Consider the following 61278-nt stretch of genomic DNA (forward strand, 5'->3'; position numbering starts at 1 on the left):
TTTTCCAATTGGAAAATGCAGATTCAGCCAGGACATAACAACTTGTGATGACACTTGCAAAGAAGAATCGTCTAAACCAGCTTTACTCTCCTTGTTCCATCTGCATTATGGCAAAATGTCACTTCAACCCTTTGAGAAATGGGATTCTCTCAAATTTGAGCTGGGACAGTTTCCAGGAGGTTGATTTGGAAACACCATACACAGCCCAGACAACCTTGTAGTCCTACCTGTACAACTTTTCTGCTTGCTGAAGTATGATAAGGCACGTCTTTCCCCTTACCCCTGCAGATATGAAGAGGAAATCAACCGACGCACAGCAGCGGAGAATGAATTTGTGGTGCTGAAGAAGGTGGGTGAGTCCTAAAGGATGGGAGATCTCATGGAGCTGTATCCTCATCCTTTAAAAGCTGTCATTTGGATTGTGGTTTTGGTGGGAAGGAACGGAGGGGCTGCAGGATGGAAGTGAATTCTTGTCCCACAACATACACACATGCTTTGTGCAAAACAGACCATGTAGGAACAAAGACAGTTAGCAGTGCCGGGAACCCCAGGTACCAAGGCCAATCAGCCTCCACCACCCTCCCTATCCACTAACAAAGTTACACACAGAGCTCCTCTTGGCCAAGAGATGTCCTCTGGGTGCTCTTCCAGGGAGATGTGCCACGCACAGCTTCTCCAGCCAGGCAGTACCACTGCAGCAGTGAAAGGCTTGGCCAATTCTTGGCTGAGCTAAAGAGGAGATACCAAGTGCTGCAGATGTCCCCATGGTTGCTCTTTTCCAGGATGTGGATGCTGCTTACATGAACAAGGTGGAGCTGGAGGCCAAGGTGGATGCCCTGACTGATGAACTCAGTTTCCTCCGAGCTCTCTACGATGCGGTACTGACACCCTCCTCCCCTGGTTTCTGTCTTGTTGTCACCCCTTGGACAGTGATTGCCATTGTTCATGACATTTGAAAAGGTAAGTGGAGCCAGTCCAGGATCCCATATGCTTCCTTGCAGGAGCTGGCTCAGCTCAGCGCACAAGTGTCTGACACTGCTGTCATTCTGTCAATGGACAACAACCGGGACCTGGACCTCAGCAGCATCATCGCTGAAGTCAAAGCTCAGTACGAAGACATTGCTAACAGGAGCCGGGCTGAGGCGGAGGCTTGGTACCAAACCAAGGTGAACAGACCCATAGATGCCATGGCTGCATTTCTGGGGAAAACTACTGCTGTGTCTATGTGAGGCTGTTTGAGCCACATCTTGTCCACCTGATCATCTCAGATGGTTTACTCTTCCTTCTGAACCTCAGTTTGAGGAGCTGCAGGCCACAGCTGGGAAACACGGGGATGACCTGCGCAACACAAAGGGGGAAATCTCTGAGCTCAACCGGCTGATCCAGAGGATCCGGTCAGAGATAGAGAACACGAGGAACCAGGTAGGAATGTCAAAAGGAGCTCATGGAGCCCTGTTCTGCGGTCCCTTAGCACCAGAGCCCTGCTGTCTGCCACTGCTTCGCCCATCGGGGACGTCAGCAGCCACAGAGCATGACGTACCTCATTAAACGTGTTGAATTCCTTCCTGAAAAGGGTACCACGCTGTACGACATATTAAATCATTCTTGCCAGGCTGGCATTCCAATTCCAGCAATGTTAGCTGTGGGTCAACAACCTCAGTTGCCACTGTTGTTTATTAACACCCCAGTCAGAGTGATTTTCTTCCTTGGGTGACTCTTACCCAAAAAAAAAGCAGCATTTAAGAGTCCCAATCCCTCCTCGTACAGTGTGCCACCCTGCAGACGGCCATTGGAGACTCCGAGGAGCGTGGGGAGCTGGCCCTCAAAGATGCCAAGGCAAAGATGATTGACCTGGAAGATGCCCTGCAGAAAGCCAAAGCTGACATGGCCCGACAGCTCCGTGAGTACCAGGAGCTGATGAACGTCAAGCTGGCCCTGGACATCGAGATCGCGACCTACAGGAAGCTGCTGGAGGGCGAGGAGAGCAGGTGGGAGCAAAATCCCTGTGGGAATAAAAGGGACTAACGCCTTACCCCTGCCAGCAATTGGTCCCCCTGCCTATCTCCCTCATTTTGCTCTAATCTCCCCTTTATCTGCCCTCCAACAGACTGAGCGGAGAGGGACTGAACCCCATCAGCTACTGTAAGTACCACAGTGCTCGTTTTGCCTTGGGCCTGTTGGGAGCAGAGACAGTGAGCAACCTTGGGAAAAGAGAGGTTTTGCCCAATATAAGATGTTTGGAGCCCTCTGCCAGTAGTGTGCAAAGGGTTGGGTTCAAGTCACAGAATCACAGGATGGTAGGGGTTGGAAGGGACCTCTGGGGATCATCTAGTCCAACCCCCTGTCTGAGACCATATCTTAAGACAGTTACCCCCTGCCAAAGCAGGGTCACCCAGAGCAGGCTGCACAGGACCTTGTTCAGGTGAAGTTTGAATCTCTCCGGAGAAGCAGGCTCCACAGCCTGTTCCAGGGCTCCGTCACCCTCAGAGTGAAAAAGTTCTTCCCCATGTTCAGCTGGAACTTCCTCTGCTTCAGTTTGTGCCCGTTGCCCCTTGTCCTGTCACTGGGCACCACTGGAAAGAGTCTGGCCCCGTCCTCCTGACACCCACCCTGAAGATACTTGTAGGCATTTACAAGATCTCCTCTCAGCCTTCTCTTCTCCAGGCTGAACAAGCCCAGCTCCCTCAGCCTCTCCTCGCAGGAGAGATGCTCCAGTCCCCTCATCATCTTTGTAGCCTAGTCCTGTAGGTCCAGGTGCTTTCTGGAACTGGGTGACTGCCAAGCAGATGTGTGACCCTCTGTCATTTTTTTTTCTTGCAGCTGTTATCAGCTCCAGCTCTGGCATGGCTGGTGGTGCTGGGTTAGGAGGAGGATTTGGTGGACTGAGCCTAAGTGGAGGAGGCGGTGGAGGCAGTTTTGGTCTTGGAGGAGGCAGTGGAAGTGGTTTTGGCCTTGGAGGAGGCAGTGGTGGTGGAGGATATGGCTTTGGAGGTGGAGGAGGACTTGGACTCGGAAGTGGTGGTGGTCTCAGCAGTGGATTTGGAGGTGGCAGTGGTCTCAGCGTCACAAGTGGTCTTGGCTATGGAGGAGGTGGCAGCAGCAGCCTGAGCACCAGTGGAGGGAATTTTAGCTCTGGAAGTGCTAAGGGCACCAACCCAGGTGTGAAAATCGTCTCCAAAACCTCCTCCAGCAAAAAGAGCATAAAAAGCCAAAGCCTGAAGAATGCTACACAGCCCGAGTAAAACCAACGGCAGACCCTCCCCAAAACCACCACTCCCACATCACTCCTGCATTACTCCTGCATCACTCCTGTTGGTCCCATATGGCTCCTGCATTGCTCCCGTATCACTCCTGCCCATCGCCGTCCCCACCGCCCACCTCTGTCCTGGCTCCTCGCACTTGGAGCTCTTAAGCATCTGGGTCACTGTTCAAGAAAAACAGCGGAGCACGTGCTAACCAGACGTCTCAAAGTACCTGAAACAGGATTAAAAAGAAATTACAGGCCTAAGCAATTTTCTGAACGGGGAATTGTTTTTTTCTCTTTGTTTGCTTTTAATGAGGCTGAGCAGCTTGTTTGTAATTGTGGCGAGCTGACAGCCATCAGCTAACACAGATCAAATAGTGACGAAGATGCAATAACTTGGGTTTTTAGCTCAGTTCTGGCCACTGAAGCCCAGGGAAGGGCTGGGAACCTGGCTTCTGTTCAGCCTGCTTTGTCGTCACTGCTGAGATGAACCAAATTCACCCCTTCAAGTTAAGCAACTCATCTTTATCAGAGATGTGGGTTATTTTTCTGCTGTGTAGAAATACTCCAGGAGGTTGCTGAAAGTTCCCAGGCAGTGGTTTGCAAGTGCGGGGCCCCTGTTAAAATATCCCTTATTACGGGAGCACAGAGCCCGTTAGGAGTCACTCCCAAGTCACTTGAGTGTCATGGAAGATCCCTCTTTTCCCCATTCACAGCCAAGCTTCGAAAACTGTGTTTCTTCCAGATGTGCTGAGAGTTGCAGCCACGTGGAGTCAGGCACACAAGCCTGGCCAGTGGTTCAGAGCAGTAATATTAGGAAAGCAGTCTGAGATACCTGAAAAGTACCACCCACAGGGATGCGGATTCAACTTGTAATGAGCTTAAGCAAGCCCAAACTACTATCCCATTCCTGTCACTTCTCTTCTTGGATGAAAGTTTGCCCTACACGTAATCCCATGGGTGTGTTTTGTCAGAGTAGCCATCAGTGAGTGATCTAAAGCTTACAGAAAAGGGCTTGTTTTCTAAATGACAGGATTATAAAAATTCTAACTAATAATGGAGGCAGAGAGTTCTTCAAAAGCAAGATCAGTGTTTGCAGTGAAATCGGGTTGTTGCCCTGTCTCACGCTAGGTTTTGTTGGAATGGCTTAAAAAATGCCAAAATCATCCAGCAGTCCGGGTCTCGCTAACCTGCCCCACTGCCTCGGTAGCAGCAGTCGAGGCGAAAGTCTGAGACAGTGAAAATTACACTGAAAAACCTGTCTGAAGGGCCACATCCACACTGCTTCCTGGGGATATTTCAGCATCTCCACTGTGTGTGGGTCTCTCTGCCAAAAGACAGACATTTGGAAAACTGAAAAGCGCGGCCAGGCCTCAGCCCAGCAGACGGGAAACGAAGCAAGCGGGAGCAGCAGTCCAAAGGCACCAGTGCCCAAAATCTACTTTCTGCTTTCTGATGGAATTCACCCCTCTAGCCTTCTACTATGTCTTCTTATTTTTGTTAAAGTGCCATTAAAAAAGAAAATTGCACCTTTTTATACTTCAGTGATAGTGACATGATTCCTTCCTCTCTCTTTTGGGAATGCGTCCAATAAAACTGGATTGTAATTTATTTGTTCCAACACCTATTTAGTCTAAAACAGAACCTGTAGCATAAAATATTCCAAACCTTCAGCAGAGTGAGCTGGGGGGGGGGGGGTTGGTTTCTTTACTGTGGGCGGAAAGTTTCAAAATTCTGACAAAATTATAATGAAAAGCTCGAAATCAGTTGCCCCAAAATAAATTGAAGAACTGGGGAAGAGAGGAGGAGGAGGGTGCGGGTTTATCCATTAAGTGACAAAAAAAATTAATCACCTTTCATTTCTCAGCATACAACTGGCATTCATCCACAAGCCTTTCTTCCATGGAAGGGAGAGTTTTGCATGGCTCTGCTAGCTTGGGCAAAAACCCTGTATTTGGTTTTTGCTTTCTTAAAAAGACGTAGCAAAACCAAGCATATGCAGGGCTCTGGGGGAGGATTTTATCAGGCTGATCTAGATTGAGGGTGGGTTTCGGTGAGCTGGAGCAGAGCAGCTTGACAGCCAATGCAGGTATTTTGTTCAGCCATCATTGCAAAAAGAGAAGAAAAAAGAAAAAAGGGGGAAAAACCCCCTCAGACAAACACACCTGACTGAACTTCAAAGAGTCAGACACTTTGCTCTTCCCTGACCTCTCAACATCCCAGCTTTACATAACTCAGCGCAGCAAATGGGAGACAGCAAGCACACCCAGCCCAGCAGGCTTACAGCAGACGCTCACAACCGCTTCAGCAAAACCTCACCGAAACCCAGGTGCACCGAAACACCGGAGCATCAAATCTCCCTTCGCCCAGAAAAGCAAAGGAGCCGCAGCAAGAAGGGTCAAGGTCTGGGGACAGACCCCAATTCCTCGTCCCCTGCTGTCAGAGAGGATGTTGCAGACAGACAGGTCAAAAATTAACGAAGGTTAAAAATAAACTCTGAGTCACCTCAGTTTCTGTATTCACCTGTGCGAATGCTGAATTACACAGCACGGGTGTGAAGGAATTAATATGGCTAACGACGACCTAACCTTAGCTAACCTTAAAAGTTTTGAATGTCTTTCTTCCAGTCTGCACTAAAAAACAGCGAGTAACAGAGTCCAAAAGCGGTGCTGGCAGGCAGCTGAGCTCCTGAAAACATCCCAGCTGGCCCTGCTCCTCCTCCCTTTGCTCCGCACCCCCAGCAGTGCCCGCACCCTCCGGGCAACCCCTCTACAGCAGACCCTGCCTCCCAAACCGACGCCCTCCCTGTAGAAAACCAAGGGGGCAAACCGAGCCCACCTGCGACCCAGGGCAGCTTCAGGAGGACAGGGCATGCGAGCCACACAAGCCAAGCAAGAAAACTCTGTGGGACTGAGACATTCTGCAAGAATTTTCCTTGTTTTGGTGCCGAAACCATCATGTGCTTTACTCTTCAAAATCCTTTGTAATATTCCACTTAATTACCGTTGTCTGCAGCAACAGGCTTTCCTAGAAGGGCTGGGGAGGTAATGACTGCCTTCAACGCGCATCTTTGCTCTTTGCTTTAATTAAAGCGTTTGCAGCCTGTGCTCCGGTTCCCAGGTGTGCCTTTGCATAGCTCTTTGGAAGTCAAAGGCGGGCTCCCCGCCTGGCCCTCGGCCACAGGACCCGGCACACATGTGCCAACCCACATCTGCGGGCTTAGGAAGACAAATCGCCATACGTCCGCCGTGATGGTAACGCACCTTATTTATTTCCAGCATCAGCGTGGCCCCAGCGGTGTTACCATTGAGGTTACCTGCCGCTCTGCATCCCCCGTGAAATGGGGGTTCGCTGCTTTCCCAGCGAAACCCTGCGTTTCCCGCAGCTGGGAGGTTCACGCGTCCCCACTCCCGAGGCAAGAGCACCCTCTTGCTACCGCCCGGCCTCTCCCTCCCAGCGGGAGGGAGCCTTGGGAAGGAGAGCCCGGCCAGCCATCACTGCCGAGAGCTTGCCCGAAGCGCTGCGGGTGCCGGTGACTCACGCTATTGGCAATAGGCAGTGACAGGAGCGCTTGCATGAGATGACAGCTGCGAGCGCTGGGTTTTTCTGATTGCAAGGAGAAAGAAAAACAACACAAAACAAAACAAAAAAAACCCCTTCTTCTCAGGTTCTTGCAAGTTCCCAGACAGAGAAAACGGTGGTTGGAAACACACCAACAGAAACAAGCTGTGAGATGCAGCAGATACCCTTAAGCCTCTCATTTTGGATTAAGCTCCTTCACTTATTGCTCACGTAGCTGATTTGGAGAATCTTTTTGATTTAGCTGCTTGGGGTTTCATCTCTCTGCCTTGCGCTATTATTTGATCTGACACACAGCATGACTGAGTTGGGCAGCCTTTGCGGCACAAGGACATGGCTGGGCAGAATCTGGTGTGCAGACTTATTTTGGGTGGGAGGGAGGGGACATCACCCCTTGTAACCTGTGTCCAGCTCTTCACAGACACAAGAGAAGAGGTCCCCAGCTCTCCTGCCTTTACACCGCCCCAAAGCACGACCCAGCCTCATCACGGGGATCAAAGCTCCTGGGCGAGGGTTCACCTGAGACCCCAAGATCACGGGGAAAAGGCTGTTTTAGAAAAATTTTCCAACTGAATGATCTCAGCAGAATGAAGGAGAGGGTGGGAGGGAGCTGGAAGAAAAGCAGATGAATTCCCCTTCGCAGAGTGTCTCTGAGAGCCAGCAATGATGTGGAAATAGCCGGTTAAATACAGAGGGGCGGAAAAAAAGTGATAAAAATACCACCTCACGGGGAGCTTTTGAAACCTGAGATTCAAAAGAAGAGCAATCATTCCAGGCATCTTTTTAATAACTGTTTTATAAGTCTTGTAGCACTATTTAATGTAATTTGAAGTTATTTTGGAAAAGGATTTGCTTGCTGTCTTTGAAAGCCGTGCTAACTAATTTCTCAGCTTCCCCTGCAATGAGGGAGATAATTTCTTTGGTAAGATCCCAGAAAATCCTACCACAAGACAACTCACGCTCAGCTCACCTCTGCAAGCCCATGACCCATGATCATTTAGATCCCCTTTCCGAAAGAAATCAAAAGAGCTGTGCTGGTAAATAAAACCACCTTCAGCCCCAGCCTTCCCAAGCCAGCGACAGGACGTGCACGTTCAGTCCTAGCGCTGGAAGCCTCGGAAAAGCCTCTGTTCATGCTGCCCTGTTTGCTGTGCAACGCGTTAAACCCTCACATTTAGCAAGGAACCTTACTCAAAGGAGCGAGCCCTTGGCTCGCCTGAGTAAAACCGGCTCCCAGGGTCTCAGGAGAATCATGTTGTGTCCTGCTCCTGAGTGCAGACCTCAGTGAGTCGTCCCATTCAATTCTAATTTCATGACTCAGAGCGGCAGGCTTTGGTGGAGGGGTGAGCTCCCTCACTCCGTTACTTTCTTGCCTGCAAACAATGCATTTTTCAGCGCCGCGCCGTAGCCTAGGTGTGTTTGACAAGGCAAGTTGCTGCAAGGCACGTCAAGTTCTGAATTCCCGTGCCAAGTTTTCCAAGCAGATAAAAGAGGAGGCTCCCAAGCTCTCCCATCACAGGGGTTTCTGTCTCCGTTGCCCTCTGCTCTTTTCCTGCCGCTCAGCTTTTATTCACCAGCCTTTTTTTTTCCCACTCCTGCTCTTTGCATTTCCAGCCAAACAAGCCACCATGAGTCGGATCTCTTTCAGATCATCTACTGGAGGGGGCATGAGGGGTTTTAGCTCAGGCTCTGCTATCGTAGGAGGTGGTGGTGGTACCAGAAGCAGTTTTAGCTCTGTCTCTGTCTCCAGAGTTGGAGGAGGAAGAGCCGGAGGTGGAGGAGGCTTCGGAGCTGGTTGTGGCTTCGGCAGCAGAAGTCTCTATAACCTAGGTGGAAGCAAAAGAATTTCCTACAGCTCTGTCGGTGGAGGTCTACGGAGTGGAGTCGGTGGCGGATACGGCTTTGGTGGAGGAGCTGGCTTTGGTCTTGGCTATGGTGGTGGAGCAGGCGCTGGTTTTGCCTTAGGAGGAGCTGGTGGTGGTGGTGGCTATGGGCTGGGCGGTGGATATGGGCTGGGAGGTCGAGGTGGCCCCGGGTTCCCTGTTTACCCACCCGGTGGCATCCACGAAGTAACCGTCAACCAGAGCCTCCTGGCACCCCTCAAGTTGGATATTGACCCAGAAATCCAGAAGGTGCGAACACAGGAGCGGGAGCAGATCAAGACCCTCAACAACAAATTTGCCTCCTTCATCGACAAGGTGAGAGTTTGGTCTTAAACATCAACCCATGCATGCTATTAGTTGCCTTGGGAAAGAACAACAGGAAGAAACTTCTTTTGGATTTCGGGGCTTGTCTGAACTAATCTCAGCTAACAAACAGCATGGGTTTGGCTGAAAACTAAGAACTCTCTTCTGTTTCCTCTGTGCAAGGACGAGTTTTTCAGTGCCTTAGTTTATGGAAAAAGTAAATCCTCCTCCTCCCTGTAAAAAACATTCTGGGGGCTGGACGGATCCTCTGATGGTTTTAAAATAGCAAAGCTCTACACAACTCAGTGGGATAACACCAGTATAAACCAGCAATGTGGGCTGAGCACCCAGTGGGGGAAGAAACACCTAACGTTGCAAATACAGGTGTTTGGCCTGCTTAATAGCTCTTGAAAAATCTCACTAAACATCTTAGTTCCTTTTGATATTTTCAAGAATCTAGTGCTCTAAATTAGGAAGATCCTAATAATTTCCCCCTCACCTTCCCAGCATCTCTCGACCTTTTCTTTTTGTGTTGAACTACCCCTCCTTTTCTGGCACTGGGATTTTTTTGTGCGTCGGTCAGACGGGCTTCAGCACATGCCTGTTTTTGTTTCCCCAGGTGCGCTTTTTGGAGCAGCAGAACAAAGTTCTGGAGACCAAGTGGAGCCTCCTGCAAGAGCAGGGTCACACAGTCACCAGAAAGTCCCTCGAGCCCCTTTTCGAAGTCTACATCAGCAACCTCAGACGCCAGTTAGACAACCTTATGGGAGAGAGGGGAAGGCTTGACACTGAGCTGAGGAACATGCAGGACATGGTGGAAGACTTTAAGAACAAGTAAGAAATCTTGCTTTGTAGCAGAGCTGATTAACAGATGGGAAAATCGGGGTAGGCGGTTCATGCTCACTGGCGCGCACCTTGTGTTTGCCCTGGGTTCCTCTTCCAGTTTGCAAAATGAATGTGTAAAAGCAAAACTTGATCTCAGAGCTACCTCTAGTTATGTCAGATCTCTTACGTACAGGATCAGCGTTCAGCACAGAGTGCGTGCACCCGTGGGAAGCTGCTCCGATTAAAGGAGGTCACGGTCTGATCCCTTGAGTCTCCCATCGACAGAAAAACACATAACTCATGACTGCAATTGACATGCAAAAAGGGAAGGAAACAGCCCTAAAACGCCAGCTCCAAAAATCTCCTATTTCTCTTTTTGCAAAGGAAATCCCAGCCTTTCCAGAGGGCCCTGGGTGACCTGCGTATGCTTGACCTCGCTCAGCTCCCATCACATGAAAGATGCTCAGCTCTTTTCTCTGACTCTTGTCAAAGAAAAAGATTTCCCTGGGGAGGGAACTAATCCCACCCTGAGACAAGGTGTCCAGTGGAGGGGGAATGAATCATTTTAAGGACATGCCCGTCGGTGTCTGCTGACTAGAAGTGACATGTAGGGGTTTTTTTTTAGGTGAGCCTGTTCATTTTAAGTTGGCTGAAGTCTGGCGAGAACGATCTCTCCCTTATTCAACCAGATCTGGCCAAGTGAAAATTTGAGAAAAACACCCTAGAGGAATAAAATGTGTTTATATTAGATAGTTAAGCATGTGAACAGACAGATTTTTTGAGGGGGGGATGCGCGTACTTAGAGCTGATGGGATGGACTGACATGAATTAGCTTCTGGTACGTTGTACCTGGGTGCATTTCAGGTCTCGATATGTATTACAGGCTTTTAGAAATACTGATCTGGCCAAAAATGAAAAAAGACATTATCTCGATTTTGGAGCTACTGCCTGGGAAAGAGAATGCGTTTTATTTCAAATCTTCAGTTGGTTCCCAGTCCACTGACTAATTTTCACCTCTTCCCGTGTCTGCTTGGAGATCCATCTGCAGGCATATCTGTGCCAATACTAGTTACAGGACTGGCACAAACCTGCCTTTAAAATCCAGTTCTTTGCCTCAAGAGCCTACATGTTTTGTCTACTTTCTAGCGAAGCCCTGCCCTGATTATCTGATGAGAGGACATTGCTCAGAGCCATACAAAGTTCCAAGGAAACATAGTCTGAGGCATAATGATCTGTTCTTGCACAACCACCGCTAAGGAATCACAGACATTTTTTAATTAAATGTTGCAGCGGGTTATTCAGAGTCATTAGTGTTATTATAATATCAAATATCAAATTGTTACATTATCATATATTTGTAGGCATTGAAAGCAGCTTTGTAGAAAGCCTTTTGCATAACTTTGCTTTGAGCAAAGGTCACCAAGAATACCCGCTCCTGTTCCCTACCGAAACGGGCTCTGATCCTGTACATATTTATGTATGAGCTTGACTTCAAGGGCAGGGATTAGAATCTCTTAATTTTAGCCAGGACGACTCATACCACGGAGTTTTTGCAGGTTCAGAGTCAGCAATCATTCACTCTGCATCTGCTCTGGACTGTAAACGGGTGGGAGTGACGAATCTGTCTGTGAAGCACAACTAATGATCTGGGACTGGAGTAGTCCCATCTCTGCTTCCCATGCTGGCTTCCCTCTTCATTTCCACCAAAACGCTCTCACTCTTATATCCTAACAGATATGAAGATGAAATCAACCGGCGCACCGGTGCAGAGAATGAATTCGTGGTCCTCAAGAAGGTGAATGAATGGGGAGTTCTAGGATGAACAACGAAATGGACTCGGCGTGCACAGAGTTCAAGCAAAGCTGATGGGAGCTGGGGTCCTCCAGCCTCACAGCTGGGACAGGCTATGATTTTGGCACGTCTAGGAGTAAGCCTGGGCTGAGTCCTCCTCAAGCCATGCATGGGTATAACCTCCTCCATACCGATGGAACTGCCCTGTTTTCTGAGGACAGCTCGTCTGGTTGCAGTTGCAAGCCTCTTGTTGCTCAGTTCAACTGTCCCGGGTCACATCCCCATGAGTCAGAGCTTTGCCTTCTGTCCAAGAACCCGGTCCTGGCTCACAGTAAATGTCCAATGTTACATTAAAAAAAAAATGCTTTGATCATAGCAACGTAAAAACAAGCCTAAAGAATTACAGACCTGGAAGCAGAGAGATGGTCCCACTGGTGTCCTGAAGTCCCTTTGGCTTGTGTTTTCACCAGAAGTCTTTGGTTTGCTCTTCTTTAGGATGTGGATGGAGCTTATATGAACAAGGTCGAGCTGCAAGCCAAAGCAGACACACTGGCAGATGAAATTAACTTCCTGCGAGCCCTCTACGAAGCGGTAAGCAGTCAGCTCTCCTCCACAGCTCCCTGTCGTACAGCTCTCCAAGCCCTGGAGCTCTGGCTAGCATGGTCAGTGCTGCACAGCAGTAAAAAAGAAGGTGGTCACTGCCTTTTTGAAATTATAATGCATGCATAAGACAGAAAGGGATAGATAAGTAGAAACAGAGCAGAGGAAAACGCAAGAAAATGGCTTGGCAGAGAGGGCTCCCATGCCACCTCTTGTCTGCATGGTTTCCACTCCAGATGCTAGACCATTAACTTAATATTTCACATCTTCTGCAGGAATTGTCCCAGATGCAGCAGCAAGTATCCGACACCTCCGTGGTCCTGTCCATGGACAACAACCGTAACTTGGACCTCAACAGCATCATTGCAGAGGTCAAAGCGCAGTACGAGGACATCGCCAACCGGAGCCGGGCTGAGGCTGAGGCTTGGTACCAAAACAAGGTGGGTAACCAGAATGACAGATGGATTTCTGAGATTCACGTGCCATCACACTAGCTGGTGGGATGCAGGACTAGTGGCGGAAGGATCCCAGCATTACACCAGAAATTAATTTATCTTTCTGCGGTTGTTGCAATGGGCTTTTGTGTACAGATCCCCATCATTTGCCTATGGACTGCTACACTTCATCAGCCTTATATTCCTTGAGGTGACACCATGGGATAAGATGCTTAATTGCCTCGACTCTGGCCTCACAAGGAGCCACTGGCAGATCTGGCCTTAGACACAGCATGCTCTTTCCTTTCCAGGTTCTGAATAGTAGGGTGACAACCCACAGGCGCTCTATGCAATGCAATGTTGCTGCCTTAGCGTGTGTGATAACTAAGGGGAAATGCTGTTATTCCACGGGCAGGTTGCTCAAAGGAATGTTGTCCCCCACCCCTTAACCTGCATCCAATCCAGCATTTTGTGCCCAGAAATCTCCTCAGCTTCCCTGAGCTGTGTGGTGCCTAACCAGTGCTCTCCTCCTTTCTGCATACCAGTACGAGGAACTCCAGGTCTCTGCCGGGCGGCACGGTGACGACCTGCGTAACACCAAGATAGAAATTTCGGAAATCAACCGGATGGTTCAGAGGCTGCGGAATGAGATCGAGAGCGTTAAGAAACAGGTAGGAGGGGATGCTTCTGCAGAGCTGCTGCTGTATGGTGGAAGGCAGGTAGGAGGTGATGGTGACCAGGCAAGGCGGCATGAGCCGGCTCCTGGCATTGGAGCGGGGGTCGAAGGCCAGGATTCCTCCCCCACATTAAAGAGGGCAGGGCCACCTCTGCCTCTGCCCACCAGAGAAGGTTCCTCAGTGCAAGGATGTGCTGTGACAGCCACTTTCTTGCTGGGGAAGCAAGTTGTGAGCTACTAAGCCACCCCAGCAAAGGTGGGTAGCAAAGCAAAAAGATGTAGATAGGTCTCCTTTTCCTGGAGGACAGGATTATGGATGCGGCTCCCCAGTTACCCACCCTGTGGGTAACCCTACCTTCCCAGTAGCCCATCAGGAGCTCTCAGTGCCATGCTGGGAGCTGCCATCCAGTATCTGCAATACCACAGCAATACTCAGGAGAGCAGCTCGGGGTAGCTGAAGTTAAGCAACTGTCTGCTTCCCTTGCTTGTAGTGTGCTAACCTTCAAGCAGCCATCGCTGAGGCAGAGGAGCGTGGGGAGCTGGCCCTCAAGGATGCCAAGGCCAAACTGGCCGAGCTGGAGGATGCTCTGCAGAAGGCTAAAGCCGATCTGGCCCGGCAGCTCCGCGAGTACCAGGAGCTCATGAACGTCAAGCTGGCCCTGGACATCGAGATTGCGACCTACAGGAAGCTGCTGGAAGGAGAGGAGAGCAGGTGAGGATAAGCACATGGGTCTTTTGTGTGCTGCTCTTCAGAGCAGGGCATATCTTGTTGGGCTCAAAGAGACATCTCAGCTCCAGGCGCTGGAGCACCAAGATGAAGATGTAAAAGAGCACCAAGATGTAAAACAAGGGCAGACAGAAGGGTAATTTTTTAATTGTAAATTGTGAGCTTTCAAGGAAAAGACAAGTTTCTCCAGGTCTTGGCACCTGAGGCACTAACAGAAATCAGGGTATCACCTTTCACCTGTGATGCACCATACCCCACCAGAGGACAGACTCTGCTGAAGGCCACAAAAGTCTAATGAGACGGCCCAAGTGACTAACATTACATCTTGTCTATGCTTTGACACTCATGCTTACTTTCCCCTTTCCCAACAGGCTTGCCGGAGAGGGAGTCGGAGCCGTGAGTGTCTGTAAGTATCTACCGCACGTGCCCCCTGCCACCCCCCACCCACCGCAGGGGTGGTGGTCCAGGCACCCCCTCGGGTGGCTGGCAGGACCCTACAGTGTGTGCTGTGTCTCCTGCAGCCGTGGTCAGCAGCTCCAGCGGGATGGGCTACGGCGGCGGCAGCTGCCTGGGCATGGGCGGAGGTCTCGGCATGGGCGGAGGTCTCGGCATGGGAGGTGGCAGCAGCAGCGGCTACACCATAACCAGCGGCGGCGGCGGCGGCGGTGCCGGCTTCGGCACCGGGAGCGGAGGGTTCGGCGGGGGACTCAGCTACGGCGGAGGCAGCACCTTCAGCTCCGGGAGCGGCCGAGGCATCGGTTCCAGCACGGGAAGCAGCGTGAGGATCGTTTCCAAGACCACCACTAGCAAAAAGACCATCAGATAAGGACGGCGAGCACAGGCGACGACGACATATTTCCTGCCTTCCGAAAGCAAGCGCTGCCCTACAAAGTCAATGGTGTAAATAGCTGCGCTAGACCCTCTCCTTCCTCCGTCCTTCACCCTCCACCTTTGGGGCAGCGGGGGGAGACCAGGACCCCACCGCGAGAATCTGGAGCACCTTTGGCTAAAGCATAGGTTGTAACAGGTCACTGACAGGGCTTTGGAGAGTCGTGGCAGACGCCGGTGGTGGCCCTCCTTCAGCACAGTCCTTGCTCTTCCCTTGTTCTGCCCCTGGAGTCACTCATTCCAAGTGAAGTGGAAGTACTTTGCTGAACGGGGACAGCCGTGCTCAGCTACGCACGTTCATTTCATTCGTCCTAAACCAAGAGTGACAGCCTTGTGAAACCACAGTCCTGGGTTGTCAGCAATGAAAATAGCTCCAAGATGCTCTAACAGCCTCTGCCACCTGTTACAGCCTCCAAATGTTTTGTCTCCAACTAAAGATTTTTCCAGTCCCTTCTGTTTTCTCAGGCACCTGTGGGAAAGGTTATTGCTTTCTGTGTATATGAATCACCACACTGACTTCTAACTCCTTGTCCTCATGGCTACAGCCTCTTCACTTTCAGACCTACCATACTCTATGGTCCAATAAAGAGCATTTGTCATTTTTAAAATCTGCTGCTTTTTGACTTTTCTTCTCCTCTGATCAGAGTACGGATGCGCGCTGTGCCCCAGCTGCAGTGGGGACTCTCTGTAGGCAGTTCATGAGAATGGGCAGTTGCCTTGAGGAAAAAACGCTCAGTTTCAGGATTCAGGCTCTGGTGTGGCTCTGGGAGAGGCTGGGAAGGGCAGAAAGAAGGGTGGGATGGATGGAGAACTGAGGGATGGTGAGGAAAAGCTGCCTCAGGGCTAAGCCAAAAGCTGGATGAATCCCATCAGGGTGGTTAACAGCAAAGTCGTCCTTTCTGCCCGTCACCACAGGAGCAAGAAAGGGCAGGAGGGCAGGGAAAGGAAGGTAATTCCCAAAGGTTTAGCTGGGACTCGTGAGTTAGCACAGGCAGAACATGGTTCAGCCCGGCCGTTAGTTAACCGTGTGAACAGAATGAAAGCCGAAGGTAGAGGAGCCCAGCTCTGGCATCAGCACCACGGCACGGCCGCAGCAAGATCGGCGTCCAACCGCGAGGGGAACGGAGCAGCCAAACGCTACCCTAAGCAGAAAGAACGATCGGAGGGAGGGCAGCACTAGCAGAGAGGGGTGAACACAGGGCGAAGCAACCAATATCTGCACACCGAGGTTTCCCTAGCACATGCAAATATCTCACTAAATATCCTGGCTGCTCTTCTGGAAGGGATGTTTTGGGGCTTCAGCTTCATTTTGAATGAGCTGGAGCATGAACCAAGGGTGAGGAGAGGGGCCAGGGCAAGAGGGGAGCAGACGAGGAAGGGCCCGTAGCCCACTGGGGATGCTGGACCCGAAAGGAGACTGGTTGGTGTCCACCAACCCAGCCCTCATCCCCTGCAAACTCACACTGTGGCTGCACCCAGGCAGGACCCCAGGGAGTGGGGGGAGGGGGGAGACGGGGGCATCAGCCACGTCTGCAAGGCAACGGCGTCTCGTGCACGGCATGGCGGAGCGCTCACCGCAGGGAAATGCCTCCGAGCTGCCAAGGCGATGGGAGCCCACATGCCCACCATGCTGCGAGGCCCCGGACCGCCCAGCGTGGTGTCTCCAGCAGGCGGGGGCCCAGAGCAAGAGCAAGGCGTGGGGATGCCCTGCGAGGGCGCGAAGCCCGGCTGGCACCCACGAGCCTCCCCTCCGGCGCAAGGGAAGGGGCAAGGAAATGCTGGGCTGCGAAAGCCGGGACATCCCCTTTGCCCCAGAGGAGGCTTTGCGAAGGGTGATGAATGGGTTGGGCTTCATCCACTTAACAGTTTGCACCACTTTTCAAGCATCTGACCACATTTCTTAGACTGTTAAGAAAATAGAGTGAAGCTTGAAAACAGAGGCATTTACAACAGGCAGGGCATCCCAACCGGGCTATCGTTACCAAACCTTATTTTGTTGTGGTGATTTTTTTTTTAAACTATTGAAAATGTCAAATATTAAGTTTGTTCCATTTTTTTTTAACAGAAGTGTGCACAATATGTTGCTGCGCCATCAGCCACATCAAGACGTGGGCCACCACCAGCACCGAACGCTCCATGAAAGCCGGCTGTGAGCCGCTCTGACCAAGCCCTGACCCGTCCCCACGGCACCCGCGCATCCCTGCAGCCTCCATCAGTCTGGTGCCACAGGCTGCTCTCGGGTCCTTCTCCTGTGGTCTGAGGGTGAGGATGCTACTGAGGCAAAAAAAGCACTCTGAGAAAGCAGACAGCAGCTGCAAACAGTCATCTTCCAGTTACCACCTTCTGATTTGCAGAGACCTGGAAAACTGACATATTCTAGTCAAACTTGACAACTGGCAACTGAAATATTAGGGGATGTTCTTTTTTTTAATCGACACTTAATTTCAATGTTTCCAATGGGAATGATCCTGTCTCTGGAATGCTGAAACATCTCCCCTTCACTTTTGTCAAATGAAATTTTGCAGCTTTTTGACTCAAAAGCATAATTTTCATCAAAGAAAATGATGTTGTTTTAACTTGCAACTGGTTTACGCAGCCTGTAAATGAAATAAGAGACAAAAATGGCTGCAGGGAAGGTAACACAGGATGCAGCAAAACCAGCAGCGGAACAATTTTCCCAGCTACCATCTGCGAGGCATGTTCAGTCCCAGCACTGTGATTTAAACAAGGCAGCAATATCCCACTGCCCAGAGTGGCTGGGGATAGGAGTCTGGCTGCATGGGATGCCAAGCGCTGCGGGACGGCAGCGGGGACCTCCGGGCTCATGTGCAGTGCAATACCACACTGCACGGTAAATAAACACGAGGCCCCACAGAACTGGTATAACCGTGGCTGGGTACACTTTCCAGGGCACAAGAATAATCCCTGTTTATCTTACCAGCTCGGAGAATGGCATTGTGCGGATTCAGTTCGTTTTAACAGGGTGATGAGGGGACTGGAACATCCCCCCTACGAGGAGAGGCTGAGGGAGCTGGGCTTGTTCAGCCTGAAGAAGAGAAGGCTGCGAGGGGACCTAATAAATGCTTATAAATATCTGAAGGGTGGGGGTCAGGAGGATGGGGCCAAGCTCTTTTCAGTGTTGCCCAGTGACAGGACAAGGGGCAATGGGCACAAACTGGAGCAGAGGAAGCTCCAGCTGAACCCGAGGAAGAACTTCTTCCCTCTGAGGGTGACGGAGCCCTGGCCCAGGCTGCCCAGGGAGGTTGTGGAGTCTCCTTCTCTGGAGATATTCAAGACCCGCCTGGACAAGGTCCTGTGCAGCCTGCTGTGGGTGACCCTGCTTCGGCAGGAGGGTTGGACTAGATGACCCACAGAGGTCCCTTCCAACCCCTACTATTCTGTGATTCTGTGATTCTGTGATTCTGTGAAATTAAACTTCACACAAGTGCTACTGCTCTCTGAAAGGAAGCTCGAGCCTGGAGAAGCACTCGGTGCTGGATGGAGCTGGGGGACCTGCCACGTGCAGGCACAGAGCTGATCTGAAATAATGGGACCTGCCAGCAACACCGCTGCCAAGGCTCGCTTTTCTTTATTGGGAGAAAAGATGTACCCTGGGGCCATGAGAAAGGATGAGATGCTACAATACTGCTGTGATAACCTTCAGTGTTGAAAGATCTTGCTTTCCACACGGAGCTCGGTGGAGAGCACAGCCCTAGTAGCCCTGCTCAGGGATCAATGATAGGCTCAGAAAGCATTACAGCACCATTTGGGGTATTTAGATTTCTTTGGGTACCACCATCTAAGCACCAGTGCTGCATGCAGAATAGGATATCTAGATTTCTTTGGGTACCACCATCTAAGCACCAGTGCTGCATGCAGAATAGGATAAAGGAGGCACCAGCGAATACCCACCTGAGGTCAGAGGCCCTTTCAAGATGCAACAAGCCATAGGGCAACAAGACGTCCCCGCTCCATATAAAGCATCTGACAACAACAGCAAGAATGAAGGCGAAGTTATTCCAAAATCCGGGGCTGCATCAGTGTCTCTTGTGCTAGCACAGAAAACAATTATCTGGAGAAAGCAGGTCACACCTACACTTCAAAGTCATCTAGTAGTTACAGCTGACTGGCCTCCAGATACCGCTGGGAACAGGCTCAAAGGACTGCAACACCCATCACGGGGCAACACCTATGGGAAAGCTTCTGAGGAGCTCAGCCTAATTCATCCCTTCGGGAAATGAGATTCACGGACACCCACCTCCCGCTCAGGAGGTCTCTCATAGGTCTCCGTCCCCACAGCACTGGGATGCTGCGAGTTGTGTGGTCCCCATGGAAAAAGCTCAGGGTGACCAGCAGGACTTCATTAACTTGGGATGAAATAGTAAGTTATGGTCAAAATGAGTAGGGTTTGAATTCAGGTTAGCAGCCCAGGTTTAACCCACAGGCTTTAATTTAAGCAATTAACCTAAATTACAGCCTTGACTTTACTGATAATTAAACTGAGATTAGGTAGCACAGGTGAACCAACCCAAGTTAGTGAGACACGCTCTTATTTTACAAATACACGCCTTTTTGCAAACAAAACACACAGAAACACTTCTAAAAATGTCAGCCTTGTCTGAGAAAGGCTATCCATCATCAGACGAAGGCTTCTGAGGCAGATGCTGGAGAGGAGCAGTGGTGCAGAGGGATGGAGAGGAGGTAATGAAAAGTTGTTGGGGGTATCCCCTGCTCGCTGGTCAGGTACACAGAAAACAGCTCAAATTTCCTGCTAAAGGGGCCGGAGTTGCCTTTATTGCCCTGGTAGAGCCAGAACTCACTTTCCTACTCAGTTAGTACCTCGCTGTAGGCATGATGCCAGGACCAAACTCAGCCAAGACATTTCTCCCAGATTCACAGCATGGTGTAAAGGGACCTCCTGCCTCTCAGTTGGGGACTCACACCCACTGCCGTCTACCCCCTCTGCTCCACCTGTGAGGAAGAAATGAGGAGGGGAAGCAAGGAAAAAGGCTTTGGCGTCTGCTCAGCCTTGCAGACGGCTTCTGCCATGTCAGGGGACCTCTTACCCCGCAGGACCTGCCCAAACACAGCTCCCTTTGTTTGATTAGGAGGGAAAACTACAGAGCAGCTTGAGTGAGCATGAGCATTATCCTCTGGTGGAGGAGGAAAAGTCCATATCAGAGCAAGCTATCTGCATCAGAGCAGTGAACGAATCCATTACATGCCTGGAGCTGCAGGGTGCACGGGAGACACTCCCCCAGGAGCTACCTGGAAACCCTGTGTTTCATCAACAGAGCAGGGTGGGGGCCCCCCTTGCCATCACCCCATACCCCAAACCTGTAGCTACAGCTCCTTGTGCTCACAGTTCTGCCTTTTGTAATTACCTCTCAAATTCCTTCCAGATGAGTGACAACCGCATCACCTCCACCCTAGTGCAAATGTGAAATGGAAAGAAATTAATTTCTTTTTACTTGGTTGGAGGAGCTGTATTATTACTATTATTAACAATGGACTCCAACGCAGTTGGTGTATTCTTTAGCCAAAAAAAGACAAGTTTCATATATAAAAGGAGCCTGAGGGGAAAAAGGAAAGTACTGACGCATCACGCTGTTAGTAACCAAGGGTGGGTTTCAGCCTGGCTAACTCTGCATACCCTGAGTCAGCCATCTGGTCTACCCACGTTACGTTGGTGAAGGTGGAAAGCCATCTTCAGGGGCTTCTCCATCCCTCTACCTTAGGATGGGAGAATCTGCCATTTGGTGGTGATCTCCACCGACTGCACAAGTACACAGCAAAGCTTTCAGACAGCCAAAGTTACACCAGACAGGTAGCACCCCAGAGAGCAATTCCAGAGGAGCCCCAGGCATTTAAGTACGCTGGCAACTTCCATCTGCCTTTGAATATCTTGCTTTCTGGGATCTGCACCTGTAAGAAGCACGCAAGTCATGACACCTGTCAACTGGCGGGCAAAAGCCAAAGGCTGATCAACAATCCACTGCCTTTCAGATGCAGACCTGCTGGCTGCGTTCCGTCTTCTCCCAGCTCCCATGGGTGCGGATGTGCGGACAGTGAGACCCAATGAGACAGCCCCGCTGGGCAAAACTTGAAGGATTAAGCCCTTGCTTACAACTTACAATAAAAGCTGAGTCTTGTAATAAGACTTCGAAATAAACTAACAGTTGCTATTTATTCCCCCCTTCATTTAAAAACTCAACTGCCAACGCAATCCAGAAAGAAAGCAGCTGGGGAAGCAAGGGGGACACAAAGTCTTTCTGGGAGTTTCCTCTACCCAACTGCCTTGCAAGACAAGCGCAGACCGAAGCACAACACCCCTCTGCCGTGGTGATTCCTCCATGTTAAGTTATTCCTGTACTACAGCCAGCAGCAGCTCAGACCCACAGACAATGCGAGAGGAAGCTGTTTGGGGGGATTCATTTGCGCGTTCACTCTCTTGTATGAATGAATTATGAATGAATCATCTTTTCCTGAACAACCCAAAACACAATGAGGGCCAGAAACACTTGCCATCCCTCAAAATAAAGTTATTTTCCACATTTTTCTATTCGACTTGTTACTCAAACTGCCTGCCATGCTAAACGCAAAGCAAAGGGCTGCACTGGTACCTGCGGCCAAGAAAGGCAAGATGGAGGATGTGCTGCTGTGTCCAGGCTGCTGTGGATCTGGGCAGAGGGAATCCTGTAGAGCACTTTCCTAGTGGATTCAAGCAGGCAGGATCACACTTTCAGATGTGCAGTGCTGAAAGAGCTGATTAAATCCTTGGGAAACTACGTCGTGTTTATAAACTGTCAGTTGGGAACAGCCCCGGAGCACTCCATTTCCATACAGCCAGCGGATTCAAAGCAGTTCTCGTTCCCACAATCTTTCCTCCTTTCTTTGTTTTTTTGCTGTTTTGGTTTTTTGTTTCTTTGTTTGTTTCGATCCTGCTGAAATACTGAAGTTCAAATCTTCAAAGCCGAGCTACAAGCACAACTATTTGTAATAGAGCTGAATGGCAGCTGTCAAAATCCCCACATAAACAACAGACCTTGTCAAAATGATTCATTTTCATTCATGTATTTTTTTTTTTCAGTGACAGAAGAGTAAGTTTGCAGGAGCAGGATTTTCCGAAGAGATCAGCTCAGGGAGTGAAGCCTATACAGGGATGGAAGGAAAACTGTTTCTGCAGATACACTGTGGTGGTATACCACCTATGCAGGACATACCACAAAATCCCAGGATAAAATAATTTAATGCAGGACTTGCTGTAAAACACTGCTCTGCCTGACAGAGATTCCTTTCCTGAAACACGAGGGACTTTAACTTTTTAAAGTGAACACAAAAGGGGTGAAAGCAATCCTGAGGGATGAAGTTTTCAAGCGAGAGAGGTGCTGAGTGACAGACATTTGGAACGGTGTTTTCCTCCCTGTGCCCAGCGTGACTCACTGCAACTTTCAAACGCTTTGATATGGCGCAGAGTCTGGCTGTCTACAAAGACGGCAGAAGGCGACAGTTATTCCCAAACAATACCACTGTTGCTCAGAACCTGGCTATATTATTTCAGAAGGGCGTGTGTGTGGAGTGAGTTCACTCTACAGAATGCTGTTGGACATGCCAAGCCTAATTAATCAGAAAGATCATCTACCTCATCAAACCCATCCCAGCCTCATAAATGCATAAAAGGGCTCTCCTGAGCCTGTGGAGAGCACAGGTTCATCTTTCTCCTTTCCCTCCTACTCCTTGCTCCAGGCCAGCACCTTTGCTCCTTTATTCTTGCTGCAGCATCCATCCCAATCCAAAAGCCAGCAATGTCTCGCCAGTCCACCGTGAGGATTCAGACAGGAAGAAGTGGCTTCAGTGCTGCTTCAGCCATCGTCCCAAACACCTGCCGCACCAGTTTCAGTTCTCGCTCCATCACCCGTGTCGGAGGCTGCAATGCTGGCAGTGGGTTTGCGAGGGTTGGTGGTGGCTTTGGAAGCAGGAGCCTCTACAATGTTGGTGGATGCAAGAGGATCTCTGTGGCTGGAAGGGGTGGTGGCTTCTACGGACCTGCAGGCTTTGGTGGTGGCGCTGGTATTGTGTACGGTGGTGGCTTTGGCATGCCAGCTAACCTTGGCTATGGATACGGTGCATTTGGTGGTGGCATGGGTGGCCCTGGATTCCCAGCTGGGGGCATCCACGAAGTCTCCATCAACCAGAGCCTTCTGAAACCTCTCAACTTGGAGATTGACCCCAGCATTCAAAGGATCCGAAAGGAGGAGAAGGAACAAATCAAAACCCTCAACAACAAATTTGCCTCCTTCATTGACAAGGTGAGACATGAGCTTCCCTAAATATCTTGTCCTGATTTTTTTTTTTTTTTGATGGGGACTCTCTTCTTAGCTGATTTGTGAGAACCTAAGCTGATCAAAAAGGAACAGAAGTGAGGAATGACACTGGAAGATGCCCAGTGCTCAGAATCTCCAGTGAATGGTACCTGCTACGTAGTGGTTGCTATGAATTAATCATCCAGTATTCGAGGTCCTCCTCATTTGCTACTTGACATCTCACAGGCAGCAGAGAAAGAAAGCTCTAGAAGAAAATCCCATCCTACTGCAGATGTTGGGCTCTCTCCACTGAGAATTACAAGAGCCTTGATAACAGATTTTTAGATGGTTAAAGTGAGATGCGAGCAACCCATCTAAAATGACCAAGAAAGGAATCACATGAATTGGTCCTAGAGAGAAGTTAGCTTCTCATTGTCCGAATTTCCTCAAACGCATTTACAGCTATCACTGCATAGTACCAGCGTGTTTGGACTGTTGGTTCAAAACAGCAAAATCTGATCTGATGCTGTCTGTCCACTCCACTCCACTCCACTCCACTCCACTGCACTCCTCTCCTTTGTTAACTGCATCAGATGCACAAGAGCATCTGCTTGATTTCTGCTCTGGTTGAGCAACTCCTCTTTGGTTTCAAGGAAAATGCGACAATATTTTGGAGCTTCTGTGGGGTGGGGGAGCTATACTGAAGGGAAGAGAAATGGTGCTTTACTAATGTTTTCTTAATAAGAGTGCAAACTATTTTGGTCTTTATCTGATTTTGCATGCACTCTTCACACAAAATGCATGCACCTCGTCTTGATTTAGCAAAATAATGAAGGGGAGGCAAGGTGCAAGAAAATCAGTAGTCATTCCAGAGTTTGTCTGCAACAGTGAGCAGTCCCTGCAGTCAAACAGCAAATTCCATCTTCTACCAGATGAGAATTTGGCTATGAAAACCAGCTGGAAAGAGTACTTCGCCACCCCAGCTAGTACTGAGATCCCACATTTGCAAGGAAAGCTCGCTATAATCTCTGCTCTTTCAAAACATTTTCAGGATATTTCTGCTTGCAGGTCCGATTCCTGGAGCAACAGAATAAAGTGCTTGAAACCAAGTGGAGCCTGCTTCAAGAGCAGGGGATGAAAACAGTTAGGAACAACTTGGAGCCACTTTTTGAGACTTACATCAACAACCTCAGGATGCAGCTGAACACTTTGCTGAGCGACAAGGGAAGGCTGGAGGGAGAGCTCGTCAACACACAGTACCTGGTTGAGGATTTCAAGAAGAAGTAAGTCTATGGAGCTAGGGGTCTACTTACCTGGGTAGGTGCAGCCTTTCTCCATTCAACATCCTTAAGCCAGCTAGGGGACCCAGCAGAGTCCAGGACACAGGAATTCCAGACAGTGAAGGTTGCGACATTTTCTCAAGATAAATGATAACGGAGTAACAGATCCATTAACAGATCCAAATAAACATTTAGGGAATAATTTAGAATATGATCAAAGACTTGTTAACTAAATTACCTACCAAGAAAAAAAAAAATTACATGGTAGGTCAGAGAGTTTCAGGACAGCACGCTTAATTTGCTTAAGACAGGCAGGAGTATGACTAACGGCCAGAAGTAGGAAAAAAAAAAGAATAGATTCTTTAAAATTTATTTGATGTACTTGTTTTAACTAGTTTAGCCTAGGAACATGCTCATGGTCTCTCACTCTGCTGCTCTTTAGGAGAAAAGAACATTGTATGCAAAACTCTTTTAAGGAAGTTCATTCCAGCAAACTAAAATCACCTCCGTTGGTTACTTGCCTAAACAAATACTCTTTCTGCCTCCCTCCATTAGGTATGAAGATGAAATCAACAGGCGTACAGTTGCAGAGAACGAATTTGTGACACTCAAGAAGGTGAGAGCAAATTAGAGAATACCATCTGATGACTATTTGTAGAGCTTTGATCACCCATTCATTCACAAATCCATCCATTCATCCTCCAAAAGCTTTTTTTACGGTTTCTTCCCTGGGCTGTTATTGCAGAGATAAGCGTGTTCCTGACTTGCTAACAAGACTTTAAAACACTTTACCTAAATCTCTCGTCCTCCAGGATGTAGATGCTGCCTATATGAGCAAGGTGGAACTACAAGCCAAGGTAGATGCGCTGATTGAAGAAATTAATTTCCTGAGAGCCCTCTACGAAGCAGTGAGTACAACCCCCTCCCAAGACATTTCAACCCTCAGTTAAGAGCTTCCCTGCCTCCTTTCCTCTGAGAGCCTGTAATTTCTTCCCCCAGGAGATGCTAATCCTTCACCTCTTTAGAGTTATACCAACCGTCTTAGCTGCTTAGATAACAATCTGTAGCCTCTCCCAGGTCTGCACGCTCATCTGAAAGGATGAAAAGGCATCTCTCAAGTGAATTAGCTCACCTAGTTCCCCATACACTTTGCAGGAGCTGTCTCAGATGCAGACACAGATCTCGGACACCTCTGTTGTTCTCACCATGGACAACAACCGAAACCTGGACCTGGACAGCATCATTGCAGAGGTCAAAGCGCAGTACGAGGACATCGCCAACAGAAGCCGGGCTGAAGCAGAGTCCTGGTACCAAACCAAGGTGAAGAAAGCAGGGGTTTCCGTGCTGTTATCTTCATGTCTTGTCTTGAACAGAGAAGGACTGACTCTTCCAAGAAAACCTTCTCAAATATTGCATCTTGCACAGCAGCACTCCAGCTGCTAGGCTGGGCTCGACGAGGGTCCCGTGCTTTCAGGCACCTTTGTTACTCCTAAAGCAATGGATTTTACCGTGACTGGTTGTTCCTCTCTCTGTGACAGTACGAAGAGCTGCAGGCTACAGCAGGCAGGCATGGGGATGACCTCCGTACCACCAAGCAGGAGATCTCCGAGCTCAACCGCCACGTCCAGCGGCTGCGGACTGAAATCGACAGCGTGAAGAAACAGGTAAAAAGCAGTAAACCCCACACTTTTCATCAGTTTAACCCCTGGCTTGCAAGGGAGAGGAAGGAAAATATCAGAGGTGACCTAGGCAAGTTCTGCCCAGTTTGACCCTTTTTCTCGCAAAAGCAGAACTGTCACTAAAACTGTTATAGCTGATGGTGCTGGAACAAAACCTTGTGATTTCAGAGCAGATAAAGAACAAGTCTAGGTCATGTATGGGGAATGTGACTGTGGGTTTCTCTTCCATAGTGTGCAAATCTGAAAGCGGCCATCGCGGATGCTGAGGAGCGTGGGGAGCTGGCCCTCAAAGATGCCAAAGCCAAACTGGCCGGGCTGGAGGATGCTCTGCAACAGGCCAAGGCCGACCTGGCCCGGCAGCTCCGTGAGTACCAGGAGCTCATGAATGTCAAGCTGGCCCTGGACATCGAGATTGCGACCTACAGGAAGCTGCTGGAGGGCGAGGAGAGCAGGTGAGTGGGAATCACAACCCTTCTAGTCCTGACGTCGCAAAAGCGAAGCAATGTGAGCACGGGAGATGCTCAGCACTTCTGAAATGCTAAACGGGACACACACACACACACACACACACGACGACATTGTCCTAGCTAATGAAATAGCATCACAGGAAGAATCCCCAGATTATGCCAAGTTTTTATTTTTCTCCCAAAAGGTCTCTAGGAAATGTACCCTACTACTTCCCCCCCCACTATCAACAGACTTCTTACCATCTTACCTTGCTGTGTTCTGTCCCCTAACAGGCTGGCTGGAGATGGCGTCCCAGTGAATATTTGTAAGTCTCTAAAATATATGCAATTACCTTATTTAAGCATTAGTGTGTCTCTGCACCAAGAAGCCAATGCCCAGAGACCCTGAAAGCTTTCCCTTCTCCTTCTTGCAGCCGTGACCAGAACAACTGTGGGAACGGGATACGGAGGAGGAAGCAACCTCAGCATGGGAGGGGGGGTCTGCAGCATAGGGAACAGCTTCAGCTGTGGAAGCGGTCCCGGGGTTAGCAGTGCCACTCTCGGAGGTGGCAGCAGCTCCAGCGTGAAGTTCGTCTCGACCTCCTCCACCAGAAGAAGTTACAGAAGCTAAAGGTTTTCCTTTCAGACGCCTTCACTCGCCAGAAAACACTTTAACGCTGGTCCTTTACTACTGCATAGTTGGGGTCAACGGAATGAGGGCCACCTAAACCCTACGTCTTGTCGCACAGGAGCCTCACTTTAGGAACTCTCTCTCAGCTGTGTTGTCTAGCATGCGTTGTGTAGGGCTCTGCTATTGAAACATCAGTCCAACTGTTTTAAATTTGCAACTTGCTTGTTACAGCTCAGCATTTTTTGGCTGGATTTTGTACATAAAATGTGTCCCATGACTGTTTGTCTCTCTTCACTTTCTGGTGTTTGTCTAATAAAAATGCATACATAATTTATTATATTGCATGGACCTTTTAATTAAAGACACGGAACAGCAAATGCAAATGCAGATAACAAGCAATTTTCCTAGGGCCCTGCCCAGTTAAAGGCACAGATTTTTGCTCCTCATTCACATTTCCCAAATCTCTCCATTAGAAGCCAAAATACACAGGCATAGCGAAGCACCAAAGGGAGGTTTGTCATTGATTTAAACGTTCTCCCCACCACACAAGCCGAAGGCCTGGAAGGTAAACACAGGGCACGCCAAGGCAAGAGTCAAGCACAGGGGAAAAGGTCTAAGATTCATTTATCATGCAGCTTCCAGCTAATACAACATCCAGGAGCCTGGCTCCTGGGGGTACAAAGGGCAGTGCCAAGTGCGTGATGTACCTGCACAAACTCCTAACAACAGGGAACTAATTACCAGGAGAGTCAGAGCAACCACCTGACTTGTTCCAGAATATCAGTCCACGTCAAAACCCCGTTTACTGTGAGCTGCCTCCCCGAAGCGTAAACATGAGCGCATCAAAAGCACTCCTTTTCTGTTCAGAGCACTGGCCGTGCTGTTTTAGGTGTCGATCTTTGGCCTTGATGCTCACGTTCCCTCTCCTTTGAGTATACGCAGGTGGAGGATCTGGTCCATATGTATTCACATGCTAAGTTGAATGAGAGATGTCTGACAGCTATAAAAATATCCAAGAACGGGACACCTGTTGGAAAGTGAAAGTCTTCAAGATCCAATGTTTCTTCACATTGCTAAAATACATTGGAGACAAGACCTTGTTTTGAGAAGGTGGAGAGAAAACAGAGGAGGTGTAGCAATTTTAGATGTGGTTCTGACTAATCAGGAGAAAATAATTGAGAAGTAAAAGCAGAGCAACATCTGGCTAAAAGCCACAGAGTGACAGATCTCACTGCTGGAAGATCAGTAGAACAAATAGATGTGATTAGATAAAAGGTCCCAGCTCTCACCTCATGTATTTCAGTAAGTTCAAATAATGGGTAGGGAAGCACTCTTAGGAAAATACTCAATGGGAACTGCCCTGAATGCCTGAATGTATGCAGATTTTCCGTCAAGACCAACAGTTTCCTATAATTTTCTAGGATGCTCTGAACTCTGCATGTTCCTCTCTGGATCCCTCAGGAAAACTCCTTCCCAAAGACTTGCAGGCTTGGTTGTGGGTCTGCTGCAGCTCTCTGCTCCTGCTCCACCACCTCTCCCTGCTGAACACTCACAGCAGCTTTCCGGGAAGGAGCAACATCCTCACTCTGAACAGCAGCCTGGGCAAGGTTAAGTAATGGTCTTCCTCATTGCTGCCCAAACATACTCTCCAACCAAAGCGGATATGATGTACACAGCCAGCAGGCACGTCGGATGGATGCCATCCATTGCATCAACACCTGGGTCATAACGCAGAGATTATGAAGGCTTTCATCCAGCATGTGAAAGGCTGGGGCCAGAATATTTGTTCTCCCAGGGCATCCCTTTTTAAGCAAGACACAAAAAAACCCACCCTGGGAAAGGTTTGCAGCTCTGGATACACAGCCAGTGTAGAGCTGTCCTTGCTCCAGAGCAAGTCTCTGGTCACCACGTATGGAACCTTCTGCATCCAGTCCTGCTGGACAAGTTAACCAGATGTAGGGATGACCTGGGGCTCACATTTCGGTGGGAGAGGACAGCCCTTGTTAATTCTAGCTCAGCCCAGATTAAAACCTTAGTCATAATGAAATGAATGGTGCTTGCACTCAGGGGCTTGAATTTGCAATGCGTGGAGAGAACAGATTACTAATTGCTACCCATAATGTTTTTACAGAGTTCTTTAGGACAGACAGTAGCTTAGTCAAAGAAGGTCTTCTCTTTTAAAAACTGCTGCTTCTTGTAACACACAGTAGCTGAAACACTCCCGGAACAGTTATTCTAGCTTTGTTCCAGGGTGCGTCATGGAAACATTGGAAGAATAGAGAGGAAAATAGAAAAGAAAAAAAAACAAACCAAAAGCATGGCTGCAAGGCAAAAAGACATGACAGGCATGTGCAAATTACCCTCCAGGGACCTGCTGGTCAAACCCACTGGGCCGCCTGGCCTCCATGTGTGAAATGGCAAGCACAAGTGTGCATCTGAAAGATACATCTGCGAACACCTGCTCCATATCCTGGTGCCTGCACGTGTCACTGTAACAGCTGGAGAAGGCTACAACTTCCCAGCAACACTCTGCCAGTGGGCTGCTACCTCCTCTGATGAGTAGGTGTTCAGCTTGGGCACGGGCATCCATAAGAGAGACCTACCTTGGCAAAGCCAAAGGGCTGCAGAGTCTGAGAGCAGTATGTCCATCCCTGGAAAGTTACAGGCATCCAGAGGAGGCACTGAAAGTGTCTTTCAAGCACCTTGCCTGCTCTGGGATAAGTGCCCATGTGTACAGGGCTACCATACAGCATGCACAGGGCAAGTCAAGACAGCACGCGTCTTTCACCACAGAAACGCACTATTTGAGTTTTCCTGGGTGCTATGTGGAGTAAGAGTAGAGGGAGTTGACTGTGAACAATGTCATAAGCCTGGATCCCAAGCACTGAATTTCCTTGTGAGTAAGCGATATCAGAGGGGGAAGACAACAGACATGGGGAGGGCAGCCTGGGAACAGGCTTCAGACTGTGTAGAGGCAAGGTCACCCCATGAGTCAGGGAACAGCCCCAAAAATCTGTGAAGGTGAAGCCCTGAGAAATTGCCAACTCAGGTTTTGTGTCGTCACAGCCAACAGTAACTCCCTCCCCAGTCACATACTGGTATTTCATCATTTGTTGTCAGTCTGAATCAGGATGAAACGCAGACACTTTTAATGGAAAGAAAAGGTCTGAAAATACCATTCGTAAAGCTCCCTTCCATGTCCTTCCCACTGCCCAGCTGGTTCTTGATAGCCGATGATCCAAGACTTCCACTAATGCCCCATCACCACCCTGGCTTTCCCTCCATCATCTCTTTGTCCCTTCTGTATCAGTTCTGGTTTAAATGACTCTTCTTTGGGCATGAGAACGAGAGTCCAGAATTTCCAACAAGTCGGGGCCTGAAGTGCTGAAGCCCCGTTAGATCTTACTCAAAACCACAGCAGCAGGAAAAAGTAGACCCACAACAACAGATTTGTCAGACCTAGGACAACTGCACTGTGAAATCATGTGCCTTTACGCAACAGAGGGATTGATTCATCCATGAAATAGAGATGAGCGAGCCCTTGCCCAACACAGGGAACCATCTACTGTAGAGGTGAAAGGAGGGAGTGGGAAAGGGATGGCTGCAAAGAGGAGTTGAGCAGGCAGTATTTAGTGTTTTCACAGATATTTCGACAGTCAGATCATGACTGTCACAAAAAAATGCAACTCCTGCACTTTGCAAGTGCTTCATAGGTGCTTGTGCTCATGGTGAACTCACCGTCCGCTTTGCTGCTGGGTGTGCCGAGCCCAGTTAATCAGAAAGATGAGCCAGACCCATCCCCAGATGGGAAGGGTATAAGAGGGCCAGTCCCAGCCAGGGGTAGCACAGCTTCACCTTCCTGCCTTCATCCACTTCCTCACTGCTTCATTCTCTCTACCGCTCCCACCCTGCTCACACCAGCTGCCATGTCTCGCCAGTGCGCTGCGAGGAGCCAGAGCAAAACTGGCTTCAGTGCTGCTTCCGCCTTCATCCCAAATGCTAGCAGCACCAGCTTCTGCGCACTTTCTGCAACCCAAGGTGGAAGCTGCGGTACCCCCACTGGATATGGAAGATTTGGTGGAGGTTTTGGAAGCAGGAGCCTCTACAGTCTTGGTGGATGCAAGAGGATCTCCCTGGCTGGAAGAGGTGGTGGCTTCTACGGACCTGCAGGTTTTGGTGCTGGTACTGGGATCTCCTGTGGTTTTGGTGGTGCAGTTGGCGGTGCCTTCGGGTTTGGTGGTGGCATGGGTGGCCCTGGATTCCCTGCTGTCCCTGCTGGGGGCATCCATGAAGTCTCAGTCAACCAGAGCCTTCTGAAACCTCTCAACCTGGAGATTGATCCCAACATCCAGAGCATCCGCAAGAATGAGAAGGATCAGATTCAAACCCTCAACAACAAATTTGCCTCCTTCATTGACAAGGTGAGACACAAGATTTCTTGGTTGTGCTGTGATGATTCTTCAGTGGGGAAGCATAAACAAGGGCAAGTTATATCTTCATCAGGAATTTTGCTCTTCTTGTACTGCCATTTCTAACACCAGCATCCTAGGAACAAAACCTGAGGGGTTCCAGCTTTGAGACCATTCATTCCTTGCATTAATGCTGAGATGAAACCAGCCAGCGGGGGGCAAATGGTGATACAGGTTATAAGGAAGCGGAGTTTGCAAAGAGAGCAGGAATGTTAACATCAGGTGTGCAGTGCTGGCTTGCCTGTACAAAATGTCAGCTGCTCCTCGAGTGTTGAGAGCTCCCACCTCTCAGCAAGCGAATCATTGCAGGATTGTACCTTGCCTCTCTAAGCAAAACCACCCTGAAATCACTGTTTCTGAAATACCTCCCTTCTCTATCCAGGTCCGATTCCTTGAACAACAAAACAAGGTCCTGGAGACCAAGTGGGCCCTTCTGCAAGAACAGGGCAACAAAACTGTCAGAAATGACATTGAACCGCTCTTCGAGACCTACATCAACAACCTCAGGAGACAGCTGAACAGCTTGCTGACAGACAAGGAGAACTTAGGAGGGGAGCTGAACAAGGTGCAAAGCCTTGCTGAGGACTTTAAGAACAAGTGAGTCTAACCATTTGTGGTCTGCCTGGAGAGCAGGGTGGGCTGTGACAGATGCCAGTCCTCTGTTGCATCTGTGCAATCAAACAAGGAAAGGTGGCCTTTTTGCTGCTATTATCTTCTGAGTAAGGCCAAGGTTAAGTTTAATATGAGACATATTCAGCCTCAGTTCCCCATGGCTGAAAGCCACAAGCAGAAAATTACCGGGCTAAGAGACCAAGGTACAAAGAGGTTGGTCCTGAGAATAGGAATGACTTTTGTACAAGCCTAGACCAACCCTTGGTTTCCATTCTGCAGATATGAAGAGGAGATCCACAAGCACACAGCTGTCGAGAATGAATTTGTGATCCTGAAGAAGGTGGGTGCATGCACGCTGTGGCCCCCAGCCCTGCACAAGCGTAGCAAGAAACACATTCCCCAGCTTTTCCTCTGCTTCTCTGAAAATCACTTCATCTTTGTGATGCATTTCCTCTTCTAGGAGGTGGATGCTGCCTACACAAACAAGACAGAGCTTCAAGCCAGGCTGGACTCCCTTTTGGAGGAGATAGATTTCCTCAGAGCCCTCTATGAAGCTGTAAGCACCAGTATTTACATCCTTCTCCCATTTTCCAGCATCCTTGCCTTACTTTCCCACTTCAGAGGCTCAGGACTGATTATTTTCCACTCTGTTGCACTAAATAATTCAGTACTTATTCCATTTCACCTGCTGTCTTAACCCTGCCTGAAACTGTCTGGGAAAAATCACTTTGTCCACCCAGGTCTGCCCTCTAACTTGGGGGACTTTCTCCCTCTGAGCAACATTCACGTCTCAGCCTGTGACTCACCAAAATGCCCGCTGCTTTTGCAGGAGCTGTCTCAGATGCAAACCCAGATCTCTGACACCTCTGTCATCCTGACCATGGACAACAACCGCAGCCTGGACATGGACAGCATCATCGCAGAAGTCAAAGCGCAGTACGAGGACATCGCCAACCGGAGCCGGGCAGAGGCTGAGTCTTGGTACCAGTCCAGGGTGAGTGCCTAGAAAGGCTTTTGCAATAGGAAAACCACATTCCCTCCCCCAAATCTCCACGGGGAGGAGGTGGGTCCCACCGTGATTTTTGTAAGACAGGATGTCTTCAGATTTAATAATGGTATAAAGTTTGGAAGTGCTAATTTGGGATTGAGAACATACGCTTACTTCTGAGTGCAAACACCCGCATACCCACATTCTGCTTGGCTCTGAACCCAATATATTTTACCTTGACTGGTTGTTCCTCTCTCTGTGACAGTACGAAGAGCTGCAGGCTACGGCAGGCAGGCATGGGGATGACCTCCGTACCACCAAGCAGGAGATCTCCGAGCTCAACCGCCACGTCCAGCGGCTGCGGTCTGAAATCGACAGCGTGAAGAAACAGGTAAAGAAACAGTGTAAATGCGTAAGACTTAACCCTTGCTGTGGTCCAACCTCTTGGTTGTCTGACTTCTTGGTTGTCTGACCTCTTGGTTGTCCAGCCAGCTCCAGGGAACAAAAACAACTGCATCTCAGCAAGTTCTGCTGGATCAGGAATGAATGTGACAGCAACTATCTCAGTGCAGTAACATCACTAAGAGTAACAATGCAATATGAGTAAAGCTGAGGAGATGTTGAGGAGTGTGGAGTTAGATTAAATCTAGGTTGTGACCTGGCTCAGAACATGGATCAATTCAATGATGGCTAAGATCACACCCATAGATGTTAACCCAAAGTCTTCTGCATCTAGACCAGGCATCACGACCTCAGGGTACAAAGAACTGGTCTATGCTCTAGACAATGGATGCAATCAGTATTTTTCCTCCTCAGTGTGCAAGTTTGCAGACAGCCATTGCAGATGCTGAGCAGCGTGGGGAGATGGCTGTCAAGGATGCCAGGGCAAAACTGGCTGAGCTGGAGGCCGCCCTGCAGAAGGCCAAGACAGACCTGGCCCAGCAGCTCCGTGAGTACCAGGAGCTCATGAACGTCAAGCTGGCCCTGGACATCGAGATTGCGACCTACAGGAAGCTGCTGGAGGGCGAGGAGTGCAGGTGGGTGCAATTTTATATCCCATTGCCAGAGGTGCAGTGGAGTTGCGGACTCTTGTCAGATTTAGACTTCCTGTGTTCAGAGGACCTGCAACCTGTTTAACAGCAAGCAAATGCCCATGAAGATGAGCTTTTTGGAAAGATGGTAGCCTTTTGCACCAACTTTCCAACTTCCACCAAAAATATTCCAAGGAAAATTCTCTTGCCTTTTCAACCAGCTCCTGTTCACGTGTTGCCCTTGAGTTCTTACCAGCTCATTTTGCTCCCTAACAGGCTCTCTGGAGAAGGTGCCGGCGCAGTGAATATCTGTAAGTAACTTTTAAAGATAGTTTGGCAACTTTTACATTGGTCTTCCCACCAGTCAGAGCCCCCTGTTTGTGGATGCCTCTAAAGAGGGTGTCTTCCTCTTGCAGCTGTGACCAGAACCACTGTAGGAACAGGATATGGAAGCGGAAACTGTCTCAGCTTTGGAGGCAGCAGTGGTGTTGGAGGTGGGGTCTGTGCTGGAGGAATGGGCTTCAACTCTGGAAGTGCACAAGGCACAGCTGGGTCATGTGTGGTCGGTGGAAGCAATTCCAGCGTGAAGTACGTCTCCACCACCTCTTCAACCAGGAGATGCTACTGAAGTCAGACATCAGCACTGTCAGCTAGCGTGTGCCCAGTGCCCTCTCGTATTGCATGCAATCCTTACCATGTTACTTGCAAAAGATTTGGAAGTCCAACCTGTCTGTCCTTATTTATATGAAACATGTCATGCGCCTGTTTGCTCTTTGACTCTCTGAAACCCTCATTTCCCAGTGTTTGTCTAATAAAAGTCACGTGGAATTAATTCTGTCACATCCTCCTTTTAATTCCAATTACTTCATAGGACCTTTCGGAAAAGAATGGCTGACATAGCAGAGTAGAGCTGAAGATAAACAAAAGTTGTACACACAAGGGTTGAGACCCTTAATTCCTCTGCATACTACTGCAACTCCGTGGTCACCTCTTCTATCCAACAGGAATAGAGTAGCTGAATGTTCCATTCCCATTTGTGTGAGCAAAGTTTATTAGCATCAGTATCTTCCACAGGATGGGAAAATATCTACTCTTCCTAGCAAGCACTAGAGAAAACATTCTTCTGCTTAATTTCTACATTACGACATCTCAGCATTTTCATGCCACCTTGATCGCGCCCAAACCTGTGTAATCTTTTAAGGTTTTACATGATGAGTCATGGAGGGATGTAAATCTAGTTCTTCCCAAGAAAGCAAGTATTTCAGCTCATGCTGTTCTGTACATGCACCAGCTCCAGGGGGCTAACAAAATGCTGTCACTGCCATTACCATAATGAGAAATGGAAAAGACCCACTAAACCCCCAGACTCTCCCTCTTTGGGAAGAAGAATGTCCGCAGACATAGGCTGCGAGACAGCTGAAGACCCTGAGGGTAAGGAAAGTTCAGTTCCCCCTCTCTGGTCTGCTGAACAGCAGAAAGAAGAGACCAACTACAAAAGCACCAAAGCTCATTTTAAGAAAAAACCGATCCTGTGCTGAGATTACCAGAGCAGATTGTTCTGGGTTAGCCTCCGACGCGACCCTGCCGAGTGACTAAAGCACTAGAGGCAAACGTGGTGCACATTAAGTGCATGCCGACTCCTAGCCTAAAGAGAAGGTGACATAATAAACCCCAGCTTGTCACTAATGCTCTCAATCTAAGCACAGTAACACACTACTGGAAAGGACATGGCTTGTCATCTTCACCTGCCCATCTTTGCCTGGCATCTCCGGACCGTATTTCCACTGACACCAGCAAAACTGGCATTTGGTTTAAACACCGTTCAGCATCAAAACAGGCATCTGATGACCTCGACGTTTACAAGTTAGGCTGTTTTCTCTCTGGGGGACCGTGTAACTTTTAGCTATCCCATTATTCAGCATTTCAGCTAAGCAGAGCATCCAGGCTCCCTTTGTAGCCAACAAAGGGGCACAGGTGCCTCCCAAATTATCTACTTTGCCAGAAGTACCTCTGCGCAGATGAAGTGCTGCCTGTAAAGATGAGGAGCACAGACCAAGACATCTAACTTGTGCCTAAATCCTGTGAAAGATCAGGACAGGTCACTCCTACTCCAAGGCAGCTGGCAGCTGGGGAGCAAAGTCCATTTTTCTTTAGCAAAGCACTCAAATTGGCATTTTCAATATCTCTAGATTCCTTCTTGTGGCAACTTCAGTCCCATCAGCTTGAAACTAAACGGGCACTGATGCCATTAACAAAGTTAAAAGAAAGCTCAAAGGGACCTTCCAGACATACATGTGGGTTTTTTTCCCACCAGTAATCCCTGCTCTGAAAAACACAGGTTAGAAAATTTGGTTAGCTTTACGAGCCTGATGGTTGCCAGCCCACCGCATTAGCAAGACTGGTGATTAACGGATTGGGAAAGATGGCCCTGCGCCAGCATACCAAACTGATTTGCTCAGCCAGCTGAGCCGCCGTCCTCTGTGGACAAGCCCAGCTCTCCAACAGGATAAAAGGCAGAGGGGACTCCTTATCCAAACTCCCAAAGACTTCTACTCATCTGCCATCTCACGTCATTGCCCCCTGCTCTTGCCACCAGTGAACGATTGCACAGACGTCAGTCGGCATTAGGCCAGGAGAACTCATTAAGAGTTTCAGTGCTCCTTCTGCCACCATGCCTGTTAGCCGAAGTGGTTTCAGCTCCATGTCCATGTCCCGCAGCAGTGGCGGAGGCACAGGATGGATCAGCGGTGCTTTTGGCAGCAGGAGCCTTCACAATCTTGGGGCAAGCAAGAGGATTTCCATGAGTGGAGGGCATTGTTCTCCTAGACCGGGATACAGCTATGTGTCAGGTCATGGCGGGCTTGCATATAGAGTTGGTGGAGCTGGGTTTGGGTTCGGAGGAGGATGTGGCCCTGGAGGTATTCAGGAGGTCATGGTCAACCAAAACCTCTTGGTACCTCTTAACTTGGAGATTGACCCCAACATGCAGAGAGTGCGGCAGGAGGAGAAGGATCAGATCAAATCCCTCAACAACAAATTTGCCTCCTTCATCGACAAGGTAAGATGCATTCCACTTCATCCAGCCTGACATGTTTGTCTTTGCCTGTAGAGTAGGATCAGGATTGCTCTCAGCATTATAAGTTTAGTTCTAAATGCTTAGGGCACAGAGTTAAGGATTTTGTTCAGCTTGTTATCTCCATAAATACAGCTTCGTTTTGTCAGAGCTCTATAGATGGTCTGGATATGGTGCAAATCATTTTTCCTGGTTTCTTTGTAGTTGAGTGTTGCTCCTGGTTTCCAGATCTTCCTACCAATGATCTTAGGTCATGCCCATCTAAATCCCACTTCAAATTACATAAAACAAAACCCAAGCCCCCTGACATTAAAGCCCAATCTCATGAAAAATTAGGCAGGTTTTAAGCTGATGATCCCAAACGATTTAAATTGTTCTGATGGGTTTCAGGTGCGGTTCCTGGAGCAACAAAATAAAGTACTGGAGATGAAATGGAGCCTCTTGAAAGAACAAAAAATTGTGAAAAATAACCTTGCACCTATGTTTGACACATACATCGGTAACATGAGGAGACAGCTCGAGGCTCTAGGAGAGGACAGGCTGCGGCTCAGCTCAGAGCTGAAGGCTATGCAGGATGCTGTTGAAGACTTCAAGAGTAGGTAAGCAACACACATAAAAAGAAACCTGTCCAGTTTTTCTTCAATCTTCTTCCTGGATGAGTTAAAAGACACAAGGCAATCCCAAAATTCTGAGACCTCAGAAACGACTGAAGTGACTTGGTTCCCCTGGCTTTCGCTGCTGCATGAATGTCAGCAGCAGGACTCTACCCATGCAAGACACATGCATTTTTTTGCAGGGACAGGTGAACTTTTTTAAAGGCTCGGACGATCAGACACTCCTATGAGTTCAGGAGTAGCTTCTCAAAAGCTTAGCCTGTCCAGAATCTTAAGCTTTCCAAATGGTTTCAGCTCCTGTGTAGTCATTTGAACACAGACCAGGATGAAACCTGAATCTTTATAAGACCATTGAGCACTCTGAACACTCACATTTCTTGCTGATGCGGGTTCCTTTCCAGGAGAGAAAAAATATCTAAGAAGAAAGCTTAATTTTAAGTGTATGCTAAAGTGTTCTTCTTCATTAGTTTTTTTTTCTTTCTTTTTCTTTTTTTAATTAGTATAATGTCCCTTAATATCAATGTATTGGATAGTTTTAGCAGTTCTGAAAGCCAGGAGTTAGCTTCTACACCATGCTAAGTCAGTAAAATATTAGGCAGGGTTTCAGCTAAGCTCATTAACTCTTTAGGCTCTTAGGAGGAGGTGTTCTCTCTCATCCACTCTTTGCACTTTTGAAAAACATCTATCAAGCGTTAATGTCTGCTACCATGCCCACGAGGGATACATGCTTAATGGACATGAATAAGTAAGGAGCTTAAATTGTCAGTTTGGAACCAGAAAAACAAGAGATGAGAGCTAGGAGGAGGCTGCAATTCAAAACAAGGACACGCGAGTTCTGCCAAAACCCCTCTGCTCTCCCTTTCTTGGGAGATCACACGTCTGACACTTTCTGCCACCTTTACCAACAGTGCCTCCGGCCCAAAAGCAGCATCGGAAGAGAAACGACTGCCTTGGGGAAGAGAAATCATCATCCACGGTCTACTTTGAGACTTCTACTTTATGGTTCTCCGTGCTACTAGAAAAGAAAAGTTTAATAGAGAAAAAAAAAATATCTGCACTGTGCCAGTTTAGCCATCTAAGACCTCAGTAGCTGAGCAGAGTTGAATCTCAGCTGTAAGAACAACCATGCTGTGGATTAACTGGGTCAGGGAGTTTCCTTCTGTTTTCATCACAGGTCCATGGTGAAAGCAATTTTAAATTTTGAAAAGCAATGTCTAACGTTAGCACAATCTGCAGCAGCAAAGCAGCGACAGAGATTGCTCAGCTAAGACCCTTGGGCACACCATGACTTCAGACAAGAAATCCTTTGACAACCGAAGGTCACATCACAGAAGAGGTTCAGACTTCAGTACTGTGCCTGCATCCGACAAAGCAGCAAATTTTCCTTCTGGCTCCAGATCAGGGAGGCTTTGGGCAAAAGCTCAGTCACATCGTACACCTTGAGGGGAGGGACCATCATCTTGCATTGTGGCACCAATGCCTATGCCTGGCAATGGACGCCACTGCTTCTGTCCTTATTTCCTAGGAATTCATTCTTCTCGCCTTTATTTATTTTAAACTTTGTGGATCCCAAAGTATTCTTCCTAATGCTTTGCTCTTTTGAGTCAAATACTAATCCATAGGGCAATTAGAAATTAGACACAGGCCAAATTAGTTTTCCTTGTCTATGTGGCTAAATGCTTAGAGACCCACAAACCTATATACAGGCTAGGACTTTATTTAGCAGAAATTATTTTAAGGGTTGGATAAGGGTTGGATCCTTTCCCAAGAGTGGGACTGTGTGCTACTGCTGATCCAGACCTCGGATCTCCTTGCCCTGGCCATCATCCTCCCTGCTACCTGCCCACCCCCAGCCCTCCTGAAGCCACCGCAGGACCTGGCGTCAGAGATCCCGGCTCTGCTGACTAACCCAGGCGTGGTGGCAATGAGCTCAGCCACGGCTCCACCCGGCCCCCCTGGCCTGAGAAAATTGAGAGAGCACCCGGCTCCCGTTCATAGCGAAAGCTTCTGGGAGGATAAAATGTGACTTTAATGAAGGCCTGAGGCTTTTTGAGGTGGCTTCCTCCCACCACCTAGCCCAAGGGTGCTGTCTTTCTATCATAATCAATGAGATATACTTCTAATATGCTATGTACAATATATGCACTGACCTAGCAAGGACAGATGTGCGTGGTTAGGTAGCTGTTTTTGTTGTTTCCTCCTAAGATCTATGCATCGGTGCTAAATGTCCCTGGGAACAGACTCTTTAGTCTCTCAGCAAGCACCCTACGGCAAACGTGTGGAGGAGGAATTTCCACATGCCCATGGTGGACAGGGTGGGTTGCTGTATGGAAGCTGTAAAGGGATGCTCATCTCCCCTTCCCAACAGGTATGAAGAGGAGGTCAACAAGCACACGACTGCAGAGAATGACTTTGTGTTGCTCAAGAAGGTGAGGCCCAACAACAAAGAAGGGACACGCTTTTTAAAGGCAAAACACATTTGAATGTAAATAACCCTTTTTATCCAGCAGTGCCAAGCTGGGAAAGCACTTAGCAAACATGTAGTCATACCTCCCTGAAGAAGAAACACCCAGCTGTGCCAGTCTGTCAGTCCTTGGCAGCAGCTCGTTCTTATTTCAGGCCCCTCATCCAAAATTCAGGTGAATCCTGGTCCCCCAGGAACCAGATCCTATCTGGGTCATCCACACCTTGTAGTCACTCCAGTAGATGCTGTGCCACTTCTGCAGCCTTTCTGTGTCCATTACTGCCCTCCACAGCATCCGTGGTCCCACCGCCAGGAGACACAATGAGAAACTTCCACTGGTTCAAGCACTGTCCAAAATCTCTGTGCACTCGCAAAAAAAAGGGAAATTCAGTGGCTTCTGACATGTTAAAAATTGCTTAGATCTATGCATATCATCCCACCCTTCCCCCCAGAAAAAGGTGGAAGGAAGAAACCAGTTCATTCTTGGCTCTGTTTAAAGGCACAGAGCTCAAGAAAGTCTTCAGTTCTGGTTTGTCTCCAGTGGTTCATATTAAATGACAACTGGTCTTTGCACAGGGATGCAGACAGGCAAGGTTTGGTTCACTACCTCTGTTGTTGTGATCCCAGGATGCGGATGCCGCCTATGTGAACAAGGTGGATCTGGCAACCAAAGTGGATGCACTGACAGATGAGATTGACTTCCTGCGAGCCCTCTACGAAGCAGTAAGAATCTCCCAAATATCCCAGTTCTGCTGTTTCCCCTTTTTCCTGGTACCAACAGGATTGAAACAGCCTGAAAGAGATGTTCGGAGCTGCAGTTCCTCCCCATCCCTACCCCTCTACCACACATCATCTCTGGCACAAGCACAACAGTGGAACATCTGGGACTGGGAATGAATTTGTTTGACTTACAGGAGCTGTCTCAGATGCAGTCACAGATCTCTGACACCTCCGTGGTCCTGTCCATGGACAACAACCGAAACCTGGACCTGAACAGCATCATTGCAGAGGTCAAAGCGCAGTACGAGGACATCGCCAACCGGAGCCGGGCAGAGGCAGAGTCCTGGTACCAGAGCAAGGTGAGGACGCAAAAATTAACAAGGTGAGCTAGAAAAAGTTTTGTCTAGCATTTCGCAGAGGCTATTTTATACTGGAGAGTGCAAGCAGAAAGGATAGGGGAGTAGGGTATAAAATCAAGTAATCAAGTCCATTTGCATAGAATTTCGTTTGCTTCCTTTGATGTGTGAAAATGCCATTTTGACAACAAGAGATAGAGGAGCATGAGGAGATAGAAGGAGGAACGAAATATGCTAAAGTTCATGGGGAAGAGCTTGGACTGAGTACAGAAAGAGACAGAAGCCCCGTTCAAGAGAGTATCAGAGCAGAGTCAATCTCTACCAATGAATTCAAGCTCCTGCCCAGATCTGACCATGCCCTGGTGTCTCATCTCCCCACCCACCTCAGTATGAGGAGCTGCAGCTCACAGCTGGCCAGTACGGGGATGACCTCCACACCACCAAGATGGAGATCTCAGAGATGAACCGCGTGATCCAGCGGCTCCACTCGGAAATTGATAGTGTAAAGAAACAGGTACAGTGCACAAGACCCCTCCCAACATGGGGGCACCTCCATCTCCACTACCTTGCTGTACCTTCGCAAGTCAGGGTCCAAACCCACCGAGCAGTCACCAGACCTATTTCCACTTCTGGCAGTGCACCAGTTTGCAGATGGCCATTGCAGATGCTGAGCAGCGTGGGGAGATGGCCCTCAAGGATGCCAGGGCAAAACTGGCTGGCCTGGAAGATGCTCTGCAGAAAGCCAAGGCCGACCTGGCCCGGCAGCTCCGCGAGTACCAGGAGCTCATGAACGTCAAGCTGGCCCTGGACATCGAGATTGCGACCTACAGGAAGCTGCTGGAGGGCGAGGAGAGCAGGTGGGTGGCTCCTCCTGCAAACCAAACAATGTCCAATCCCATTGATGTTTTCGCATTTGCCTTCCAACAAGAGAGGGAAGGGCCACAGAAAGTTCCAGAGAAAACACACCCCTATCCCACGCAGTTACAGGTGTTATTTCAATTCCTGTTGCATGCCCATCATCAGACCTTAACACCCCAGACCATGCTGTTATCCAGTGTCCCTGGTGCCAAACTGTTGCTTGAAACTGTCCAAAATAACAAGCCCTTCCTTTTCTGTCCTCTCTTTCTTCCAGGCTGGCTGGAGAAGGCGTTGGTGCAGTGAATATTTGTAAGTAATCTGACTCTTCAGCAACAGATTGAGTATTCATTGAGTTATTCCTTAAATGCACATGGAACTGAGGATAAGACAAGGAAAATGGGCTATGCAGCTGGTAGTTACCAGCAGAAAAACAGAGCATCCTTAGGGGCTTGCAGCACTCTGCAGGACCGGGGAGGCCAAAGAGCCTGATACATCTTTCCTCTGACCAGCTCTGAACTTGAAAGGTTTTGTAGACTGAGACTGTCCCTAGCAGACTCAGATCTCTAAGGCCAGCTCTGCTACAGGATAGGAGGAACAGCCAGAGAATAAGATGCGTGAAATACAGGCAGTGGTAGACTGTCCAAGAAAAAACACGAGTGTGTGAAACTAAAGGCTGAAATTCCTTCCTACTATTGCAAACAAACTAACCCTCCACCCATGGTTTCCCATCACAGCCGTGGTCTCATCTGGGAGCAGCTACGGAGGTGGGAACGCGCTGGGGCTGGGGTCAGGCTTCAGCAACTGGCTCAGCACCGGGGGAAGCGGTGCCAGCTCCAGCGCTGGGAGCTGCCTGGCCGGGGGATTCAGCTCTGGTGCAGGAAGCAGCTCAAGCAGGAGGTTTGTATCGAAAAGCACCACCAAGAAGAGCTATCGGAGCTAAATCATGGCGGCATCCAGCTCATCCGGAGCAGAAGAGGTTGAGCATCAGCTCTTGCTGCCAGCACAAAGCCTATTAACACCGGCCAAAGAGCCACGCTTGCCACTTTCCCATTAGGGGTAAGCATATTCCCAGCGCTACTTAGTGGCTTGGGAGAGATGCCTCTCCCGGTCCAATTAATTCCTCTGCATAAAGCCTCACCCAGCTGAACAGAAGTCCAGTGCTGCTTGTCAATGTGTAATCAGCCTCCCCATTAACGGGTGCCATCATTAGAGCTCAGCTTGCAGCTTCCCACAGCTCCCTTTTGCTCTGGTGCCCTGGTGCAAATCCAGAGTAGATGCAGGACCTGGATTTACACCAGCGTACAGGAAGGCAGGTGTCCCCTCACCCACTTACGATGGAAAGCAGGAGGTGTGTTGAGACCACAGTCTCTTGTGCTCCCTCCTCATCAACCCTGCTCCCCACCGCTGGGTTTGCTCTGCCCAAAGGCTTGAAGAATTGAAAACAAAGTGTCTTTCAGTACAGAGGCAGTTGCTTTGCTTCCCCGATTCCTCTTGCATTGCTGTTGTTTCACTCCAGCGCTCGCTAGCTCTGTCTGCATCCAAAAACGCAGCCTTCGTTTTTCCTAGGTGAAAGGGGTTGGCTCTCTGTAACATCTAATCCCTCGCCCACCCAGTACCTATAATTTAAGCCAAAAGATCACGTAACCTACAGGTTGCTAGAGCTTGTCTCAGCATAAGTCATTCTCCTTTCCACCAGCCAGAGTAAGCTTAAAGTAGAGACAGGGGTTAAAAATACAGGAAAAACAAAACGGAGGAACAGCAGGCTTCGGTAACATAGATTTCACATAACCTGGAAAAACACCTCTGTTTTAGTGCCTTTGTTCTTAGCTTGGGTTCTTTTTTCCTTCTCTTTTTATGGAAGGAGGAGGGAGGCAAAGAGGAGGGTTGGAGAACTATGTGCCAAAATGTAACTAGTTCTTTTCCTCTAATGTTTTGCTCCCATTGGACTGTATGAGTTATATGAAATTTCTTCAATAAACTTCAATCAAACTTGCCATGAACAATGTTGGTTTTCTGTGCCATTACAAAATTCACCTAAAAGGGTAATTTTAGAGCAAGATTTAGATATGCAATAGACACTCACTGTCACTCAGAGCCTTCCCGTATCCTCCTCCCTCCCATCTCAGTCCTGGAGAGGAGGGGGAACATTAAGGGTATTGGACAGGGGTCACAGAGCAGCAATACCCAAGTGCTTTGGGAGGTCTTCCAAGTCGCTCAGCCAACAGAGCAAGACCAGAAGGTGGGGCTGGTTTCACCTGGCCATAAAAACCTACATCCGAGCCAGTCGAATGGCAGAAACAGACACTTTTGGGTGAAATGACACGTTTCCCAGTAAGGCCTCCCTCCCCCTGCGGGACCGAAAGCGCTCTAGGCAGTTGGCTGAAGGTGTCTGCACATCAGGAGCACTCCAAATGGTGTTTTAAAGTCAGGAAAGACAGATCTCATGCATCAGAGTGAAACTTTTGGAAAGGCTGGTTCCAGACCTGCAGCTTGCTCTGGGAATACAGGAGGGATGTATCTCCATCCCCTCTCCAAAGCCGGCGGCAGAGCTGTCAGGCCAAGTGCTAAACAAGGATGCAGTCCCAGGGCAGTGAGATGCTCCCGAGCTGAGGTTTTTGTTTGGTCAGCAGATGGAAGCCAGGCTGGCTCATTCTAGCTGGCGGTACTGTAATTAAAAACCCAAGAGAGAGAAAGTGAGAAAAGAAGTGAACACGACTTCTTCCATTTCACGGAAGATGCCAACTATCACATGTAGCAGCTGTTTTCCAGCATCCAGGGCCCAGTCACGAGGGATGCTGAGCTCTCTGAACTCCCTTTAAGCTGACTCCCAAAAAGTGCTTAGAAGATACACCTCCCACACAGCTTTACCTAAAATGTTGCGTGGCTAAATAAGACCGGTCAGCTTTCAGGCTTGCACACGTGAATTTCCCTCTGATCCTCTTCATGGAGCACAACATGTTCTGGGGCCATGGTGAATGCCAAGAAAATCACATAAAAGCAAATGTGCCTTTAGAAAAGGCTGAGATTTTCAGGGCTAAGCCCTCTGTGTTATCCCACTGGAGGCAAAAGAATTAAGAGGGTTCACAGCCATGGCACACAGCCTTTTTGATCTTTCAGCTAAGATGGGACTGAATGTCACCTGTTTCATCTTCTAGGAAAGACTTCTCTGCCTTTCCTGCATCTTTGTCACTATGAACCCACCTCTTTTGCTGAAAAATTTGTATATAGTCCAAACTTACATTCACACAAGGATTTGCCAAACGATTTCACCAGAAAGGAATGACCAAGCCCAATTCTGCTGTAAGCTGTTCCCACGTAGGACACTTCCGCAAGCAACAAGATGAGAGGTGTTGACCTACCTGACCCGCGTCAGTCACAATCCCCCCCAAACTAGAGAACACAACAGACTTCAGGGCAGCCAGCGAAGGAGAGAAGCACACAGGTAGCTCGAGCGACAGAGCAGCAGACCAGACTGGATTTCTCTTTGCAGGAGCAGTGCACTCGCTCCATCATCCCCTCAATCTGTTCAACCTTTGGCTTTGGATTTCCGAAGCGGCTGGTGCTAAGGTCTGAGCTGGAACATCTTTCATAGCTTTCTCCTGCTCTCAGCCCCCACTTTGCTGCACCCGTTTTCTGCTTCTAGTTACAGACCAGCAGAGCCCTAGCACCAAGAAATACACTTGCAAGGGTCCATCTCCTAGTCCCAAGGGAATTAAAACATTGTTCTCGAGGCCAACAAAATTGCAGAGGTCAAATGAAAGAAAGAAAGGAGTAAATGACAGAATTTGGCTTACAGAAGGAGCAACTCCAGCTAAAGGCTGATGTAACGCCAAGCCAAATCAGCCCCAGTGTTTGGATCCCTAGATCATTCCCAACAATTCAACTCAGATTCTTCTTTTCCCACAGGTACAACAACGCAACGCTCCTTCCGTCGCTCCCAGTGCCCTGTAAACATCAAAAGATTGGTTCTGCTTCTCTCTTCCATGATTACTATAAAAAAAGGGAGGTTTGCAAATGCAGTTTTTATAGGACCAGGGATTCCCTCCCTTTCAAATTAGAAATGCAGCCTGTAACTGAACAATAGGTGTGTGCATAAAAGCAGCTCTGGTTCAAATTCAACAAAAGAGACGAGTGGGATATTACCAAATGACCTAAGCTCATATATATCTTTAAAAATGGTCTTTTGGGGCTGGTTGTGAAGCCAAAGGCTGTTTTCTTGGCACACAAAAAGGTGAAAGCTCTGCTTGTCAGTGCAGAGGGTTTCTGGCCAGGTTAACTCACGTGTGTTGCCTCCTGCTCCCGCGTTCAGCTGCTCCCTCTGCCTTCACTCCCCTTCGAGCTGCTCTCGACACCTTGCCAACCCTACCACGTTCACTCTGGAGCTGGGGGCATAAGGAGTTTCAGCTCCTGCCTTGCTGTGATCCCGATAAATGTGCAGAGATACTTGCTCAGCACCGTCTCGTGCTGCGGAGGTGCTGGTGTGGGGTAACCCGGGATGGGCTGCTTTGGCAGCAGAAGACTTGGTGCCGATGCAGGCTGGGGTTGGGCTCTGGAGGTGCTGGCTTTGGCTGCGGGGTCAGTGGAGGCCTTGGAGTCTGCACACCCATTGCCAGGGTCATAGTCATGAAGCATCTGCTCATGCCGCTGAAGCTGGAGATGGACCCAAAACTTCAGTCTGTGAAGTACCAGGAAAAAGTAGCACATCAAGACCCTTAATAACAAATCTGCATTTTCCACTGACAAGGCAAGAGAAGAGGTGCCCAGTTCAGTGGGCAGTGCAGCCGCAGGGCGTAGCGAGCTGCTGCAGGACACACCCGAGACAAGGAATGCATTTGCCAAGCTGCCTCCCAGCAACAGCAGCCAAGACTCGCAGCCTGACTTTGCAGCAAGGAGCTGTTTGGGTTTTACGAGGAGGATGTTTTGCACCACCTTAGTGTGAAAAGGAACCTCCAGTGAGGGCAGGAAGGTATTTTCAAGCTCCAGGAGTGGTGTAAAGCAGTCTTACTGCAAATGACAATCAAGCTTTGCTGTTCAGTGCAGAGAAGCTGATTCTCTAATGCCCCATTTTCATATCCCTTGAACCCTAACTCCAGTAGAATTACCTCTGACTTACTCCACTCTGGTGCTGAGTCTAACTTGGTGCTTTTTGCATAACAGCCACTGAGACATTTTTCTGAAGAACCTTCTTATGAGAAAACGCCGTTCGACAGATTTTACATGCACGCCTTCTCCATTCACCTGATCCCGTCCTGAATAACTCACAGCTTTCATCTCTCAATTTGCCAGTTCTGGGGTTGTAATTGTTCATTTCTGTGTCACCAGCATAACCAGTCATGATACTTGGAATGTTTCAATTCTGGGTTTCAAGTCCAGCTCCTGGAGCAACAGAAAAAAGGTGCTGGAGACCAAACAGAGATTTCTACAGGAACAGAAATGTTCCAGGAGCAACATCGAGCCAATGCATGAAACTCACATTGGCAACTTGAAGAGGCAGCTGTGTGTTCTGGGAAGCCACAGAGCCAAGCTGGAAACAGAACTGAGCACCGTACAGGGTATCACAGACGATTAGAAGAAAAAGTAAGTTTAAAAAAGGTAGAAGTTCCAAAACTAGGGCTAGAACTGATCTCATCTACTTTTTGAATGGCAAAGGCTGCACAAGGTGCAAGATCTCCTCCAGATGTACACGTGTATGACTTGCATCAGCAGTTGGTTTCCATACCGAGGCTGAGCATTTGGAGGTGGTAGAAGAAGATTACATTCATATTCTTGCTTAAGCTGAATAACAAGGAGCAAAGTTATCTCATGTCTTCTCCTTGCAGGTATGAAGAGGAAGCCCACTGGCAAATGTGTGCAGAGAATGAGTTTGCTGTGCTCAAAAAGGTAACAGCATTTCAAACAAACTCAAACACTTATTATAGAATCATAGAATCATAGAATCCTAGAAAGTTTTGGGTCGGAAGGGACCCCTGGAGGTCATCCAGTCCAACCCCCCCGCAGCGAGCAGGGACACCGCTAATGAGATCAGGGTGCTCAGAGCCCTGTCCAGCCTGGTCTTGAATGTTTCCAGGGGTGGGGCCTCCACTGCCTCTCTGGGCAACCCCTTCCAGTGTTTCACCACCCTCATTGTAAAGAATTTCTTCCTTATATCCAGCCTAAACCTGCCCTGTTTTAGTTTAAAACCATTACCCCCCGTCCTGTCACTGCTGTCTCTACTAATTCTGGACTTTTAGTATGAACAGCAGCCAATATTGCCGGAAAGAGAGGGTGAGACTGCCTCTCACTCTCCAGAGACTCTAGAGGGACCTAAAGGCCAACTTATCGGAATATTTTAATTAAAAGAGTTGAATCCCACCTTAAGTGAGTCAGTTTTAGCTGAGCTACTTCGTTTGGGATGTCTGTATACCCCAACTGGTCAAAACCTCTCCTTCTCTTCCCTGTGCCTAGCAATTTTTTTGCCTTCTGCCTAAGAGGATAAGAGAGAAGAACAATTTAATAGAATGGTAAAATCTCTGTCCTTGAAAAGAGCAGCCCTAAGAGTTTGTAATCGCACCACTTGCTGGCATTAAGCAGTTTGTTCTTTCGTTTCATAAACCCTTGATGCACTTCAGGACGCGGCTTGCACCTGAGTGAACAAAGCTAAGCCGGAAGCCAGGGTGGAGTCCCTCAGCCAAGAGATCAACTGCCTGAGGAGCCCATATAAGGTGGGAATAGCTTCTCGTTTTCCACTCCCTTTTCCTCCACCCCATGCCTCTTTAGGGATCACAGAGATTTTTGGTGTTTCATGTGTACATCAGTTGATTTCTCCGGATTTCAAAGGTGTTACACTCCTGCACTGCACAAGCAATATCCTAAGGAATCTGTTTCAACTTGACGATGAAAGTAGAAGCCGGGGAGATTAAGCCAGAAAATCCCTCTTTGGGTTTTCTGCAGTGAGCCTGAAGCCATGGCACATGGATAACACCACATCTCCTTGTCTCCACACTGTGGAGATCTGCAGGGAAACACTTCTGGCGCAGATGACTGAAAATCTTGCTGCCGCCCCCAGGAAATCGCTCAGCTCCAAGCATCCATTTCGGACACCTCCGTTACTGTGCAAATGGACCACAGCTGAAGCCTGGACACAGATGACATCATTGCTGATGTCAAAGCTCAATGTGACACTGCCAGAAGAAGACGGGTTGCTGTGGAGTCCTGGTACTACAGCCTGGTGAGCCATTACGGGCACTCACAAAAGTAGTTATGCCCCACTTTTGCTAAGGGCTCTGCTTTTTCAGAGTTGCTAATCTGGGTTGACCAGGTTTTTTAACGCTCTGCTTTCTTAGCCACCTGCTGTGTTTTCCCTACGCACGATGCATCCTCTGTCAGTGTCTTCACACACAGAGCTGCTGCTGTGTAAAGAGTCACTTGTGTCCCCCAGTGACAGTGGCTTTTGCCTTAAAGCTCAAGATCCGGGACGGCGGCCACAGAATCACACAGTAGGTTTAACTACTGAGTCATCTCCTCACTCTGGTGTTTATTTGCATCGCATTTTCTCTCTCCTCAGTGTGAGGAACTGAGAGAAACCACTGGCAAACACGACGACAGCTTGTGTAACACAAAGAATGAAATTGTGGAGCTGAATCGAGTGATTCAGAGACTGACTGGAGAATGTGAAAACACCAAAGCCCAGGTAAGGATGACTCAGGGGCAATAATGTGTCAATCACAGTTCCCAGGCTGTGGCCTTCCAAAACTCCTCCTCTAGACCAAGGGAGAAATAAAGCTGGTTTTGATGGCTGCTCAATTCTAAGACTCGCCTGTAATCCGGAGTACAGAGTAAAATGGTCTATTACAACTAATAACGGAACTACCATCAGTACAGACCTGCAGTGAGAAGACAACATATACACCAAGGTCTGACCCAGGCAGAGAGAACCGTGCTAGAGTTAGAGGTTTACCTATAAAGTCTGAAAATATCGTGAAGTGCAGGTGGATAAATGTACAGACAGGAAGATTCAAGAGCTCTGAACTATTCAAAGCACATGCAAATAAGTGGCAGCAATGGAAATCTCCTACCCGCAGAGATGCAAACTGGAAGAAGCCATTGCTGAAGCTGAGGAGCACAGGGAAGTGGTTGTCAAGGATGCAAAGTGCCGACTCTCTGAGCTGGAGATACCCCTGCAGAAGGTGGAGCAGGACATGGCCTGTGAGCACCAGGAGCTCATGAATGTCAAGTTGGCCCTGGACATCAAGATCGTGACCTACAGAAAGCTGCTGGAGGGTGAGAAGAGCAGGTGGGTGCTGGTACAACCTCATAGGATGGTTACAGGGAAGAAACAGTAACATGTCTAACCCCAAAACCACCTTTCACAGTCTGCCTGATGAGCCATTGCCTCTGTCACTGCAGTAAATCCCCCTGAGACCTGACATCCTAAGGAGTGACGCTTTCCAAAGCACTTTCCAGCATTTGTGGACCCAAAGGCCTTACAAAGTCAAAAGCTCCTAACACACTCAGGCATTTAAGTTTTCCTCCAAATGGAAGAACTTGCATGAATAAAGATGATGTCTTGTGTAGCCTCAGGTCTTACCAAGCCAAAGGCTCAGCCACGGTTGTGTCTGGCCACCTTCGTCACCCCAGCTGAGATGACTGGGTATCTACTCATGTGCAAGCTAGCTGAGGGGACAGAGGCAAAGCCCGTGGCCAGGACTTGTCCACACTTACACAGGCAGAGCCAAAGCAAAACTCTTTCCCTGCTTGGGCATGATACTGGACTCAGCAAGACTTCCTCAGGGGCGTGAGCTGAGCAGTTGAGTCATGGCAGGTCCAAAGCACCTGCCTGGCCTGCTGGCAGCTTCCCACATCCCCAGACCTCCAAGTTATCGGCCACTTATAGGGACACACACTAAATACAGACTTTGGTTTTTCATATCTCCATTTCCCCCATCCCCCTAAGGCTGAGTGTAGATGGTGGCTGTCCTGTGAATGTTTGTAGGACAAATCCCTGCTCCTACCAGTCCCCCTGAACCTACTCTGCAGAATGGAAATCCCGAGCTGAAATACTTTCTTTGCAGCCGTGTGCCGATCCCCAGGAAGAACCGCATGCAACACTGACCCGTGCTTTGGTGGCAGCTACTCTTCCAGCAGCATCCGTATTCAGAAGCAGAGGTCTGGTGACCGCAGGAGGTGTCAGTGGCAGAAGCAGCTTCACCGGCTCTGGAGACATCAGTGCTGCGTGTACCACCACGGGACGATACAGCGCTCTGAGCGGGAAGAACTCCAATGTTGAAGTCGTCTCCTCTACAATCTCCTAGCAGGTTAAAACACTAAAAAAGCCAACAAACCTTTGAAAGGAGGGTCCTCACTCCATCAGCTCATGTCAGCAGCAGCCCGCTGGCAGCCGACGCAGAAAACACGGGGGGCATTTTAAAGCTTTCAGTCCAGTCCGTGTTGCTTCTTCCCTGCAACATTTACTTCTGTTATGAAATCTGCTCTTTTTGTTACCTTGTGCTGTAGCTTTACAAATTGGCTCTTCCCAACATTCGCCTGTTCCTCCTGGGTTGCGTAGGCCTAGAAAAGCCTGGGCAGCAATGAAGTTTTAACTAGGCAGTGCACAGTTAACACAGTGTACGCATCAAGGAACCACTCGCCTGGGAAGCTACAGGCTTAAAATTATCTCCAAGTGACAGAAGTTTCTGCTCCTCCAGTGTATGGACACGATTTCAAAGAAAAGTTAAAAATCAAAGGGAGCAGAGGAGTCTTACCTAGATCACCTGATTCCTCTATGATGCTCGTTGTTTGCCTTTATCTTGTTTTTTTCTCTGTTTCTCCCCAGTAAACTGACACAGCAAATGTGAGATCACATGACATAGCTTCTCTTTTCAGAATTACAAAATGGCATTAATAAAACAATTTAAAAAAAAACCCTGAAGTCAAATCAAGGCTGTTGCAATCTCTCATTAGAGTCCTCAAGAGATCCACCAGCTTTTGGAAAGTGCAGGGCGCAGAGCTGGTCCATGGGAACAGGGAGGGAGATGGGGGGCACAGCACGTGTCCCCCACCATGCTCCTCCCGTGTCCATCACTCAGCAAACATCAACCATCTGGCCTAATCCCCTAAAGCCAGGATGAAAGAGAGGGGGGAAGCCCCAAGGGCCTGAAAATCACCCTGGTGTGACAGACCTGCTAAAAGTGCCTACGGCCAGAATGGCGTGATTGCATCTGGGATGTGAGACATCATGAGAACAGGAACTAAACCAGGGGATATTTTCCTGCTCTGAAGCCTCTGGTAGGCTAAAAAAGGAGGAATTTTCCCATCAAAAAGTTTTGCTAAATCAAAATTTTTTAATTTTTTTTTTAATTGAGATTTTTCCATCAAAAAAAATGTAACACCAAAACGTCTAATTCGAACACACTCAACCCAACTTGAACTATTTGGTTTAACTGAGCTAGCTCAAAACATTTTGGGGTTTTTTTTGGAGTCAGTTCAACAACATATTCAACTACCCTTCCCTGTGCACTGGAAAACCTGTAGCTTTACCCACTGTCCCTCTCTCCTTCTGGGCCCCTGCACGACCAGCCTCCCTCAGCCTCTGTCCTCAGACTTCTGTCCAAAAGTGCTGCACAGCTGCATTTGCTGTTGCTTGTCTTGTCAAAAGCAGAAAGCATGACCTGGGATGACAACGTGGAGAGAAGGGATGCAGCCACAGAGCCATAAAATACAACTACAGTCTGGAGCAACGTCGTCTGACATACAAGGACTGAGGACACCCTAAAATCACAAGATTTACACCCTAAAATCACAAGATTAACTCTAGATCTTCTCATGCCCCATTCCCCCACGGCCGGCCGTGAGCCCTGGAGCTGGAGTGTCCCAGGGCTCCCAGACCCTGCTGCAAAGCCGGTAATTTTGGCTTGCAAGTATAACCAACCTCCGAACAGGGAAGGGGAAATAAATGCAGTAAACAAAACAAAATCATTAGTTTGAAACTTCCACCCTGCCCGTACGAAACACGCCGCCCTCCCACACAGCGACGCAGGCACTGACGCCGTCCCCATGCTTCCAAGTCCCTGGACACACCGCGTGCATGTGAACAGGAAAGCCAGGAAGAGCCCGAGCCCTGACGCTGCGATGAGGGCCCTCGCCCAACGTAGGAGGCAAAGGACCAAGCCCGGCCCTGCCCCAAACCCGGTGGGAACTTCACCTTCAAGCTGAAGGATGAGGGGAGGAGAAGACGCCAGTTCTCTGAGGACTGGGCCCATAAGAGTGTCTGCAAAAGCTGCCGTGTTCCAAACACCGGTTTCAATTTCAGCTAATCAGCAATTCCCCCCTAAATAAACTGCCATGTTGGAAAACACTCGTATCGGCAACCTGCAGAAAAATCACCTTGAGAAATAGATTTGGCCCCACAGATGTTTCCCTGGCACTAAAACCCATTGCCTTCTTACAGGCAGAACCAACAAAACATTGCCTTTTACCACTAACCTGCCTGCAAGACTTTGTTGATTAATTCTCTGTAAATTCACATTTATTACTGACAGTTTTCATTAAAGAGCAGGTTGAATCACATTCTCCTTTAAAGTTTTTAGGTGCATGCTGAGGTACCAGCAAAATGTAAAGGCCTCCTTTGACAGAAAAGCATTTCACATCGTCGAAGTCTCGCTTCCACTTCACCCAACGTGTAAAAAGGGGAACGTGCAATTTTTACCATGGGTCCTGAAAACAATTCACCCAGCACAACTCCCCTAATTTTTGTTGCTATTACACAAGACCTATAAATGACCCCTCTGACTTTACAGAATTCTTCAAACCTTTACGGGGCAAACACGCTGCTGCCTTCTCTGTCAGTAAGCGCAATATATGCTAAGCAGTTCACGTTCTTTGCATCATAAACATTTTGTGGAAGTTTCATGCAGCCTCGCCCCATTTTCCACACAAATAAAAGGAAGAAGGCGCTCCGCTGTGATCAGAGGGAACTGCACCCTGGAATCTGCTCCCAGCACATCGCCTGCACCAGTCCCTCTCCCGCCAGCAACCATGACCCGCTGCTCCTACAGCATCAGCTCCGGCCATGCCACCAGGAATTTCAGCTCTTCCTCTGTAGCTCTTCCCCGGAATCGATGCAGTTTCAGCATTGCCTCGTGTCACTGGGGTGGTGGCATGGGCTGCCGTGGTTTGGGTTATTTCAGCAGCAGAAGTCTTGATGGTGTGGCATTCTCCAGGCCAAGGATAGCTGTTGGAAGATGTCCTCCTCCGAGGCGTGGATATGGCTGTGGTGCAGCCGGCATGGGGTTCAGCTGCAGAGGTTCTGCTTTTGGCTACAGGGTTGGTGGAGTCTCCAGGCCATGCACCATTGCACCCATCACCATCAATGAGCACCTGCTCCAGCCGCTCAGACTGGAACTCGATCCCAACACGCAAACAGTGAAGTACCAAGAGAAGGAGCAGATCAAGACCCTCAACAACAAATTTGCTTCTTTCATCAACAAGGTGAGCTGAGAACCCCTCCCGAGCTCCAGCTGTGAGGCACCAGAGTCCAAGCGAGGTGTCTAGCACGGAAAGGGCATGAAATCCTTGTAGGATGGCTCATTTTGGACACTGAGGACAACTCACATAAGGGTGCCCGTTGAGCACCACAGTGTTCGTGAGCCACTTGGGAAGCTTCAGTGGACCGGCACTGTTGCTTTGATCTCTAGGTCTGACCACATGGAGGGAATAAGCTAAAAGCAGTTTCATCAGCCTTCCAGTTCCTTCCCAGTCCTCTCCACACATCCTCCACTTACCGCAAATCTCTCCTTTCTGGAAGTGATGAGGTTTTTGTGCATTTCCACATGGGTGGCCCAAGACCAGCCTATGCACAAAAGCGCGGCGGATTAGGAAACGCTGCGCTCACGTGTGCCAAGAGCAGGCACACACGTTTCACTGCTGTTGCATGGACACCGGCTCACACAAGACCTAAATCCTCTCCTCTTTTCCTGCTCTGCTTTCTGCGATTCAGGTTCGATCCCTGGAACAGCAGAACAAGGTGCTGGAGACCAAGTGGAGCTTTCTGCAAGGTCAAAAGCACTGCAGGAACACCATCACGCCCATGTTCAGGGCTTATATTGGTAACTTGAAGAAGCAGCTGGAAGCACTGGGGTGCGACAGAGCCCAGTTAGAAACAGACCTGAGAGCAGCACAGCAGGTTTTGGAAACCAACCAGCAAATGTAAGTACAAAACAGAGAAATGTGAGCACAGGGCTCAAAATGTTGTTCAAGATTTGTAAACCGGCAGAGACCATGAACTTTTTGTGGTAGTAAATGGTTCCCAGAGAACTAGCAGGCACATGGAGAGATCTGCCAGCATCCAGGATACAAAACAAGGTCCCATTTTACAGATATTGAGGAAACCAAGGATGTCCCTCTTCCAGGTTCTCTTCCTCTCCTTCCTAACTCAAGGAAACCACATATAGAAATGTCCAGCAGCTATTTGCTGTTGAGGAGGTCGAATGAAAACAGTTCTGCTGCAAATTTGTAAAGACGCAGAAACCTCTCTGAAAACATGTTTGCTTTCCCATGGGCTACAAAACAAGAACAAAGCATCTCAAAACACTGCTTTGGGAGAAGGAAAAAAATTAGGAGTTTCAATTTGTGAACGCAGGCCTGCAGAAATGCAAACAGAGATGTAATTGCACTGAACTCTAACAAAACTGAACTGAACTCAAACAAAATCTCCCATTTTCCCACACAGGTACAAGGACGAATGCAGCCAGCGGACGTGCACCGAGAGCGAGTTTATAACCCTGAAGAAGGTGAGCAAGGGGCTGTTTGAATTCTCCTCCCCAGATTCAGGTCTTTGGGGTGCACGCAGTGACTTCTTTCCCAGAGCAGCTCACAAAACAAGGGCAAGCAGGAGCTGGTGCTTGGGTTTGCTCGAACTCAAATCAGCAGCAGCTGCCTCACTGGGAGCTGGTGCACGGTCACGGTACGAGCACTGCAAGTCCCTCACCCCAAGGGGAGCCCCGGGTCTGTTCTCCCTAACAAACTTCCTTCTTCTATCCCCAACGCGTCTCCAGGATGTGGAATGTTTTTTCTTAAACAAAGCAGAGCTGGAGGCCAAGGTGGAAAGCCTGAAAGCAGAGGCTGAACTCCTGAGAATGTTCTACACAGAGGTAAGAAGCCTCCCTACTGCTCCAGCCACCATTTGCGTCTCCCAGTTGGGTTTTGAATTTGCTTTTCTCACCGGACAGAGGAAGGGGGGGGTGACACAGGGCAGCGGTCATCCCTTTGGGTGAGTGGTGAGACCTGGCAATTCATCTCTGCTTGGTCCCTGCAAAGGAGGACAGTGCAGGTGACACACCAGCGTGGGGCTGGGCTGCAAGCACTGCAGGACCAGCATCTCTCTGACCAGCTCAACCCCATGTCGCCACCAGGAAATCCACCAGCTGCGGGCCCGGATCTCAGCTACCTCGCTGATCATGCAGATGCACAACAGCCAAGATCTCGACTTGGATGGCATCACTGCAGGTGTCAAGGCTCAGTACGAGGACATTGCCCGCAGGAGCCAGGCAGAAGCACGGGACTGGTATGAAAGCAAGGTGAGAAAACCTGGCAGAGGGAGGGTTTGGGTGCAGTTTCTCTCTTTAGGCCAACTTCAAACCCAGAGAAACATCCCCCTCTCTCCTGATTTGCTTTGATTTAACTCAAAGCGTGCGTTTTAAGGATATGCAACACTGTCTTTTGGGCTTTTTTAGTTTAAGGAGCTGCGAGTCACTGCAGGCAGAAACGCTGACAGCCTGCCAGAGGCAAAAATCAAGATAGCTGAGCTGACACGGACAGTCCAGAGACTGAACGGAGAAGTCAGAAGAGCCAAGGACCAGGTGACCACAGCCAGGTCTGGTTGTTTCAGCAGGGCAGAGAGTGAATTGCTGTTCCTGTGAGCTTGCACGACTAAATTAACTGGTGTTGTAGCACCTTGCAAAGGGTGTTCATGAGCTGGGACTCTGCCACTCCACCTAGGGCTGCATTAAAGCTCAACTCATGGAACATCAAAGGGCAGATGTGGTTACACCATCCCATCCCCTGTGAGCAATGAGGGAGAACTGAAACTGCATGTCCAGCTCCCCCAAACCCCTGCCAGAGGGGACTGTGTATCCATCTTACCACAGGGCTGAACGCACAGCCCAACTTCAAACCCATCTCTTGGTGCCAGGTCCTGCACTTGGGTCACAACAACCCCACGCAATGCTACAGACTTGGGGAAGAGTGGCTGAAAAGCTGTCCCATGGAAAAGGACCTGGGGGTGTTGGTCAATGGCCAACTGAACATGAGCAAGCAATGTGCCCAGGTGGCCAAGAAGGCCAACGGCAGCCTGGCCGGTATCAGCAATGGTGTGGCCAGTAGGAGCAGGGCAGGATTTGTCCCCCTGTGCTCGGCACTGCTGAGGCCACACCTCGACTCCTGTGTTCAGCTTTGGGCCCCTCACTACAAGAAGGATCTTGAGGTGCTGGAGCGCGTCCAGAGAAGGGCAATGAGGCTGGGGAAGGGTCTGGAGAACAAGTCTTACGTGGAGTGGCTGAGGGAACTGGGGTTGCTTAGTCTGCAGCAGGCCAAGGGGAGACTTTATCACTCTCTACAGCTACGTGAAAGGCGGTTGTAGCGAGGTGGGTATCGGTCTGCTTTCCAAAGTAACAAGCAATAGGATGAGAGGAAATGGCCTCAAGCTGTGCCAGGGGAGATTTAGATAGGATAGTAGGAACAGTTTCTTCATTGAAAGGTTATCAAGCATTGGAACAGGCTGCCCAGGGAAGTGGTTGAGGCACCATCCTTGGAGATATTTAAAAGACGTGTAGACGTGGCTTAGTCACGCAGCATGCTTTAGCACGGGGGTTGGACTAGATGATCCACAGATGTTCCTTCTAACTCCTACCATTCTGTGATTCTGTGCGGACTTGGCAGTGTTTGGTTGAACACAATGATCTTGAAGGTCTTTTCCAACCTAACTGGTGCTATGCTGCATTACATTTGAAGATAGCCAGAGACAGGCAAGACTGACCGTGTCTTGCTCCTTGCAGCGCTGCAAGCTGGAAGCCGCCGTGGCCAAGGCTGAACAGCATGGGGAAACCACCATCAAGGATGCGAAACACAAACTCTCTGAGCTGGAGGCCGCCCTGCAGAAGGCGAAGCAGGACCTGGCCCGGCAGCTCCGCGAGTACCAGGAGCTCATGAACGTCAAGCTGGCCCTGGACATCGAGATTGCGACCTACAGGAAGCTGCTGGAGGGCGAGGAGAGCAGGTGGGTGACAGACCCTAGCAGTGCTGCACAAGCTACTTCAGATGCACGTGTTGAAAGGAAAAACAACTGGACAGTGCTATTCCAGAGCTGCCACGCTGCAAATCAGCCACACAGTCCTGACGCAGATCTGGTCTTCCCGTCAGTCTTAAAACACCTCCACTGGTGCGAACCCACCCAAACAGCCAGACCTGCTGCCTCCAAACAGCGAGAGACAGGCCTGACAGGGTCAGGCTCACATTTGAGGCTGAAGGGCTTTGAACCTGAAGATAGCTTGATAATGCACAACCTCTTCCCACTCTCTGTGGGCTCTGTGCAGAAGGCAGCTTCCCCGCCTACATCCCTAAGCTGGAGTATTCGCCTGCTACCAAACTCAGGCATCCTCTGCCTTTTCTCCAGGGAAATCCCCAAGCTGAAACACAGCTTTGCTCTGGCTGTCACAGGTGTCTGCCACTCGCATGGAGGTCTCACCCACAGCCCAGAGCCTGGCTTTGCAGGTGCCCACGCGTCAGGCAACAGAAACTTGTGCTGGACCAGCAGTGCGGGGGTCTGCGGCGCAGCAGCAAGCTGCAGTGATGGTGCCAGCAGCCAGAGCATGAAGAGCTCCCCCGTGAAGGTGGTGTCCATGACCAGGTCAGCCAGGAGCAACACCTGAAGAGCTCCAGATAAATGGCAAGGCTGGAAACAAAGCAACACGCACACCTTTCTGCCCACACAGAGCAACAGCCAGGCCAGAGCCGGTGTGCACCCAGCTCCCCCCCAGCTGCATGCCCCTCTTCCGTTCCATGGGGATACAAAAGGCAAAGAAGTCTTTTCTATGCTCAAAGTTTTGCTGTTTCCACTAGGGAATCCAGCAGCAAGAAGGGCTAAAATCCCCCTCATCACTCCCACTAGGCAGTTAAAACAAGATGCTTTTGGTGTAGTTCCCCAGTCCTTCCACTCCTACAGATTCAATGATTAAAATGAAGTGGCAGAGAGGGCACCTTATACCTAAAAGCATTTTCATTAGAGCTTTATCCAGCCCAGTTGTCTTAGCAGCTCCTACCCCGGATCAACCTTATCAGTCAGCCTTTTTGGTTACACGTACATGCCTGGCATGAGCAGAACTCACCCAAAATTGCCTAGCTTGCAGTTTCCCTACACTTTGCATTGATTTCATTGATTATTTGCCCCAAAGGACAGATTTCAAGGGGTGTTAGTGACTGAAGGTAGTTTGCTTACATACATGCATTACTTGTTTTGAGACCAATCCTCAACTTTCCTTTTTCTTCTGGGTTTTTAATGGTCTGGCTTATTTGTTGCCATAAATGCCACCATAACTGAAGGGCCTGGGGACCAGAGTCCGCTGTCAGGTATGAAAAGGGCTGATCCATCTGTATGTCTGGCTCTAAGACAAAAAGCTCCCCTGCGATCTTAGTCCAGGGATCCAAACCCAACCTTAAACACATGGGACCAGCATCAATTGCCTTCCCAGTCGCCCGGTACCTAGCACACTGAACTGCTAGTTAAGTACATTAACCCTATTTGAAGGAAAAGCAGAAGTGGTGATTTATTTCTAATGACCCTGTGTTTTATCAGTAGCTTTTATTCTAGTTTTAGTCTTGCATCTCCAATAAATTGACATAGCAACTCATTCACCTCATTTCGACACCTTCATTTGGGGAAAGGAGGGTTAATTCTCATCTCTGCTCCAGGATCTCATACGCCAAGGCTTACAGGGGTCTAAAACTGGCACAGGCCAAGCCCTCCTGGGAGCTCTTCCTTCCTAACCCAGACACCAGACCTCAGTGGTCTCCCATAACCCCCAACACATCTGTTCTCCACGCACGTGACCAGCTAGGCGAGCAGGGGGGTTACACCCTCTCTCCAGAGAACCCCTGAGTCCAAGGCACAGCTCTCTTCTTCCTCACACCCGCACAGGAGGAGCGGGCTCCATTCCACCCAACGCTGACTGTTTACGACACAGCTGGCTACCATCAAGGTGTGAGAAACCAGGGCTCCCCAGGTTAGATGTCTTCATTAGGAAAGGGTGGAGCCCCAAACGATTTCTTCCCCCAGGAAAAACAAACACCACCACTTAGAAGGGACTGACTAAGCAAAGATGCTTTAGCAATTTGCATAATACTAACTGAAACTTTTTATTGCTATCATTGATTGCTAAATCCCCTTAAAACCTCCACTGCTTGCCTCGAGTTGCCTGGGAGCTCCTCAGAGCCAGACACTGGGAGCTGCTGGATGGTTTTACAGCCCCTTGTCCCTCCTCTCCTCCCGGCACCGGGCCAGGTCCCGCTCAGCTCGCTGCAGTGGCTCCCCAGGCAAAGCAGACCCAGCTCCCAGCCCATCCTTCAGACCTCTTCCCAGGCTGCAGCTGCTCCAGTGCAGAGCACAAAGGACCAGTATCACCAGCCAGAGCCTGGAGGACCTCTTTTCATCTCCACTGCATGGGGTGTTGCTCTTTAAAACCTCATCAAGCCAATCAGGCTTCTCATCAAGCTCATTAGGCTTCTCAGGTGGAAGCCTTCCCAGCACAGGAGTTGTCTCCCCCCTGCCCAGCATTG

The 61278-nt window shown here is 49.1% G+C and overlaps 6 protein-coding genes and 1 pseudogene across 6 annotated transcripts in view; all 7 read left to right on the top strand.

Moving 5' to 3' along the window:
- The window catches only part of LOC104338546 (keratin, type II cytoskeletal cochleal), a 5240-nt gene extending 1998 nt beyond the window's left edge, over positions 1–3242 (top strand). Inside the window, exons 3-9 of the mRNA XM_075445557.1 lie at positions 289–349; positions 783–878; positions 1002–1166; positions 1297–1422; positions 1768–1988; positions 2108–2142; positions 2821–3242. Coding sequence (XP_075301672.1) covers positions 289–349; positions 783–878; positions 1002–1166; positions 1297–1422; positions 1768–1988; positions 2108–2142; positions 2821–3242 — 1126 coding nt within the window. The remainder of the gene's footprint in view (positions 1–288; positions 350–782; positions 879–1001; positions 1167–1296; positions 1423–1767; positions 1989–2107; positions 2143–2820) is intronic.
- Positions 3243–8451: 5209 nt separating this feature from the next.
- Positions 8452–14888, top strand: LOC104338547 (keratin, type II cytoskeletal 75-like). Its single transcript, XM_075445560.1, has 9 exons — positions 8452–9021; positions 9629–9843; positions 11569–11629; positions 12121–12216; positions 12501–12665; positions 13205–13330; positions 13827–14047; positions 14434–14468; positions 14584–14888. The coding sequence occupies exons 1-9, from the start codon at positions 8452–8454 to the stop codon at positions 14886–14888; spliced, it is 1794 nt and encodes a 597-aa protein (XP_075301675.1).
- Positions 14889–22755: 7867 nt separating this feature from the next.
- LOC104338529 (keratin, type II cytoskeletal 6A-like) lies at positions 22756–27289 on the top strand. Its single transcript, XM_009944579.2, has 9 exons — positions 22756–23259; positions 24322–24536; positions 25089–25149; positions 25346–25441; positions 25689–25853; positions 26072–26197; positions 26444–26664; positions 26953–26984; positions 27093–27289. The coding sequence occupies exons 1-9, from the start codon at positions 22756–22758 to the stop codon at positions 27287–27289; spliced, it is 1617 nt and encodes a 538-aa protein (XP_009942881.2).
- Positions 27290–31215: 3926 nt separating this feature from the next.
- Positions 31216–35017, top strand: LOC142365107 (keratin, type II cytoskeletal 75-like). The gene is made up of 9 exons (XM_075445564.1): positions 31216–31710; positions 32141–32355; positions 32650–32710; positions 32831–32926; positions 33200–33364; positions 33624–33749; positions 34175–34395; positions 34666–34700; positions 34806–35017. Exons 1-9 carry the CDS (start codon positions 31216–31218, stop codon positions 35015–35017), a joined length of 1626 nt encoding a protein of 541 aa, XP_075301679.1.
- Positions 35018–35777: 760 nt separating this feature from the next.
- Positions 35778–43414, top strand: LOC104338548 (keratin, type II cytoskeletal cochleal). Its single transcript, XM_075445721.1, has 11 exons — positions 35778–35820; positions 36293–36393; positions 37001–37447; positions 37853–38061; positions 40445–40505; positions 41168–41263; positions 41455–41619; positions 42005–42130; positions 42253–42473; positions 42749–42783; positions 43209–43414. The coding sequence occupies exons 1-11, from the start codon at positions 35778–35780 to the stop codon at positions 43412–43414; spliced, it is 1710 nt and encodes a 569-aa protein (XP_075301836.1).
- A 4518-nt stretch (positions 43415–47932) lies between these two features.
- LOC104338549 (keratin, type II cytoskeletal cochleal-like) lies at positions 47933–53765 on the top strand (annotated as a pseudogene).
- Positions 53766–54486: 721 nt separating this feature from the next.
- On the top strand, positions 54487–60601 carry LOC104338550 (keratin, type II cytoskeletal cochleal-like). Its single transcript, XM_075445723.1, has 10 exons — positions 54487–54939; positions 55448–55656; positions 56180–56240; positions 56505–56600; positions 56862–57026; positions 57183–57308; positions 58503–58722; positions 59028–59064; positions 59165–59353; positions 60415–60601. The coding sequence occupies exons 1-10, from the start codon at positions 54487–54489 to the stop codon at positions 60599–60601; spliced, it is 1743 nt and encodes a 580-aa protein (XP_075301838.1).
- Positions 60602–61278: the final 677 nt, after the last annotated feature.

The sequence above is a fragment of the Opisthocomus hoazin genome, chromosome 32, assembly GCF_030867145.1.
Source record: "Opisthocomus hoazin isolate bOpiHoa1 chromosome 32, bOpiHoa1.hap1, whole genome shotgun sequence".
In the NCBI taxonomy this organism is placed as follows: Eukaryota; Metazoa; Chordata; class Aves; order Opisthocomiformes; family Opisthocomidae; genus Opisthocomus; species Opisthocomus hoazin.

Excerpts from the sequence above, each read along its gene's own strand:
- LOC104338550 (XM_075445723.1), top strand. The coding sequence starts at position 54,487 with ATGACCCGCTGCTCCTACAGCATCAGCTCCGGCCATGCCACCAGGAAT. Across the intron at positions 57,027-57,182 it reads GGGACTGGTATGAAAGCAAG|TTTAAGGAGCTGCGAGTCAC; the intron begins GTGAGAAAACCT and ends GGGCTTTTTTAG. Across the intron at positions 59,354-60,414 it reads AAGGTGGTGTCCATGACCAG|GATCTCATACGCCAAGGCTT; the intron begins GTCAGCCAGGAG and ends TCTCTGCTCCAG.
- LOC104338547 (XM_075445560.1), top strand. The coding sequence starts at position 8,452 with ATGAGTCGGATCTCTTTCAGATCATCTACTGGAGGGGGCATGAGGGGT. Across the intron at positions 9,022-9,628 it reads TTGCCTCCTTCATCGACAAG|GTGCGCTTTTTGGAGCAGCA; the intron begins GTGAGAGTTTGG and ends TTGTTTCCCCAG. Across the intron at positions 11,630-12,120 it reads AATTCGTGGTCCTCAAGAAG|GATGTGGATGGAGCTTATAT; the intron begins GTGAATGAATGG and ends GCTCTTCTTTAG.
- LOC104338529 (XM_009944579.2), top strand. The coding sequence starts at position 22,756 with ATGTCTCGCCAGTCCACCGTGAGGATTCAGACAGGAAGAAGTGGCTTC. Across the intron at positions 25,150-25,345 it reads AATTTGTGACACTCAAGAAG|GATGTAGATGCTGCCTATAT; the intron begins GTGAGAGCAAAT and ends CTCGTCCTCCAG. Across the intron at positions 25,442-25,688 it reads TGAGAGCCCTCTACGAAGCA|GAGCTGTCTCAGATGCAGAC; the intron begins GTGAGTACAACC and ends TACACTTTGCAG.
- LOC104338548 (XM_075445721.1), top strand. The coding sequence starts at position 35,778 with ATGTCCGCAGACATAGGCTGCGAGACAGCTGAAGACCCTGAGG. Across the intron at positions 37,448-37,852 it reads TTGCCTCCTTCATCGACAAG|GTGCGGTTCCTGGAGCAACA; the intron begins GTAAGATGCATT and ends GATGGGTTTCAG. Across the intron at positions 42,131-42,252 it reads TTGATAGTGTAAAGAAACAG|TGCACCAGTTTGCAGATGGC; the intron begins GTACAGTGCACA and ends CACTTCTGGCAG.
- LOC142365107 (XM_075445564.1), top strand. The coding sequence starts at position 31,216 with ATGTCTCGCCAGTGCGCTGCGAGGAGCCAGAGCAAAACTGGCTTCAGT. Across the intron at positions 32,927-33,199 it reads TCAGAGCCCTCTATGAAGCT|GAGCTGTCTCAGATGCAAAC; the intron begins GTAAGCACCAGT and ends CTGCTTTTGCAG. Across the intron at positions 33,365-33,623 it reads AGTCTTGGTACCAGTCCAGG|TACGAAGAGCTGCAGGCTAC; the intron begins GTGAGTGCCTAG and ends TCTCTGTGACAG.